This window comes from Tiliqua scincoides, chromosome 1 (assembly GCF_035046505.1).
Source record: "Tiliqua scincoides isolate rTilSci1 chromosome 1, rTilSci1.hap2, whole genome shotgun sequence".
NCBI classification, from domain to species: Eukaryota; Metazoa; Chordata; class Lepidosauria; order Squamata; family Scincidae; genus Tiliqua; species Tiliqua scincoides.
The window spans coordinates 67,743,117-67,813,872 of NC_089821.1; the positions used below are offsets into that span (position 1 = coordinate 67,743,117).

Genomic DNA, 70,756 nt, shown 5'->3' on the forward strand with positions numbered 1-70,756 from the left:
GTCATGAGCCAATTTCAGGTGGGTTCTCATTCATTTCGGTATTTTATTTCTAATATATTAGACTTGATGGTTCCATGGTATGTGACTGCATTTGGGGAAATGTTACAGATCTGTAATTTTAACAGGCTACTCTGTATATGCTTTTAATAATGACAGTAAATGGGACTTACTGCTGGGTACGTGTGGGTAGGATTGCAGCCTAGAATTGTTCAAAAATTTTCCTGCTTGATGATGCCACTACCGGTCATGACATTGCTTCAGGTGGGTCCTGACAGATTCTCATTCTAAAAAGTGGGTCCCTGTGCTAAAAGTTTGAGAACCACTGTAGGAGCCTATTAAAGTACAGGTCTGTAACATTTCCTCAAATGCAGTCACATACCATGGCAGTATCAAGTCTTTGTCCTGGAGCGTTCGTTGCCTGGAGGCAGTTGGGATCTGGACGAGGGCGAACAAGCTGAAATTAAATCCGGACAAGACAGAGGTCCTCCTGGTGCAGACATCCACGATGCGGCTGCTGGACTATCGCCCTGCTCTGAATGGGGTTACACTCCCTCTGAAAGAACAGGTTTGTAGCTTGGGGGTTCTCCTGACTCGCAGCTCCTCCTAGATGAAATTAGCTTGTAACCCACCCAGTGGGTACTGACCCACATTTTGAGAAACACTTTGCTAGAGAAATAAACTGGGAAGGAGTCAAGTAGGACCTGCTCAAATTAAAAAAAAAAAAAAAGAGGTTATTTTTACCTGGATTTCCTAAACTGTCTGATGGTTCTGAAAGATGAAGCCAACCAGTTCTGGAGCTGAACCATTACTGTCAGTGAGAATTTCTTACTCCTCTGGTATATTACAAGAGAAGAAAAGGGAGGAGGGAAAGGGAAGATTACATAAAAGTCAGGGAAGCTCTTGGGGACTTCATGTCTCTCGTGGATCAGATTTTTCTTGATAATTTCTAGAGAGGCAGCTATGTTAGTTGGTTACAGCAACTGCAAAAAAGAGTCTTGTGGCACCTTCATTGTGGTGCAAACTTTCATAGATTAGAGCCAATTTCATCTGATGTGTGGAATACTATCCTCACTGGGCAATTATATACATACATTCATACACATGGGTATAGAGAAACCACGTCAACAGTGGGGCCGAAAGATCTTGCAGTGCAAGAGGTCGGGTTTGTAACATTCCTATGCACATTCTTGAGCAAGAAAGCTCAATAAAGATAGCTCACAAAACAGTGGTGATAGGTAATATTACATGGACATATATAGGCTCTTTACAGTGCACCCCTAAACATACTTACTCATAAGTAAGTCTCATTATGTTCAGTGGGGCTTACTGCCAGGGAAATCTACAAAGGATTACACTGATGTTCAACCTTGTATTTCTCATCACATAGGGGGCAGCATGCGTGTTCTTCCCAGTATCCCAGTTGCCCCTTTCCCCAGTCATCCATATGGAGACAGTACATCTGACTACAGCCTTTGTGAGGAAAATCCAGTGCCCATGGGTCACAATTGCACAGTCAATTGTTGTTTTGGAACAGCAAACAATATCAATTTTTTCAAACTGCACAATCAGTATTTTCAGGTGACAGCAAAATTACTAGTAAAATGACAGACAGTAAAATGACATTCACTGCAACTGTCAGAATTTCAGCCATAAACTTCAGCCATAAACAGAGAAACTACAGAGACAACTGCTGTCAAGTTACCAGATTCCAGGGTGGACTTGTGCATAAATAATGCAGGAAAAGTTCCCCACAGAGTGGTAGACACCTGCCCTTAATAACATTGCTTCCCAGGGGAAGACATCATGTGAAGCCTCTTTGTCAACTGCTACTGTTTATGTTACAGGGCACAACCTGTGTCAGCCATGGCCCTCACAAATTTTGAGTGCCACCGTAAGAGGGCATGCACAAGTGGTGCATTTGCACATATGCATATGCAGGCCTGGCATAATCACAGTACTTCAGTATGGAATTGCCATGACATTGACAGGCAGCAGAATGAATGCCCTCAGCATGCAAAGATCACTTCATTAAAATTAAAGATTTGTTGTTCTATAGAGCTGTGTTTTTCTTTGACTATGGCAAGCAATGTAAACAATAAAAAGAACTATGTGTTTTGATTCCCCCTTCCCCCCCCCCCCCCGGCTCCCCTCTCTTGTCTGAATTTGCAAACTGCTGGCTGAGCTGTACTGGTATGGCTAGTCTTTGAATCATACATAATTAGTGGAGAGGGGTCTTTAAACAACACCAAAATAGAGGAAAAAAGAAACCTCTATTTTTTCACACACACACACACACACACACACACACACACAGCTAGCAACTACTGAGAACAATTAGCACCTTTTTAAGTCTCAAATTGGACTAGCACATTGAAATTTGGATCACCTGTGATCAGATTAGACTAGAACAGCTTTCTCAAACTGTGGTTCAGGACATACTAGAGGGGTTGCGAGCCAATTTCATGTGGGTCCCCATTCATTTCAAGGTGTATTTTATTTTTAATATATTAAATTTGAGGCTACCATGATATATGACTGCATTTGGGGAAATGTGACAGATCTGTACTTTAAACAGGTTACTATGTATATGCTTTTAACAATGATGGTCAGTGGGGCTTACTCCTGAGAAAGTGTGGATAAGATTGCAGCCTTTGGAATGTTTGGGGAATTTTTTTTTAATAGACCAGCAACTACTTGGGAGGGTTAAAAGGGTTCTTTATTTTAAATAATTTTTTAAGCATATATGTATTGTAAACTTAATTTATTTACTTAATTATATTTGATTTAATTTTGTCGTATGGGGGTGTTAAAAATTTTCCTGCTTGATGATGTCACTTCCAGCCATGACATCACTTCCAAGTTAATGACATCACATCCGGTGGATCCTGACAGATTGTTATTCTAAAAAATGGGTTCCAGTGCTAAAAAGTGTGAAACCACTGAACTGACATAGGATTCTTCAGCTTCTGCTTGCCACCTTGCATATCAGCTAGCATAAATAAACTACATTAGCTCTGCAAAAGTTAGGTTACAAAAATGGTAATGCCAAGATAAACCCCCCCCCCCCCCAAAAAAAAAGAGATTAGGTGAGCCATGCTGATAATGGGAGTGGCCACAGATGTAGTTTTACACCATGACCTTCAACAAGTGATTAGAGGTGCTGATGTTTCACTGAAAGTTTTCAATTACACTGACTCACAGCTCAATCTTAACTAAACTCCCACATGGTGATGCAAAGGTGGGCTCCACTACAGCCTGTGTTATGGCTGCTGGAGCCTTGGGATAAAGAGATATTTATCCTTCTGCCATAGGGTAAACCCCAGTAGCTGCAATGGAGATGATCTGCCATGGAGTTGATCCATGCAGGCAGATCAAGCTCGAGAACTGGGTAAGGGTAGAGTGCTTGACAGCCTCACCAATCCCACCCCATCTCCTCCCCATCCAGGACAACCTAAAACTAGCCCTCAGTGCTATGACCAGAGCTGCTGCAAAAGGAACATACATTTTGATGTAACTGTTTTAAGGACCTGTTGATTAGCGTACATGATGAGTAAGGGGGGGGGGTGAGAGGATTGTGTGCAGCATATTATCAAGTAACAGTTACTCTCAATCTTTCTTTAATGTATTAAACTTCACACATTTTTCATCTGTACACAGATCAGTAGATTATTCCATCATAATTTTAAACTATAATATAAAGCTCATGCTGTACTCTTCCCATAACCTTTTGCATCTAACTTCCCATAGTCAAGAGAAGATCTTACTGAGATAAAACTTTCTTGTTGATGACCCTTTTAAAAGCTTCTTTCACATCTTTATTCCTCAGGCTATAGATCAGGGGATTCAGCATAGGGATCACCACTGTGTAGAACACAGAGGCCCATTTGTCCTGATCTAATGAGTAGCTGGATGTTGGCCTCAGGTACATAAACATGACTGTTCCATAGAAGAGGGTCACCCCAGTGAGATGAGACGCACAGGTAGAGAAGGCCTTGTGCCTGCCCTCAGCCGAACGGATCCTCAAGATGGCAGCAAAGATGAAGAGGTAGGAGATAAGGATGATGAGGATGGTGCTAAACTCAATGAATCCGCAAAGGCTGAAGAGGAGGATCTCACTCACATAGGTGTCAGAGCAGGACAAAGCTAGGAGTGGAGGGATCTCACAGAAGAAATGGTTGATGATATTGGAGCCGCAGAAATTTAAGCTGAAGGTCAGGCTGGTATGAGATACTAAGCTTATAAGACCTGCTATATAGGAGCCAATCACCAATACCAGGCAGACCTGCTTTGACATGATTGTGGTATAATGAAGAGGACGGCAAATTGCCACGTAACGGTCATATGCCATGGCAGCCAAGACATAGCATTCAGCATCGACAAAGCCCACAAAAAATGCAAACTGGGTGGCACAGCTAGAGAAGGAGATGACCTTGCGTTGGCGTAAAAAGTCGGCCAACATGCGTGGGGCAATGGCCGTGGAGTAGCCCAAGTCCACTAGGGAGAGATGGCAAAGGAAAAAATACATGGGTGTGTGGAGTTGCTCATCTAGGATGATGAGGAGGATCATGCCCACATTTCCCATCACATTTGCCACATAGATGAACAGAAATACCACAAAGAGGACAATTTCTAGGTGTGGGTTGTCTGTGAAGCCCAAGAAAATGAACTCAGTCACTTGGGTATAATTGCCCTCAGACATTATGGGGGGGAAAAAAACCAATAAGAGATGATGGAACTGGGTTTTGAAGGCCAAACAGAAACCTCAAGCCAGGGGAAAACACTCTACAGCTTAGAACAGGGAGACAGAGAAGAGGTTTGGCAGGGATATCCCTTGCTCCTTCTGAAGCTTTATCACCTAATCACCTCTGCTGACGTTGTGATCAGAAAGAAACATCAGCTATTGTATCCTGTGCCTTTTCCTAAAGAAAAGAAAACACACATTAGATACAATATTTCTGTGTCAAATTAAAAACATCCAAACTATTGAAGCTATTCATATTTTTCCAGGCATGAGAGTGAATGCACACATGGAGGGCAAGCTGCTTTATAAAATCTAGGCCTTCCTTCACTTGCGTTATTGCCTCATTTTCTACCAAATCCCCAAACAATGAACAAATTTCATCCCACGTGCGCTGTCCAGAGTTATTTTTGGGTTGGATTTCAGAAACAACTAGACTTGTAGGGAAGGAAAGACAGTGTTTTTGCAGTCCACCTTCCTATGTGTATTTTAGCTAAAACATAAATCAGCTCAATCTAGGTTGTGTTGCCTGATTTACTTAAAAAAACTGGAGTTCTTTCATCAAGTCAGGTTTGACTTTCAGCTCAGGTTTTTCCATATTATGTCTCAGTTACACAGGACAGGTCTGTTCAATGAACATGAGCTTGCATTAATTAGGGACCAACTATATTGAACTCAGTATCTGTCACTTTTTCCCTACTGCAGTACTGGCCCTATGCCTTCACTCAGTTTCTTCCCAGTATACTTGCTGCTCAGATTTATGCCTATCAGTGTGTTTCTTTGATTACACTGACCACCACCCGACTCCTCTCCAAAACTGCTGCTAGCTGCAAAGGGTTAAAAAAGGCAGGTACGGCATGGTTTCCTGCCTTTTCCCCCTCCATAGCTAAAAGCAGCTGGTGGGACATTTAAATTGAGGACACTGCAAAACATTTCCCTCTCCCCCAACATGTGCCCTATTTGCCTCCTCCACGATGGTTTTTAAACAAAGGGAAAAAGAAATTCAGTAATCCCATGACAGATCTCACACATCATCTCTACATTGTTACTTAGTCTAGTCCTAGATCCAGAAACAGGTTTCCACACATAGATCTGCCATCGTATGGTCCTAACCAGAAACTTGGTTCTTAGAAACCTGGTATAGTTGTCCAGGAATATGCAAACTGAGCAACTATCCTGCATAGCTAACAGGCATAGCAAACAGCTGGCTGAAGGGTCACTTGCTATAAGATAAGACGTTCCCATCTTTTTCCCGTCTAGTTGGAGTCTGGTTATAAGAGGAGTTTTCACTCAGAATCTCTCATGTATTCCAAATCTGTTGAGGCAAGAGTAGTGGCAGCACGACCTAGAATGCATGGTCTGCCATCCCTACACATTTTTTTTTTTAAAAGCAGCTACTTGCCATGCTCCTCACCTTTAGTTGTGGAAGTGCAGAACTTCCACATTCAGTTTAAAGAGACCACACAAATGAAGGAGCTCCTTTGTTCCTGTTGTTCCTGTAAATCAAATGGGAAGTCTTGCACTTCCTCAACTGAAGAAACTATGCAAGGAGTTTCTTAGCATGCTTAAGGAGGCTGCTTGCTTTTAGCTTAGCAGGTGGAAGGTGCATCAGTGCAGTTTGCATCCACGGTGGGCTGGAGGGATGTGGTTGGCAGCAGCAGTCTCAGGGTGATGGGCACTGCAAACTTGCCACCTCTCAGACCCCCTGCAATCTGCCATTGATACAACCCACATCAGCTTACCTAATGGATGGGCTTACCCCAGGAAAGACTGACAGGAATCTGCATTGTCCAAATGCTGCTCTCCTCCTCAGAGCCTCCAAGGGGAATTCTATTAGGTGGTACAAAGTTTCTTTGGGGCCCCTTCCCAAAAATGGAGGGGGTGAAACAGAGTGGGGGGCGGCAACAGGGGTCGGCACCACTTCTGCACCAGCTGTAGCCCCACAGCTGTGTCCTTGAGCTCCCATCCACTAATTCATTGTAAGCAGATCCACAAGCCAAAGAGCTCCTGGAGCAGGCCAGCTTCCTCCTAGATGTGACACTGTTAAGGAATGTATGCATTCCTGGGCCTGGTGTGTGTGGCTTTTGGCAGTAGTTGCTGCCATGTGCATCCTGTGTGGGCAGTAAGTCTGGGTGAGATTGAAAAATGTAAGATCCCAGGAAATTTCTGGGCCCCCTCCTTTGGCTCCTGGGCCTCCTCTTCTGACCCTGGGCACAAATTTCCCCCTTTACCCTCCTCTCCTAGGCCCTGCTCCTTCTGCTTGCACATGCCTCTCTTGACAGCAAACTGGGATGGTGAGAAGATTCCAGTCTACCCTATAAGTACCCAATCATCCCTGTAAGAACCACAAGAGCAGCACACAACCTTCACAGGGCACACAACCTTGTGCCTCTTATCATCTATTATTACGACTAGAATCTCCATTGCACCTTGTTTCCAGAATCTTCCAGATGTCCAGGGTCTAGACTCTTGTGGGGAAGCAATATGTGAAGATTCCGTGGGTTATTAATGCTGCCTGCTGAAAAGGAAGTAATGATGACCCTGCTAATGGAGGAACATCTTGGCTTGGAGTATATTAAATGCTACATGGTCATTTTAGTTACACTCCTCTTTGGAGAGCACTGCATTGTGGCTTAGAAAGAACTATGCCCTACTGCTGCCTCTCTCCCACAGCATTTCTCACTGAGGGAATAATTGATTGGCATTCAAGGCCAACCTGAGCCAATATTCTCAACAAGGTGGAACATTTAACATTGATATCATTTTTTTCCAGCTTCTTGTTAAGGAGAAACTTCAACTTAGTACATTCCCCTAAAACCCTCAAAACATAGATCTCTCAAACATAGGGCCCAATTCTAAACTGTCGGCACGCACTGTCACAAACACACCATAAAGCACGTTTGTGTGAGCACCGGTGAAACACTGGTAGAACACCAGTGTTCTACCACTCTACAGTTGCCCAAACCACTGGGTGGCAGAGAAATAGGTGGGAGCGTGGGGGGAGGTAGGGAGGAGGAGTCCCAGGGTGGGGAGGGGTGCCCGGGGAGGGAGCAGGAGGGACTGGTGGAGCTCAGCTCACCGGATCCTGACCTCTGGGTCAAGCTGCGCGGCCCAGCATGGAGGCCCTTGATTCTAAGGCAGCCCAAGTGGTGCCACAGAATCAAGTAGCCCCATTGCAGGGCTACGTCTTGGGGGAAGTCCCCTTCCCCCAAGGAGCCACCGGCGGTAGCCCTGTTGCATACAGGATGCTGCAGCAGCCATTTCGGCACTGCAGCGGTCCTGGCAGAACGGGCAGCTCAGGATTGTGCTGATAGATCTCAAAGCCTGACATATAGATCTCACATAAATCTTCACAAAGCACAAGCCTTCTTTGCATGGAGCTGCTTCCCACCTGACAGTTGTCTCGGGAATCTTTACTGCTTGTTTGGAATCTGACAGAAGCTCAGCTCATTCTTTGGTGCCCTCATTTCTGCTGCTTGCTTAGCATATCAGAGAGGAGGCATTTATTTCCCCAGTTCAGAGCCCCAGAGTCCCAGCTGACTGGTGTAAGACTTGCATTGCTCACACAGGACCATAGAAATCAACATTCCCCAAAGGGTTTCTATCTAATTCTTCCCTAATTCTTCCCTCCTTCAACCCCTAAAGAGACAATTAAGGACGTTCATTGCAATGCTCTTTCTTTTGAGACTTTTTTTCTTACTGTTAAGAGTGAATTCTGCTATACAAAAAGTCGTTCACAGAACTGACACAAATCTGTCAAAGAAAACACTTTTTGTTGGCATTTTTAGACAAATGTGGCCAAATCTTTTAAAAATGCTTTTAGGATCAAACCACATATGACTCCAGAAGCATCATTACAGCAGCCATCTTTTTTGTTTACATTAAAATAACAGCTGAATGGGGTCCCAATGAGGGACTCATGTTGATTTCTGATAACTCCAAAAGTCCTGGAGGGTTGGCAACCTAGCTGTTGTCTTCCTTATGTATTTCTGTATTATTTCTCCCACTGTTGTGGGGCAGAGACATTTACCCTTGTAACCCCCATAGAAGAAGACGCGAGACAGATGCTTTTGGATTTAAACATGGGCCACTTTATTAAATTATTAAATGTAAACTGCAGCAGGGCCTAACTCAACCCCTGGGTCATGTGGGTACTAACATGGGGGAAACAGCACTCACTGTCTGCTTCCCCCTGCCAATAATGGGTGCGCCACCTGACTCAAAGCTTAGGCCCTACCATGGACAGGACCTGCCTATCACAGCCAACCCCAAAGGGGTCGAAACAGCTGGCCAATGCACAATTGCCTCTGGGTAAACCCTGCAACCTTTTTTGCCTTGGCCAGCCAAGGGGCTTGAGAGCCAGCCTCTCAGATCACCCCTTGATCTTGCTGCCTCAGAATGGATGCCAAAGATCTCAAACTGCCTACTGATCTGTATGACACCTGCCTAAAGTGACCAATACTAACCCTCATCATCCTAACTTTAACCACCCTGCCAACACTAGTCTGGGGTAGGCAAAAAAAACTACCAGTCTTTCAGCCAATTCTGTCTGGTAGCAAAAAATTCCTACCTGCCCCACTGTGGGCAACCAGCTAGTCTCAGACTAAATGCAGGGAGGAAGGGTGGGTTGAAGATCTGAGGTGTGACTGAAGGGTAAGTAACAGTCCCTCAAGGGCCCACTCAATCCCCATCCCATGCAAGGCCCACAGCCAATCACCTGCCTCCAATTCTGCACCTCTACCCCATACCTAACCAGGAAGGGCAGGGCAAGTAGACTGTGGCATTTTAATTATGCCACAGCTTCCCCCCCTCCCACTTTTTGGGAGAATATATTCCTATCCTGTTTACCATCATTGTTTTATTTTCTCTTCTTCTGTTTTGGTGTCATTTATCCCCTTCCAATTACTGGATTACACATATGAATAATTCCAACCATCAGTGATAATAGTCAAGAGAATGACACCACATTGCTACATAGCCAATGTGATTTGACTATATGGCAGTTGACACAGAGAACAAATTGTCAGTGCGACATGAAGTCAGAAACAGAATAAACACCAAGCTGTTCTGTAGAAATATGAGACGTGGGGGTATGTTGTCTTGTTCTCCCTATTTTAAAATCTGAAATGGCTACATAATATGGCTTATTTACTACATTCACTCCCCAAAGATGCTTCCATTCGGTTCTGTTCTATGCAACTGTGATGTTTGCATACAGTAACTTTGCAAGGAGGCCTGATTGTGTGAGTCTTTCCATTTTTTGTAAAATTTCTTGGATCTGACACTAGAAACTAAAGCATCAAGTCTAACAATATTTTCAAAAATGAAAGAAGAAAAGATAAGTACCAAAATATTGTCATTAAGATATTTTTTTTGTCTTCCTTGTTGAACAGCATCTATACTTTGAAGGGGAAAAAAGAAAACAAACTTGCAGTACAGATGCGTTATACGTCTGAACACTTACAACTGCCATTATGGGTCAAACCAGGGATCCAGCATCATGTTTCCAAAACAGGCTAACTGGATGCCTTTATGTAGGATATGAAGGTAACAGGCTCTCTTATTGTCTCTTACCAGCATGTGGCATTGTGGGTATACTACCTTTGCATTTGCTGTTTATCGTTTCATGATAAATCTATTAATCTTTTATTTATTTATTTATTCATTTATTTATTTTTAAACCATTTTTAATTGGAGAAATAAAATATTTTTATGTGCTTCCCCCCTAAAAATGAACTTACTTCTGAGTAGACATGCATAGGATTGGGCTGTCAATCTCCACATCCCCTTCCCCCTAGCTACTTTTTCTACACATGGGGAAAAATACTGTACAGGTGCACTTGTAGCGTGTAGTATGTAGTGTGGCACTGCTTTGAGGAGAGGAAGCAGTGAATGGATTCCGGAAAATGGCTTACATGAGTTCCATGTAGTAAAATTACTCTAAGCAACTGTGGGAGTAAGAACAAAAAAGGAATTCTTACACGAGAGGGGTCCTTAGGTGCACATAGAAACAGCTACGTTTGCAAACAAGTGATTAAATATGGTTTAATTCAGGTATCACAATACTCTGTGTCTTTGGGAAGGTGCTTGGCATGCAATTGTATGTTCTCTGCTGCCCTGAGCAGCTGCTGTGCATTGCTGGAGAGGAGCTGCAAATGCTGGCTGGAGGAGGGCATGCTTGTGGGGGAAGGATGAGGAGGATCTCTGGCAAGGCTGGACAGCACACACATAGAATCTCTTTTCACCTGCCCTTAGCATGTGAAAACGGGTGCAGATATATATCTCTCCAGGATTAAGAGCCCAATCCTAGGTATGTCTACTCTGAAGTAAGTCTCGTTCTAGTCAATAGAGCTTAGTCCCAGGAAAGTGCCTAGGTTTGCAGCCTAAGAGCCCAATCCTATGCATGTCTACTCAGAAGTCCACTTTAGTGAATGGGGCTTACTGTGGATAGGATGGCAGCCTTAGAGTCCAATCCTGTGCCTGTCTACTCAGAAGTAAGTTCCATTATAGTGAATGGGGCTTACTGTGGATAGCATGGCAGCCTCAGGGCCCAATCCTGTGCCTGTCTCCTCAGAAGTCAGTCCCAGTAGAGCAGCGCTGCTCAAACTTTCAACTTTAGGGATGCTGGACCTTTAACAAGTGTATAGAAGAGAGAATTTCAGCAGGTGCAACTTGTCATCCCACAGATGACAAGCTGCACCTGCTGAAATTATCTCTCCTACACAATTTTAAAGGTCCAGGATCCCTAAAGTTGAAAGTTTGAGCACCCCTGCAGTAGAGGCAGTGGGGCTTCCTCCCAGGAAAGTGTGGAGAGGACTGCAGCCTCAGAGCCAAAGCCTATGGCTGTCTACTCAGAAGTCAGTCCCACTAGAAGCAGTGGGGCTTCCTCCCAGGAAGGTGTGGAGAGAACTGCAGCCTCAGAGCCCTTCCTCTGCCTGTCTACTCAGGCTGCAAGGCTATGACACTTTCCCAGGAGTAAGCTCCATTGAACACAATGGAACTTACTTCTGAGTAGACATGCATAGGCTTGGGCTCTCAGGCTGCAAGGCTATGCACGCTTTCCCAGGAGCAAGCCCCATTGAGCACGAGACTTATTTCTGAGTAGACACACCTAGGCTCGGGCTGCAGATTGGCATGGGGGCTGCACCAGCCAGCTTCCTTCCCCTCCTCCTCCGCCAAGCCAGTACCTGGGCGTTCTGTGGGTGCCACAGCCCATCTCCCTGGCTGGCTGTCCATCCTCTTCCTCGGCGCGTATCCCCCGTGCCCTCCACCAGCTTGGAAGCTGTGCAGGGAAGCAGAGCGCGGGGGGAGGGGAGGCGGGCTGGCTCAGGCGAGAGCTTGGAGATGGGGCAGGAGGGGGGGTCGTTGTGTGGTCAGGCAGGAGCCAGGCGCCTGCCCACCCTGCACCCTCCAGCACCCACCCAGTGAGTGCCTCTGTTTTGCTCCCCCCCCAGAATGCCTCTGAAGGGGAGGGGCCCCTGCAAAAAGGTGCCGGAACTCCGTTCCCCTACGTTCCATTAGAAAAAAAGCCCTGAATCTATCCATGAATTGGAACATAAGGATATAATCTCTCACACTGAAACACATTGCGACAATTCTTTATTATCCATACTGTGTTATATCATAGTGACTATATTTTCTGCTGGAACAGATTTTATTGAAAGTCAAGTATGAGAGGGAAATGGGGAACACATGCTACACACAGTTCAACAGATTTGTTGTTGTTGTTGTTAACCTGCTATGCATACATTATATCCCTTTCCATATCTACTTCCACCAACCATCCCCTAGTTTTACTCTCAGTATGAAAATATTTTTTTGGCTACGACCCTTCGAAAAGCTTCCTTCACATCTTTATTCCTCAGACTGTAGATTAGAGGGTTTAATGTGGGGTTGACTAGTGTGTAGAACACAGAGGCCCATTTGTCCTGGTCTAATGAATAGCTAGATGGTGGCCTAAGGTACATAAACATAACTGTCCCATAAAAAAGAGTGACCCCAATAAGGTGTGAAGCACAGGTAGAGAAAGCCTTGCGTTTTCCCTCAACAGATTGGATTCTCAAGATGGCAGCAAAGATGAAGAAGTAGGATATAAAGATGGCAATGATAGTGCTGAACTCATTGACTCCACAGAAGAAGAAGAGGAGGATTTCGCTGATCGATGTGTCAGAGCAAGACAATGCTATGAGTGGAGGGATCTCACAGAAGACATGGTTGACAGACTAGGGCAGGAGGTCTGGTCTAGAGGGTAGAGCCTCCGTCTGCCTGAAGATAACATCCACAAGGTCGCCAGTTCGAGGCCTTGAAGCAGCTGACAAGCTGAAGCCGAGCTATTCCATCTGCTCTGAGCGTGGGAGGATGGAGGCCAGAATGTGAAGCCAGATCGGAATGAAACACTTGAGTGTAGTGGTTCTTGAAAGAAAGAACCTTCTTTCAAATTGTAAAAATCCCTGTTTAATAAGGGATTTAAATAAAGCCTGCTTATGTAAACCGCCTTGAATAAAGTCTTGAATAAAGACCAAGAAAGGCGGTATATAAATACCTGTTGTTGTTGTTGTTGTTGTTGTTGTTGTTGTTGTTGTTGTTGTTATTATTATTATTGATAACATTGGGGCCACAAAACTCTAGGCTGAAGGTGAGGCTGGTGTGGGCCACCATACTCATCAGTCCCGCAAACTAGCAAGCAATACCCAATACCAGGCAAACCTTCTTTGACATGACTGTGTTATAGTGAAGAGGGCGGCAGATCGCTGCATAGCGGTCATATGCCATGGCAGCTAAGGTGTAGCATTCAGTATCAACAAATGCTACAAAGAAGACAAACTGGATGACACAGTTAGTGAAGGAGATGATCTTGGGATGGTGCAGGAAGTCAGCCAGCATGTGTGGGGCAATGGCCGTGGAATAGCCCAGGTGCATTACAGAGAGGTGACAGATGAAGAAGTACATGGGTGTGTGAAGCTGCTCATCCAAGATGATCAGGAAGATCATTCCCACATTCCCTACCAAGTCTGCCAGATAGATAAAGAGGAACACTACAAAGAGGATCATCTCGAGGTGTGGATCATCTATGAAGCCTACAAAAATGAACTCTGTCACAGTGGTGTGATTGGCCTCAGACATTCCAGAGGACTGCTGAGCAGGAGATAAAGACTAAAAGGCAATGGAGGATGAAGACGGTCCTGAAAATTCCACCCAGGAGAAATATTCTTTAACCTAGAACAAAAAAAGGAGCAGTATGGGCTCTGCTCAACTTTTGTTTATTTAGAAGGTTTATACCCTGCTTTTCCTATAAAGATAAAAGCAGCTTACAATTTTAAAATACATAAAACATAGCCTTAAAATTTTCACAAAACATATTAAATATATAAAACAAGCACAATAAATAGGTAGTTAACAGCTCTTTAGCTGGGGTAAGTCCAAGAAGAAAAGGGCAGGGATGTTGTTAAAGCAAGGGATGGGATCCAACATGCACCACTGCTGTTGGATCCACCCCATCCTCCCCCCTCCCCACCCAATTTCAAGCCATCCCCATTCTCCTTCCACCCTCATCACTCTGCTGCACCTGGTCTGACGGGTGCAGCAGGAACAGGCAGAGGTGTTGCGGCGTCACTGCAGCTTGCAGTAATGTGTACAAAATGGCTGCTGACAGAGCGCGGCACCTGCTGTTGGCAGCCATTTTGCGACAGAAGTGCCTTCCACTGTTGCAATGTGCTCCACCCAGCTGCCCAATTCTTGATGGATTGGGCTGTACAAAATGGCTTGCTAATTATCAACCATATCAGACTATATCATTTGACATTCACAGCTAAGGATTAATGATTTGCTAAAGTGCAGAGGAATCTGAATTTTTAGCTCTAGGGTGGCACCAGGCTCTAGAACTCCATTCCCCATGGAGGTTCATACTGCTCCCTCTCCTTGCCTTCGGATATTTGTTAAAAACTTGCTTATTTGGCCTAGCTTTTCAGAAGGTGGAGAGGTGAATAGGGCAGTTTCCAAAATTCTGATGCTGTGATCAAGTCTCTGGTTCTCTGCTTATTGTATTTTATTATAATTTTATTTTTATTCTAACCTTTTTGACTGCCTTGAGGCCTCACCGATAAGAGAACACAGACATTTAATGAGTAAATCAAGTACTTACTGGTTACTTCTCTGGCAGTTCTAAAATCCTCTGTGAAATCCTACCTTAGTTCATGAAGTTGAACATTTAAAATCTAACAGCCCTATCCTGCTTGCTATGGGGGAGGGGACAGGAGGTGACCAGATGACCCAAAAGAGGTAAGTAAATTTAACTGGCTTAAGTCCAAGTATAGACAAGGGTGTGTTGAACCAGGAAAACATGATATATCAACATGAGCCTCCGTCTCCTGCCTCCAGTTTGGCCCACTCCCCATCCTGATCCTCCCCCAAACTGCTCTGAACAGCCCATCACCACCTTATCTGCTCTGGCGGGTATCTGGAAGGTGCTGACACACACACACAGGGTCTCCAGTTGTTTGTGCTGGAGGACATGACCTACATACTGTCAAAGCAGTTTTTTGCCACTCGCCTGGGACTTAATGCCATAAACCCAGGTTAAGATTAGGACTTTGGAGTTGGATGGGGGGAAAGTAGTATTACTTCTCTTGAAACTTTCCTAGTCAATGTTGTACTCAACCAGTGTTTCTCAACTAGTGGTATGGGTACCACCAGTGGTATTTGTGATGGTGTTCTGGTGGTACTCACAGGACATCTGCCAACCAGCAGTGAGACCAGGAACATGATGCAACAAACAGAGGTAGGAGGCTTGGTTTGGCAGGCAGGATTGAGCTGTTCGACAGCCAAGGGTTATGGGGTGGGTATGTTCCTTCAGACATAGTTAGGTCTGAAAGAGGGATTTGTAAGTCTACAAAGATGTTTCCTTTTGGCACTCTGATACGCTGCAAGAGACAGAGCTCCAGGTACATTTAGCGGCTGCTAGAGGGACAGAATTTGGTGTATATTTTCAAGATCACTGGTGTGCAGCTATATGGCCAGACAACTACATTACAGGTGCTGTAAAGCATATTTTGATTTTTTTTCTAATAGTCATGGCAGTTTACAAAGGCATGTGTTTTCTGCAGTGTGTTTCTGGTGTGATAACCAAATGGCAATAGTGTAGAAGGCAGGGGTGGTCCATCCCAGGTGACGCACCATGGGCCAAGCAGAAGTCCTTTTCTATATTTGGCAGCGGACGCGCCCTCCTGCCCCCCAAGGCTTCGAACGGCCAGAAATTGCAGTCCCAAGAAGCACTATGGCAATGATGCGATGAATCATCCACAGTTTGGAGTCTGGGTGGGAATACACTGTAACTGGCTATCCCCCTGTGAGTAGGAAATCTACACTAAAAGGACAGTGTAGTGTTTTGCAAAGTTAGTACCCACTGCAAGATTGCTGAATTAATTAATGAACTGTGGCCTTACACAATAGATTGTGTATCCTAAAGCAGTGGTTGGCAACCTTCAGTCTCGAAAGACTATGGTAGAAGCCTACAGCACCCGGTATTCCCAGGCGGTCTCCCATCCAAATACTAACCAGGCCTGACCCTGCTTAGCTTCCGAAATCAGACGAGATCGGGCATGTGCAGGGTAACAGTTGCAGTGTTTCTCAACGTTTGTCCCCTGCCTTACCAATTCACAGTGTCCAATTGATGTCATCTCCAGTTACTTCTGGATTGGGAAGCCAGAAGCAACACGACAAACACCCAGTGGCGTCACTAGGGTTCGTGTCACCCGGTGCAGGATGCTAGCGCGTCACCCCTATGCAGTGGGCGGGGTAATACCCCAAGTGGTGGGCATGGTGATGTACCATCACTCCGCCCCCACTGGTTTTTTGGCTGTACCTTTTGATAGAACAAAGATAGAACACATTCTGCATGAAATTACTCATTGATTGATATATAACATGATGGTATTATTCTTCCACATTATGATTTTAGTGATTTTGGTCACTAGTGGTGTCACACACACCCCATGGGTGTCAACTTACAACAGTAAGGTTTACCCAGTGCCCAGTTCAATTTAAGAACTTCTGTTTAAACCAGATCACTGTCAGGCTTTGCAAGTCTCAAAAAGGTTCACCTTATCAGCTGAAGCCTGTTTTGATCCTTTTTAGTGGGGGGGAGGGCTGCCTTCTGGAGCACTTGTTGAGCTCCGGTTCCATCAGATCAGGACCATTCTGGTAGCCTTGCACTCTCCTTCACCTGATCTTTTACACCAGCCAAGGCACGTTTGCTTACTCATGAGTAAACGCGACCATGAGGCTTAGTTTCACTTTCCATAGGGCTCAATACATTCATCTGCTTGGAGGCAGGGACTTTCTCCTCAGGTGTTTTTGGGGGCTGCATTCATTGGATCAGGACCATTCTGGTGTCAATGGATTCCTCTCAGCCTGCACTTTCAACGGACTAAGGCAAGTTTACCTACTCACGAGTAAATGCACGAAACGGCTCACTTTCACTTTCCTTAGGGATCCATGCATTTTTTGTTTTCCAGTTTCTTGGCCATAACTTTTGGTATAAAGGAGATATTTCGCTGTGGTTTTTTTAATTGCATTCCACTCGAGATTCTGCATCCGACGGTATATAATATGATGGAGTTACTCCTAACTGCCACAATTTTAGAGTGTCACCCCCCCCAGTGTGCGTCACCTCCTGTTCACGTCACCCGGTGCAGCCCGCACCCCCTGCACCTCCCTAGCGACGCCACTGCAAACACCAATAAGAGGCTCAGGATGGGCAGGAGGCCTTTTTTGAGCCACGAAAAGAGGTCGCTGGAGCTTTGCCTACCGATCTGAGCCTCCTACCACTGTTTGTTGCATTATGTTGCAACACACACCAGACACCACCTCAAGTACCACTGGTGGTACCTGTACCACTGGTTGAGAAACACTGACCTAAAGCAATTATCCAGGGTTGATTACTACTGGTCACACATACTGATGCAAAGCACTATTCTCTTTCTCTGCATTGGCTGATGGTGCAGTGAATGTTTGGGACTGACCCAAACTCCACTGTGTATTTTTAATGTGTGTTTTGCAGCATATTGTCCCACAGTGCAGGGGAAAAAAGCACTCAAAGGGCTCTTTTGTTTTGGGACAAACTAACCTCCCAGGGAATAATTATCACATTTGCTGCAGAATTGTATTTGTTACAATTAACAATAATAAGGCCTTGTCGACAGGGAATGCCAACGATGACTTGTAATCATGTCCTCTGTACCTAAATTATGGATTCATTTGCTTCTCTTCTCCAGAGTATGGGACGTGACCCAGATGTAGTCTAATGCTTGTTGGAATGTAATCTCATTGGACTGCCCACAAACCATTGCAGAAGTTGCTAATTGGAACCAGAGCTTCTGACTGAACAAAGTACTTACTTCTGCCCTGTGGCCAGAATTGATGCCAGCCTGTTTGCCACCTTTGTAGATCTCAATGTCCTGAATATTGCTCCTGTCTGCATGTCATCGCCTGTATTCTCAGATTTCCTAGACCGCAATCAATGTAGGAAATTACTTTTCTCTTGAAGAACAGTACAGTTTTAATAAAGCACAAACACTGTAGAAATATTGGGTCCATATATATATATATGAATACGAGTGAGTGATGTCCTTATTTCCAAAGCAATTCAGTCCTAGCTATACATTGCCTGTCAAATAGGTATTGCCTGTCCACTTGAGTGGATTTCCTGTGCATTTCTGGTTAGTCTTATGAGCCTGTTGCATGCCAGTGAGAGTGTGAGTTTGAATTATTTATATGATGACAAAATTACATTGAGCTGAGCAGCCCTGGATTAACTATTAAGCAATATAAACACCTGCTTAAGGCATCAAGGGAAGGGGGCACCACAGAGCTAAATTTTCCAGTGCCGGCTTTACCATGGACCATGGCGCAAAAAAACCCAGTAAACCAAAACAAAGTCTGGAAAAACACCAGACAAATGGCTTAAGAAAATACTTCCAAAAACCGGAAGTGGCTTATGGAGGCATCTGAAGGCCTTTCTGAGGCCTGCAGAGGCCTGCAGAATGGGTCACCATGACAGGAGAGGCCTCCAGCTTCACCAGGAGCATCACAACCCAGTGCAGAGGACGAGGTGGGGACATCGTAATGCCTGTGCTGGGCCTGTTACAGCACTGGGCCTGCATTCTGCCGCCCAGTGGTCATCCAGACTGCCTGGTGGCGGAGAGGTAAGTGGGCGTGTGGGGGAGATGTTCCAGAGTGGAGGGAGGCAGGGAGAGGGCGTGGAGCAGGCATGATTGGGGCAGGAGGGGGGTGGGACCAGTGGAGCTCTGCTGCACCAGATCCTGAGCCTGTGTCGGACCACATGGTCCGACACAGGACACTGCAGTTCTGTGCCAGGTCTGGAGCTGCCACAGAATTGAGTAACCCCATTGTGGGGCCATTCCCTTACTTGGGGGAAGGGTACGCACTGCAATGGGTGTAGTCGTGTAAGCAACATAACAGTGACTAGGCACAGTCACTGTTAGTGATAGCGCACAGTCATTAGGACAGGTGTAGAGAGCTCTGTGCACACAGCATGTCCATTCTAAACTTACACAGTCAATAATCTCATGGTGACTTTACCACACTAAACCCAAATGTCAGAATTTAGACAGCTGTGGGCACAATCCTAACCCACTTTCAAGCACCAACATAAGGGCAATGCAGCTCCTAGGTAAGGAAACAAATATTCCCTTACCTTGAGGAGGCCTCCGTAAGTGCTCCCCTACTGCAGGATGCAGCACACGGCACAGCGATGCCAGTGCTGAAAAGTGGGTTAGGATTTGGGCCTAAGAGTGGTTTCTTTGCTTTGTTCATGTAAAAACCAGGCCCTGAGAGAAGTAACTCATTGTTTATGGGTGCTGATGAAGTGTGGCCTAGAAGTCAGCTCTCCTGAGAAAGAACCATAGAGTCTAAGAACAGCCACATTCTATCTTCAGAGCCAAAGAAACAAAAATAATTTGAAACACACCCAAAAGGTCTGTACAGGGCAGTAGCTCGATGCTGATCTGACCTTTTTGTCCCAAGAACAAAAACTTTTGTCCCACCAAGAAAGCTTACCAGGATTTATATAGAACAATATATTCTAAAACTATATTGATTATTCTAAAAATAGAGATGCAATTTCAAAAAAGAAAGAAACCTACTGCACAAAAAGGAACCACATTAAAAATATACTTAGTAGCAGCATCATATCAATTTCAACTTTTCCCCTGAAAGCATTAATAAGCAATCATATTTTTACCATGGAAGGTGAGCTAGAAGGTGACCAGTGATTAATCGATAGCAATAATTAGCGTGTGGTCTGTCTTGGCTGTCTGTCATCATGGGAAATGCCACCAAGGGAAGACTTCCCGTTGGTTTAATGAATAGCATCTATGTGTCTTTAAATAAGATCAGCACTCGTAGGGTATGTCAGCACAGTATGAAGGTAGACCGGCTTCACCACAGGTAAGGTAGGAACTGTGAAATCAGGGGCAATCGTGGGGGTCGAAGGCTGTGCCAAACTTTCATAGGGAAATATCTTAGGGGGAGAGTCTCTGTTTACAAGTAGGATAGCTGAGATTTCTTGAATTCATTTTTCTGCTCTTGCAAACAAACAAAAACAACCACAACAAAACTCAAATATTTTTTAATAAATTCCAAAGTTATGGTTTTTTAAAACAGTTTTAGTAGCTGGACACCAATGAATTTCATGCGCTCCGTTGGTGCAGTTTCATCGGCACCTCAGCACTTAGGTAGAATTGGGCTGTTACTCAACAGCCACATATACTTGTTAACACTTGGTGTCATTAATGTGTCTATGAGGTCTGTTGCTATGTGATACCTTTGCCATGTACAGAGTCCAGCACAGCCGTTTAGGAAGCAGCAATGCAGTATTAGTTGTGCTAGACTTGTGGACTGGGCTGACAAGAAATTTCAAAGGCTGCTCCATAGCATTTGTTTTATATGTGCAGGGCCCTCTTTAGGCCAATTTGATCGATTTGGTCAAATTTGACCCTGCACCTGTCTCTCCCCCTGCACTGCACACGCCCACAGCCAGCACTTCAGATGGAAATAAGTATCGCTGTCTTTGGGCCATCCTGCCCCACCTCTACATCCAGTTGGCCCAAAATCAGGCCACTCTGGAAGTAGTTGACAGTGACATGATAACATTAGCACATCATTGCCACCTACTTCTATGAGGGTGATTCTCAAGCCAGGTACCATTGACCTCGGCTTGCTGCTCATTCTGGTGAGTAGAGGTAGAGGGCCCCACCACCACCAATTGCTTCTAATCAGACCTTGCAGCTCCTAAGGCCAGCCGTGTGTAGGTAGGCGAAGGAGAATCCACAAGCACCTTAACAAAGATGCCCATTCACCTCAAGCAGTCAGCATCTATCATTGATTTTTTGATGAGCCCTGCTCATAGTACAGAAGCAGCTGTCTTTAAAGCTATTCTACTCATGACCTTTCTTCAAGGCTCAGTGAGCTCCTGGGTTAGGGCTAGAGGGTCTTGCCAGAGTGGGCTTTGATTCAGAGTGTGTTTTGATACCCCCCCCAAGCAAGAGGGACTGTAATTATTAAGTTACAAAGTAGAAATTATTATTATTTTTTTTTAAAAAGGAAATGGGCACATGAAGCATTTTAGAAGAGCTGTGAGATTTGGACCATGCTCTGTCACAGCTCTTTTAAGGTATACTACCCCATTAAGCAATATGTGCAATTGGATACTACCCCATTGACAATAGGTGCAAAGACAAACTCAAGGCCTGATTGACTTGAGAGGTTCAGTCCAATCCTGAGCTGCCTTGAATCCTTATAAAGTGGAGTGGAGGTGATAAAATGGGATTGTCACAAGAAGATCTGCAGATTGGAGCAAAATTGGGATTGGTCCAAAAAGGGGGGAGGTACTGACAGAGAAGCAGAGCCATTTCCTCCAAAGTTGGTGTACATGCTGATCAGGAACAAGGAGTGGACTACAAGTGAGGACTCCTTGTAGTTTATATTTGATGTTCAGTGAAGCTGTGGCCCATTTATAATCCAAAAATCCTTCTCCCGGGGCTTATTCGGTATGTGGGCAATCAGATGTAGACAGAGGCACCATATGTGTGAACTACTTCTGCTTCCATATAGAGAACAGTGTTTCTCAAACTGTGGGTAGGGACCCAGTAGGTGGGTCATGAGCCAATTTAAGATGGGTTTCCATTCATTTCAATGTGTATTTTATTGTTAATATTTTAGAATTGATGCTGTCATGGGATGTGACTGCATTTGGGGAGATGTTACAGAACTGTACTTCTATCAGGCTACTATGTATATGCTTTTAACACTACACGCACACTGACAAACATATATGCTTTTAACAATGATAGTCAATGTGGCTTACTGCTGAGAAAGTGTGGATAAAATTTCTGCTTTTGGGATGTTTGGAGCATTAAAAAAACAACAGATCAGCTTGGTACTGTTAGGAGGGTTCTTCTTTTCATTAAATAAATTTTTAAGCTTATTGTAAACTTTTAATTTACTTAATTGATTGATTTGATTTTGTCATATGGGGATGTCAAAAATTTTCCTGCTTGAAGATGTCAGTTCTGGCCATAACATCATTCCAGGTTAATGACATCACTTCCAGTAGGTCCCGACAGATTGTCATTCTAAAAAGTGGGTGCTAAAAAGTTTGAGAACCACCGATAGAGAACTTTTATATGGAAGTAGTTCCTGTTTTCAACCCTGTTTTCAAGTCAGTCAACATTGAGTTGATATACAGTTCTAGGTACCAGATTGAATCAAGAGAGGGCTGCCCGAGGTCAGCTTCATGTTTCACATTAATTCAACACATAAGTGAATGGGCAATGAATACAGACATGTGATACAGACAGACTCATAAAAATCTGAAGTGTCAACACAGATTTTCACTCTACAACCTAACTTTCTTTTTTCCTTCTGACTTGGATACTGGTTATTGAATGTAAACATCAACAGCATTAGCCTGGCCACATATCTATGAGATTCATTTGAACTTTAAAAGAATATCCAAAATTGTGAAAAAATGGCATTACAATTTTTGTTGCTGACACTAGCAGTCAAAATAACTAGGGGGGGGGAAACCATTTTTTGTTAGTTTGTCTAATAGAATGGTACCAAAATTTTTTAGCATGGGGACCCACTTTTTAAAATGACACTATTGGAACCCACCTAGCTTTATGAGAGTTTTTAAAAAGTGATCTAGAAATTAGGGTTGTCTCATAATCAGAAATGGATCAAGGATTTTTTTTTTTTTTGTAAATAAATAAATAAATAAATCATTACAATTAATATTTTGTTTGTTTGCAAAAAAAAAAAAATCCTTGATCCATTTCTCATAATGAGGCAACCCTAATGAGGCAGCCTCGGTGCTTACGGGGGTTAGGCCCCAATTCTAACCAAATTTCCAGTGCTGGTGTAGCCATGCCATTGGGACATGTGCCACATCCAGCAGTGGTGAGACAGTCATGAAGGTCTCCTCAAGGTAAGGGAAGGTGTGTTCCCTTACTTTGGGGCTGCAAATTTGGATAGAATTAGGCCCTTAGTTACTTGACCCAACCTTCAACTGCCCCTGCTGCCTGTCATTGATGGACTTGGAAAAAACACCCCCCCCCCCAAAAAAAAAATTGCTCAAACATTTATCTCCCCAAATTTACACAAGCTTGCATACTGCTGGAGCCCAGCTCTTTGCAGGGTTGTTAGCGGTTATATAATTTTTGAATAGTCTCAGGGTTTGAAGGAATTATCTGATCTCTCCGTCACCCACGTTTTCATTGGAAGCTCTGTGGGACCCACTAGAAATCGGGTGACAACCCACCTGCTAGGTCCTGACCCACAGTTTGAGAAACACTGATCTAATGCACACTCATGAATGACCGCAGTTTTTCACTGTGATTCTGAATATGCTCCATTATTGACAAACTTTACTCTGATTTTAGATCTTATTCCTGTATCTCGATTAATCTGACTGGAACCATGCAAGAGGTGAATGGGACCCAAGTGTCCGAGTTCATCCTCTTAGGACTCTCAGATTGTTCTGAAGTGGAAATACCCTTGTTCTTTCTCTTCCTGTTTATTTACCTGCTGACTCTGATGGGGAATCTGGGTATGATTCTGCTGATTCAGACTGATCCCCTCCTGCAGTCTCCAATGTATTTTTTCCTCAGCAACCTGTCCTTCGTTGACGTATGTTACTCCTCCATGATCCTCCCCAGGCTACTGTATGATCTCCTTACAGACAGGAAGGTGATTTCATACAATGCATGTGCAGCTCAACTGTGGTTCTTCACATTCTTTGCCACAACAGAGTGCTACCTTCTGGCTGCCATGGCTTATGATCGCTTTGTTGCCATTTGTAACCCTCTGCTTTATTCAGTTACCATGGACAAAAAGATCTGTCTCCAGCTTGTAGCCGGGTGCTACCTGGTGGGGCTTGTGACTGCTGTTGTCCACACCAGTGGTACTTTTCGGCTGACTTTCTGTGGGCCTCATGAAATCAGCTCTTTTTTCTGTGACATTCCTCCCTTACTACGACTTTCTTGCTCAGACAACTATATTTCCACAGTGGTACTTTATGTCTTCTCGACTTTTGTTGTTTTGGGCAATGCAGTGATTGTTGTCATCTCCTACACTTACATTGTTTCTACTGTTCTGAAGATGCGATCATCTACAGGTAGGCACAAGACCTTCTCCACCTGTGCCTCACACTTGACAGCCGTCATAGTGTACTATGGATCATTGACATTCATGTATGTGCAACCTGGAGGGCTTGAGGCTGTGGAGCAAGACAAAATAGTGTCTGTCTTCTACACCATTGTGATCCCCATGCTGAACCCTGTCATCTACAGTCTGAGAAATGAGGAGGTGAAAAAAGCTCTGAAGAAAAAACTAAGCAGAAAGATCTTTCTCCAGGTGCCAAAACTGTGAAATGTCACCTTGTGCAGATTACATCAATACTGCCCAGTGCTGCATGCACATCTGGTGGTACACAACCTCAGCAAGTTCAATGTATTTCATGTATTTCGCTAAGGGAGCAATCTTAAGTCCCTTGCGCCGGCCTGGAAGGATCACAAATGTAAAGCATGTTTGTGCCTCCTTCCGAGTAAGCCACACTGGTGCACAGAGGTGCACAGGCCCACAGAGGCCATATCCAGTCTCCGCAGTGGCAGCAGAAAATGAGTTTGCACCATCTGAGCTCAGTCAATGCAGAGGTCTGGAGGTGTGTGGGAAGGGGGGAGGAGGCAGGGAGGGGGTTTTGGGATGGGGGAGGGCAGGCAGTGGGGAGATCTGTGGGTGGATAGGTAGCAAGTGGAAGGGGGGGCAGGACCCAACAGATAAGCCAGATCCAAGCCCCATTCCTGGGCAGCCTGGAGCAGCTTCAGGCTGCTTTGTTCTGCTCAGATCTGGGTCACTTCTTTAGATCTGAGTAGCCCCATTGGGGCTGCTGCAATTCTCCCCGGAGTAAGGGGAGAAGTTTCCCCTTGCCTTGGGCCAAACCTCACCCAACACCAAACTTGTGCTGGATAGAGCACAGGTCTGCTGGCCCGCCTGTTCCAGCACAGGTTATGATTGCACTTAATTTAATTGTGTACTTGTCAACATTTTCGAACTTCAGTACAACTTTTTGAGGAATTGAATTTGTCTACAATTTATTTGGGAGACCTCTGCTACAAAAAAAAATGGTATTCTGTCCAAATATTGAGGCAATCATATAAGGGTGCAATCCTACCCTGCGCTGGAACAGGAAAGCCAAGAGGCTTGTGCTGTGTCCAGCACAGGATAGGAGCCCAAATTGGCTCACTCAGAGGCAAAGGGAAACTTTTCCCTTCACCTCTGGGTAAAGCGCCCTTGCCCCTATGGGTCCCCTTGGGTCCCTGCCAGGACCCCCTTGCCCCTATGGGTCCCCTTGGACTTGTGCCACCTCCTGAGGTGGCGCAAGTCTGAGGAGAGCGGAGCAGCTTGAAGCCATTCTGAACTCCCCGGGAATGGGGGTTGGGATCCAGAATAAGTGCTGGAATCCAGCCCTGCTTCCCCGCTCCCCACCCACCCACCCCCAGGGCCACCCACTGCCCGCTCTCCCCCTGCCCAGGAACGCTTCCCTCCCACCTCCTCTCAGCCCACCCCAGAGTCTTGTGTTGGCCCAGCCAGACCGACACAAGGTTCACCAAGGAAGCTGACGCAGAGGTTTATGTCAGCCTCCGCAGGCCGGTGCACCTCTGTGTGCCAGCCTGGCTTACTCTCAAGGAGGCACAAACATGCTTTATGGCACGTTTGCCATATGGCAAGTAGTTCTTAGGATTGCACCCTAAATTGCCAAATGCAACACCAAGAAAACATTACACGTTCAACAATGTCCAAAAACAGGCATGTTGGAAAAATAAAATCAGTGTAAATTATAACTTCTTCCAGAATATTTAGAATAAGGTTTCCCTATTTCTCCATTCCCCTTCCCCTTCCCCCCCTCCATGGATCTGGCTGTTGGCTGGCTGGCTGTTGACCATTGTTAAGACCATCTATGCACTGGCAAATGGGGAAGATTTGGCATAAATTGCTGAGGGACCTGCTGGACCTGCTCTGGAAAGCTGCCTGGGATATATCGGGCACTGGCTCGATCATCAAGGAGGGGTAGGGGCCCCTCCAGGCTCTCCTTCACAGGGTCCTGACTCAGGGTCAGGGTCTGGACACACTACAGTGGCATAGCCAAGGGATCTGGCCCTCAGGGGCACAAAAATTAATAAGATTCCCCAGGGAGACAGATGCCCAGAACACTCCCTGGGGCCATATAGGAGGTGGTTTGATGTGTGGGGAGCCTGTGCACAGCCTCCTCATGACTAAGACACCATCCTGGACACCCACCTGTCTTGGGATCCACTGCCGGAGTGTGAATTGGAACCCCTTAAGGCATAGTACCCTAGGCTGTGTCCTCCCACGCCTTCTTGCCTATGCCACTGATACATTCGCAGGTGTGTGACGGGCACCTGGGTGTCTGACATTGGCCACTGCATCTCCCTTGGGCAGGGGTATCCTGCTGCCAGGGGACTGTGCCTGGGCTGATCTGTGGACCTCCATATGCCATAATGCACCTGCTGCAGTGGCCCACTTGTTCATTTATGCCTTTGTGTGACGTGGTGCATATGGAGCCTTCTGCCCATGCCCAGCTCTCAGGAATTGTCTTGGACACTTGAGACAGCAAGCCCGTGGTTGTGTGGCCCTCCTTGTCCCCCCTGCACCTGCAGGGGACACTACATGGGCCCACTGCAGGGGAACCATGGGCCCACTACATCTGTGAACTACCCCCCTTGGGGCTCTAGGCTTGGGCCCTGCATACCCCACATCTTTCCCTGGGACTGGCTGGGAAGATACAGGGGTTTCCGCCTGCTGACAATGAGAAGTGTATGATCAAGTCTTTTATTGAACTGTATCAGTAAAAGAGCAGCAATTGAAAGAGAAACACGCAAGTGAGCTTGCCATCCATCTCCACCCACTGTGAGTTGCACAACAGACAGCCAAGCAACAGTTGCCAGTAAGGTCGGGTTGCACTCGCTGGTTCACTGTCTGCCATGGAGTTTGCAAGGCCACAGGGGCCTGGCTGGATAAGGCAGGTCAGCAGCCTGGCTGAGCAGCCGCTAGCCTCTCATTGGTCACTGCAGGCAGGGAGGTTATAGGTGTCCCTTGGCGTCTCTATCCTAAGATAGAGGTATCTCTCTATGGGAGAGCTGCCTATGGGGTGCAAGGAGAAGAGTAAGGAGGACTTCACAGCAGCATCGTTCACATCTGCTCACTGGCTTGAGATGCATGCTGGCTTCTTTGGTGCATCAAAGGGGCTTCTGCACCAGTGGGGCTGTCATTGAGCCAGCATACCTGGTGTTACACCTTTGTGTCTTGTGGATAGGATTGTGCCTTTAATTAGTTCCACAAAGCACATGTGCTGTTATGAATCCTCATAAGACTTCTACAGCCTAAGATAAAAAGCCCTGATCACTTCTGGAAGTCAAGAGTCATTCCCTTTTTCCTTCCATTCTTGGCCTGGACAATCTGAAACTGAATGATTACGACAATAAGCTTCAGTGGGACATGGATACGATCAGAAGAGGATGATTTAGGAGCCTTTACCAAGTGGACGCATCATGTCCATTGCTGCGAAAGTAAGAGACACGTGTTTAACCTGCATTTGCATTGTTAATCTTTTGGTTTCACCTGGAATAAAAGGTAAGGAACTCTTCATGGGCCTTTGTAGAATAGCCTCCAAAATGGTTTTCTGACAGCTTTACATTTGATTTCTATCTTCTCATTTGGAAGTTCTGAGGGCAGGGCTGGCTCATCCATGAGGCTGACAGAGGAACGGACTGGGGGCACCCAACTGCACCAGCTCATTAGCCTCCACTGCTCCCTGTCCCCCTCCCTGGATCAGAAAAGGAAGAGGAGAAAGGAGTGGAAGAAGTGTGGAGGAGAGGAAAGCGGTGGGCTAGAGCGCGATACTGTATCCACCGTTCTACTCTCCTCCATAGTTGCTTTTCTGCTCCACCCCCCTCACCCTTTTCCAATCCAGGGAAGGGGAATAGCAGTGGGGGCTTGGCATTTGGGCACCACCTCAAATACTGGGAGGTCTTGGGCCTGCCCTGTGGGAAGTCACGTGCTGGAGGTTATTCAAAAGAACAGAAAAATGGGGAATTTGGAATAGGAGCCATAGATTCCTTTGTTCAAGACTAGGAGGAAGGATCCAACTAATGCTTTGCACCACAGTTTAGTAAACTAACACACATACACACCCACATTAATAAGAGACATTATTACCTTGTCATCAAAACTTCAAAGAAAGGGAAAAAGCTAGTAAAAAACCTACAGCCCAGTCCTCGTCGTCATCCCCCCCCCCCACTATAGCATGCAGGTGCCCCCAAATGGGCAATATGCTATGGTGGAAGGGGGATCAGGAGACTTGGTAGAAGCAAGGAAAAATATTTTGCCTTTGTGCCTCCATAAACCCTTTAATCACATATGGTCTCTTCAGGCCTCTGCCAGCTATATAGCTGGGCAAGTCCAAGGAGAAAGGGGGAGTGTGTCTGGCGGGACTGGAAAGGATACTGTCCTTGCACACATTTCTCATGCTGTTTGCGCTCCAGAGTTTTAAAGAATCTTCATCAAAGAAGCAACTCAGTCAAGCGGGTGGGCTTGGAGAGGCTGAAGATGACAGAGGCCAAGCAAGGGTGATACCCCTTCCTGATCTGTCTGAGTCACAAAGCCTCCACCTCCTACTCTTCATGTTTCACAGCTTTGCGATCTGGCTGCCACCTCCTTTGGAGGCTCTTGTCATAAGAGCCTCCAAAGAAGAAGGAATGGGGAGTGGCAGCCAGGTCACAAATCTGCCAACACCTCTTCCTCTTGCAGGAGAACCCAGAAGTCATGTGACATCACAACGTCTCTGCTCTGGGTGCCATAGCATATTGCCCATTTTGGGGTACCTGTATACTACAGTGGGGAGGGGAGGACTGGGCTGCTCTTAGCGATGCCACTACATCCAAGCAGGTGCTCTTGAAGCCTAGAGCAGTTCAGTAGAGCCCAGAGGCACTTCCAAACCCTTTGGATCGACCCAAGACTTCTGCTATAATAATTTGCAGTGAGTTTTGCAAAAACGGAACCCCAAATCTGCCACTATTGTATTGGCAACCTTCAGTCTCGAAAGACTATGGTATCGTGCTCTGAAAGGTGGTTCTGGCACAGCGTCTAGTGTGGCTGAAAAGGCCAATCCGGGAGTGACAATCCCTTCCGCACTGGGAGCAAGTGCAGTCTGTCCCTGGTCTGTCTCCCTGGCTATGGGCCTTCCTTCTTTGCCTCTTAGTCTCAGACTGTTGGCAAAGTGTCTCTTCAAACTGGGAAAGGCCATGCTGCACAGCCTGCCTCCAAGCGGGCCGCTCAGAGGCCAGGGTTTCCCACTTGTTGAGGTCCATCCCTAAGGCCTTCAGATCCCTCTTGCAGATGTCCTTGTATCGCAGCTGTGGTCTACCTGTAGGGCGCTTTCCTTGCACGAGTCCTTGCATCTGCCACTAAAACCAGCTTAAAACCAGATCTCTGAAAGCCCAGCTCCTCTAACTCCATAGTTCTGAAATAATTGAATCCAGGTTACAGTGGTAAAGGAAATGGCTTCAAAAGCAGGTCATGACTAACATGGATAACACCATTAATATTTTAGAACGTAAATAATGCAGGCTCTCAATGTCACCCATGGTTTTGATACTTTCCTCCCTCCCTCCCATACATGGCCAGTCCCAACTTAACCTTCATGTGAACTTGTAGTGATGGCAAGTATGATGAGTGAACTAGGAGATGGTGGGCATGGAGAGTTGTTATGGTTAGACACCTGCTGGGGTCTGCACCCCGGCATGAGGCTCTCTGCTGCTGTGGTGCTTCTCCAGAGCACTGGTCTCCATCTTCCCACAGTGGGGATTGGGCCCAGAGGGAAAGAGAGGTCAAGTGAGTGAATGAGGGGGCAGCAGCTGCAGTTCCTTCTTGCACTCACCTGCTAGTGTATCTAATGCAACTTTGGAGTGGAGGTGAGGCAGTGAGAGGAGGAGGAGCAGCAGCAGCCACTGCCTCCTGTTTGCCTAAACTACATGTTACATCCTATGGAAAATCATGCCCTCAAAGCAGTTCTTTAACCTTACAGTGCCATTGTAGCAAACAGCACTTTAAGGGTTAAATAGCTGCTTCAAGAGTGCAATTTCTGGCAGGAAAAAGGCACAGAGGCAAATTGCCTCTATCTCTGTACCCCAGGCTTAATTTGACACATGTCCCTGCATGGTCACAACACACAGGTAAATGCAAGCCTTTAGTGACATCATTATGTGTCTTTTGTGAGTGACATCATTGTGAGTAACATGTGGCCTGGATCTAAGTTGGTAATGTGGGAAAGTTGTGGGAAAACATCCCATATCTGTAGGTGGCCCACTGCTGCCTGGTTCCCATATTACACCAATTCTTGAAAGAGTGCATACCTGGGCAAAGAGGCAGGAAGCTGCTTGCATGGGCTACAGATATATTGTGTGAATCAGCACCCAGAGTCACAAGTTACAACTCTCATTGCCAAGCCTTCAGCCTGGAGCAATGGTCTCGTGGTTGAGTCTCTGAGAACCCCCTCCAGTGCACACAAATATACAATGAGGTGTAAGGCACTGCACAACTTGAACACTTGCTGAGGATGTCACATTGAATGGTCACAGATAGCTGAGGAATCTCTCCCCCTCATTATGTTCTAGCTGTGGTTCTCAAACGTTTAGCCCAAGACCCACTTTTTAGAATAAGAATCTGTCAGGACCCACTGAAAATGATGTCATGACTGGAAGTGACATCATCAAGCAGGAAAATTTTTAACAATTCTAGGCTGCAATCCTACCCACACTTGCTCAGGAGTAAGTCCCATTTACTATCATTGTTAAAAGAATATACATAGTAGCTTGTTAAAAGTACTGGTCTGTAACATTTCCCCAAATGTAGTCACATACCATGGTAGCATCTAATATATTAAAATAAAATATTGAAATGAATGGGGACCCATCTGAAGTTGATCATGACCCACCTAGTGGGTCCTGACCCACAGTTTGAGAAACACTAATCTAGAGAATTAACATCCTTTTTTTCTAATATGGCTACTGGTTATTAAATGTACACATCAACAACCTTCAACTGGGCACATCCCTATGAGACTGATTTGAACTATACAACAATGTGCTTAAGAGTCATGAAAAATTGCTTTTAAAAACTCTTTCAGACTATAGCAGTAAATATAACTAGAAAAAAATCCTGTTTTTATTCATTCACCAAAACATGAATGACCTCAGTTTTTCAATGTGAATTAGAGTCTGCACCATTACTGATGGAACTTTATTCTGGATTTAGATCTTATTCCTGGCTCTGGGTTAATCTGACTGGAACCATGCAAGAGGTGAATGGGACCCAAGTGTCTGAATTCGTCCTCTTAGGATTCTCAGATTGTTCTGAAGTGGAAATACTCCTGTTCCTTCTCTTCCTATTTATTTACCTGCTGACTCTGATGGGGAATCTGGGTATGATTCTGCTGATTCAGACTGATCCCCTCCTGCAGTCTCCAATGTATTTTTTCCTCAGCAACCTGTCCTTCGTTGACGTATGTTACTCCTCCATCATCCTTCCCAGGCTACTGTACGATCTCCTTACAGACAGGAAGGTGATTTTATACAATGCATGTGCAGCTCAACTGTGGTTCTTCACATTCTTTGCCACAACAGAGTGCTACCTTCTGGCTGCCATGGCTTACGATCGCTTTGTTGCCATTTGTAACCCTCTGCTTTATTCAGTCAGCATGGACAAAAAGATCTGTCTCCAGCTTGTAGCCGGGTGCTACCTGGTGGGGCTTGTAAATGCCATTGTCCATGCTAGTGGTACCTTTAGGTTGTCTTTCTGTGGCCCCCATGAAATCAGCTCTTTCTTCTGTGACATTCCTCCCTTGCTACGACTTTCCTGCTCAGACAACTATATTTCCACAGTGGTACTCTACGTCCTCTCCACTTTCGTTGTTGTGGGCAATGCAGTGATTGTTCTCATTTCCTACTCTTACATTGTTTCCACCATCTTGAAGATGCGATCATCTACAGGTAGGCGCAAGACCTTCTCCACCTGTGCCTCACACTTGACAGCCATCATACTGTACTACGGGTCACTGACATTCATGTATGTGCAACCTGGAGGACTTGAGGCTGTGGAGCAAGACAAAGTAGTGTCTGTCTTCTACACCATTGTGATTCCTATGCTGAACCCTGTCATCTACAGTCTGAGAAATGAGGAGGTGAAAAAAACTCTGAAGAAAAAACTAAGCAAAAAAATCTTTCTTCAGGTGCCAAAACTGTGAGATGTCAGTTTGAAGGGATGGGTCACGACTTGGAAGACTCAAACTCAAGTCATGAAAACACACATTTTTCATGAATTGCACAGACTCAAGGCACACATGTAAAAAATTGGTAACTGTCTCGGGGGGTTTTACCCTAAAAATGAAAAGTCTCAAATAGACTCACGCCAAAATTGCTTTTGTGTGTGCTTGCAACTCTTTTTTGTGTGTGTGCTTGCTTTTTTTTTTTTTTTGCCACTTTTTTTTGCCACTTGGTTCTCGAAAAGACTCAGACTCAAAAGATGGCCCTGGAGGAGTCATGACAGCCGCCCATTATGACCTGTGGGCAACTCGAGTCAAGGGGGGAAACTCGGAACTTGATTCATGACTCAATTCCAATTTCAGTGCTGTGACTACGACATATCTCTGTCATCTTTTGAAGATTACAACAATATTGCCCAGCGCTGCACACGCATCTGGCACCACACAACCTCAGCACGTCAAATATATTTCACATCCTTTGCTAATTGAATCATGTATTTGGCAGCATATTAGTCCTTTGGTATAACTTTCTGAAGAGTTAAATTAACTTGAGAGGTTTCCACTGGGAAAAAAAATTAAAGCTTATGTCTGAATTTTGAGTTAATTATATTAAAGAAGCAGTTTACCAAATTCAATACTTTTACACCTCTGAAAGCAGCCCAACTTAACAGTGTCAAAAACTGGGAATTTTGGAAAAATGAATGAATATAACTTTTGCCAGAAAATTTTAATAAATTTTCTTCACCCCATTCCCCAAATTTACTTCAGCCTAAAAGAAATGTCTGGGAGGGGGACAACTTGTTTTACAGATGCGCAGTCCAGAAAATCCTATGGCCCTGGTGGTACCCAGAGGAGCAGCAGTGCCAAAATGGCTGTGGCTGCATCTTATGGGGCTGGGACAGCTGCTGACATCTCCTCAGGGTAAAGGAATGTTTGTTGATGCAGCTTCAATATCTCTCCTTGAAGTTGTACCAACTATTTTGTTGGCACAGAACAAGAAGGCCCATGTAAGCAGTGGGGCCACTAGGGGCTGCACCAGGTGATGTTCATGGGGGGGGGGTGACACCACTACCGGCCAAAATTTTTAAAAACTTGGTATTTTCGAATAATACCATCATGTTATATCAATGAATGTGTAATTTCATGCAGAATAAAATGAAACAAACCGTGTTGAAATACCTCTATTCTATAAAAAAAAGAGCCAAAAAAAGAGCAGGGCTGGGGCAAAGGTATATCAGTGTTGCCTGGTGTTGCCCTGCCCACTGCATGGGAGGAGGTCCATCATAAGGGTGAAATGCTGGCCTCCCATACCAGGTGAGGCAAACCCTAGTGACACCACTGTATGGAGTGATCTGCAAGCTGGGAGGCAGCATAAGATTCAGTGGCAGAGTCTGCCACCATCTCCACCCCCCCCCCACCAGACCTGATCTTCCCTCTGGTTCTTCTTCCCCCCAATTCTGCCCCTTCTCTAGAGGGGCCCTGGAAGAGGCTGCAGCAGGCAGCACAGCTGCGGCTGTGGCGGGCAGCAAGGCAGGGAGGCGCGCTGCCCCCTTGCCAGGGAGCACCTGGCAGGGAGTGGGCAGCGCAGGATGCGCTCTCTCCCATGCACAAGCGCACAGTAGGCAGGCAGGCTGCACCACCCACACCACCCTAGTGACACCACTGGACGTAGTGGTCACGTACTGTCCATGCTTGAGCCCCACTACTCAGATATTTTACTTCTCACAGCCACTTAGAAAACCAGGACAATAAAATGTTCATGAGTGGATTATCATCTGAGAGTCTACAGATGGCCTCAGCCTCATGGAAACCTGCAAAGAGGCTATATGAAGTGAAAGGTTGGGCCTGTTGTTCCCTGTTCTCCTAGCCCAGAACATTCCCATACTCCAGAGTGCATGATGTCTGCGCATATTCTAATTTTACTATGTACATGTGGTTTCCATTCAAACCAAATGTTTTGGGCTAAATATAGACTTTTTTCCTATCAAACAGCACTGAACCCAGGACAGTTTGATTTTTCTCTTCCCAATTACATGCTTCCTTGTTTACATTATCAGCCAATTTGGAGCTCTCTCAAATCTGCTCTAGACACCTTTGGGAGCCAGTTGCTAGAGACATCCAGATACAAATAAATACCTCTGGCTTATGCAGGAAGCTTGTTACATCAGTTCTTGTTCCACGGACTGCCAAACGGACTCTCTTTATGGAAGTATCAGATGGGCAAGATTCAGAGTGGGGGCAAAAACCCCTCACTAGAATGGAGATGTTTGTTAACTGCTAGGTGTCTCAGAATGACAGTTTAAAATCCTTTATTTTATGCAACAAGGAGTAAGATATTCGGTGAAACAAAATAATAATTCTGCTGAGTGTCACCTTACTGCTTTGTGTCTATCTTTTCAGGAAAGATTAGCAGGTTGCTTGTATTCTAGAATCCATTGTACTGAATGTGAATAGCATTTGGTCTCTGGTTGAAGCTGTCCTATGAAAACTGTGTAGCTGGCAAGAACAGGATGCTGTTGAAGGACGTTTCATACATTAAGTGACAAAAAGCCCAGGAATGCCCCCAAGTGAAAAAGAAGCTGCAGCCATCTTGGACTCTCTGGTGAGTATAACTTCATGATGTCTCTCCATTTGAACATTGCCCTGTTTTGTATAAAAGATGTCACATATGCTGTGCTTCTTTCTAAACGCGGAAATCCATTTGGCCGAAATTGGCATCATCCCAAAGAATCCCTGTGCTGCAGAAGACACAGTTTGTTTTGGATCCTGGAGATCCACCTCCATGATTATGGGAGTTACTCTGTAGCCTGGGCAGGAAACATTTTCTCTGCCTAGGCTCCTTCATACATTAATGGTTGTGAGGGTAGATACCATGAAAAATATAAAACACCTTTACACTCAGCAAAAATAAAAACAATTAATAACTTTTCTCCAATAATATTTTTCAGGTGGTGATGATATAATTAGTGAAGGATGTGTACCTCATCAGCATCTAAATACTCACTGCTCCATTTCAATATCACAAAGCACAAGAAAGAATGTCCAGGTGACTTCCTGAGAGTCATCCCTCCACATAGGTGCACCTTTCTTCTTAATGCTAAAGAAGTACTGTGTGTAAGGTGCTGCTCATCAAACAGACGAGTTGCTTTTCTGATTCAGTCATATCCTCCTTGAAGCAGAGGGAGTGTGAAGAAATAAATGGCAGGTGTCAATGACACCACGATCACAGTGAAGGAGTTCATTCTGTTTGGAATCACTGACCGCTCAGACCTGCAGGTTCCCCTCTTTGTAGTCTTCCTCCTCATCTATGTGATCACTGTGATGGGAAATCTAGGAATGATCATTTTAATCAGGACTGATGCCTACCTCCATACCTCCATGTACTTCTTCCTCAGCCATTTGGCTTTTGTGGATCTTTGCTATTCTTCTGTCATTGTTCCTAAAATGCTGGCAAACTTTTTAGCAGCTAAGAAAACCATTTCCTACTATGTGTGCGCAGCGCAGCTTGGCTGCTTCTTCACTTTCATGATCACGGAGTGTTTCCTGCTGGCAGTGATGGCATTTGACCGCTATGTGGCCATCTGTAAGCCACTGCATTATCAGACCATCATGTCTCAGAGAGTCTGCATGCTGTTGGTTGCTGGACCTTATATATACAGCTTTTGGGTGGCCCTGTTGAACACAATAGCTACTTTTCGTTTGTCCTTCTGCTCTGCTACTGTGATTAATCATTTCTACTGTGATGACCTCCCACTCTTAGCCCTTTCATGTTCCAGCACAAGCACCAAGCAGATGCTGATTTATGTTTTTGCTGGTTTTGATACATCCTCCCTTCTCATTGTTCTCATCTCTTACACTTTTATCTTCTCTGCCATCCTGAGAATCCGATCCACTCAAGGCCGACACAAAGCATTCTCCACCTGTTCCTCTCACCTGACAGCTGTCACCATCTTCTATGGGACTCTGATCTTTATGTATCTGCAACCTAGTACAAATCACGCTCTAGCAATTGATAAAATAACCTCTGTGTTCTACACTGTAGTGATTCCTATGCTGAATCCCCTGATCTACAGCCTGAGAAACAAGGAGGTAAAAGATGCTCTTAAAAGAACAGCAGAAAAAATTATGGTTGTTTTCCGATGAATCAATTTAGAAACATATCTGCTCCAATTTTAATTAGGTGCAGCAAGGAAAATTAATAGAAAGTGATGCGCATCTGGAGAAGTTCATTTTGGTGACAAGCAGATGTATGAGAAAACACTAAATTAAACTGTCACATATACCCATCAATCACATGATACTGGCACCTTTCACTTCTGCCCTTTCTTGCTGTCTTCATTACTTATGGCTTCTGCTGCTCCCTCAGCCCCAATCTTCCTCCAACCTGGTGCATTCCGATGTAGACACTTCCCTGCAGGATAACCCAAACCATAGGAAGTGGAAGAGGTTGTTGCAGCAGTAGTGGGCAGGAGAACAAGGTGATGATAGTGAACCATGGAGCCAGGTAAGTGGGGGAATGCTGTAGCATTTCAAGTAACATTCCGTTCGCTGCCATGTCTTCCAGTTCACATTGAAGATGGGCTTGAAGAACAGTGAAAGAATTTAGAGGAAAAACAACTGGAAGGGGAAGGTTAGGCACACTCTTCCCGCTTGTCCCTTCTGAGGAAGCTTTGGAGAAATGCCGGCAGCAGTTTGTCACATATGGCTGCAGCCAATGGTGTAGCTAAGAGGGTTCAGGGGGTAGCAATCGCACCGGGCAACAAGCTTTAGGGGTGCAACAAATTGAACTTGACACTAGTGGACAAAATTCCAAAAACCTTGGTATGTACAAATAACACCATCATGTCATATATATCATCAGAAGGGTAATCTAATGCAGAATGCAATGAAACAAACTACACTGAAATATCTGTATTCTATCAAAAGTTATGGCCAATTAACCAGAAAATGACAACACAACTGCCTTATGGAACAAAAAGTGGATTTTTTAAACCCAGAACTGACCTGTGAGACTGAATGTTCTGAGAGCCAATGAGATGTTATTATGATACAGCATGGAACCAATAAGGTGTTAATATGAGTCAGCTCTCATTTCCATGTATCATAATTCAGTTACCCTGCTAACTGGGTAAAGAGGCACATTTTCAAGTGGTGCTTCTCTTATATTTAGCAGGGAGAGAATAACCATCCCTCTTCACCCCAGACCAGTGTCTTTAACCAATAAGTAGACATGCATAGGACATGAGTAGACATGCATAGGATTGTGCCCTAAATTTGATTTTGTCGTGAAGAGGGGGCTACAAATTCTTCTTTGGCCCCAGGTAGCAGATAGATGGGGCAGCTATGCCATTGGCTGGGGAGGGGGGAGGCAGCAGAACAAGTGGATGAGGAGTTGCTGGGGGGAGTAGGCAGGTGTTCCCCCGATTTTCACTTTTTAAAAAGCCTGGGCGTGATGTCACTTCTGGTTGTGACATCACTTCCAGGGCATCATTTTGAGTTTGGCACCGGGCTACATGATCATTGGCTGTGCCACTGGCTGCAGCATGACTCGTAGTTTGTTCCGAGTAGTTCACAGCCCTGCTAGTGGCTGTTAGAGGTTTGATCAGTTTCAATCACAGTTTATTCTTTTGTCATTGCTTTACTTCAATTCTTGTGTCTCTCTGGTTTACTGTTTCACTCAACTGCATATCACTGAAGGCCCTTGGAAAAAGCAATCCAGGCTGCAGCATAACTGGGGTATGGGGTCATACACTGGGTAGTTGCTTGTGTTCATCAGCATATTCATTCTGAAAAGGAACATCAGTTTTGTTTAACATGCATTTATTACTGTTACCCTGGACATGCCCGATCTTGGAAGCTAAGCAGGGTTAGGCCTGGTTAGTACTTAGATGGGAGACCTGGGAATACCGGGTGCTGTAGGCTTATACCATAGTCTTTCGAGACTGAAGGTTGCAAACCATTTTTTTTTATTCCATTGCATATAATTTGTTTTTAATGACCATGTGTACTATTATATGCTTTATAGACAGTGGGCTCAAGTCATAAAAATGAATTAGTGATTACCAACTTGAATGTCACCACCTTTAGTCAGCAAAATTAGAGTCCCGCTTTGACTGGGTGGCCAAACTATAAACAAGGGATCGGGCAAGTCTGTCTTTTCCTGCTCCCAGCCACACTTGCCTGACTGAATAATGACAATCCTGTGCAGAGGGACTTTAGAACAGCAGATGTAGTAAGTAGCTTAAAGAGAAGTTTTCTTGATGCCTTGAAATGTGTGTACTCTTTACTCACCCTGTTGAGCTTCCCCCCCTCAGAGTGGGAGACATCTTTATTTACCAACTCTGGACAACTATATGTAATAAAGCCTTTTATAATGAACTGTTTAGTGTGTATGTTTCTTTAGGGGTCAGGGAAATTGATGCTATAAAGCAGTGATTTTCAACCTTTTTCTGCTCATGGCACACTGGCAAGGTGCTAAAATGGTCAAGGCACACCACCAGTTTCTGACAATTGACAAGACACACCATGCTGTTGTTGGGGGGGACGACTCACATCACCCAATGGCCCTACTAATACATGACCCTCCCCAAATTCCTGCAGCACACCTGCAGACCATTCATGGCACACCAGTGTGCCATGGCTTAGTGGTTGAAAATGGCTACTCTAAAGTCTATCCTTGGTGGTTCACTTAAGCAACTGGGCCAGGTCACTGACAAAGGGGATCTCCTTTCTGCCCCTTCCAAAACGAAGCCTAGTGATCTTGGGGTCAACAATGAAGAGGTGGTGATGGACTAAAGGCCAGTGAGAGATCCCTGGAAGCCTTGATGCCCTTGGCAGACACAATATATAGAGGGCAGGGGAGCAGTATTTACTCCCTTTCCCCCCTTTCATCATTAGCGGAAGTGCTTGAGTTACATGAAGGGGTGGAGGCTGAAAGGGGTGCACTTAGTTGGACGATGCACAGGAACTGTTTGAAAACAAGTGCAACAAAATGGACCATGATGGTGGTTGGGTGGAGAGACTGGCTGGTTGCTTGAACACCTCTGGGGGGGAAACCCTCAAGGGGCGACCCTCAGATTGGCTACACAATAAAAGACTGCCATCTCCACCAGAGATAAGGCCATCAAAGACCATAAAGATGCACAAGAATGGTCCAAGATGAGCTTGCTCCACAAAAGCCTCCATATTGTGCGGTTAGGATTTTGTCTATAACAACCTGTATCACAGGCCACTTGTTATTGCATTCTCTCTCCTCCACCCTATTGTGAAGCTTGACCCCCTGCTGCAGCATCAAGCTCTCCTATTTCCTTCACTACATAAGATCTTTTTGTGCCTGCCAGCACCCAGGATGGGTATCAGACTTCTTCTAGCCCAGGGTTTCTCAAACTGTGGGTCACAAGCTGATTGTGGGTGGGTTGCAAAGTTTTAGCTGATAAGCTGATAGCTGAAACGGAAAGTGCAACTGAGCCATATCCTGTGTTTCCTTGTGAGTAGGCGAATTTGTCTTAGTCCATTGCAAAGGGCAGACTGAGAGGAATCTAACAACACCAGAATGGTCCTGATCCGATGAATTCAGCTCCCACCCAAAACACCCGAGAAGGAAGTCTCTCCCTCAATACTGGTGAATGTATTCAACCCTATGGAAAGTGAAACTAAGGCACAATCCTAACTTGCGCTGGAGCAGACAGGCCTGCGCTGCATCCAGCGCAAATTTGGGACCAGAAGTGGCACAACCCGAGGCAAGGGGAAAACTTTCCCCTTACCCCATGTAGCATTGCACAGGTCCCAATGGGTCTACATGGATCTGAACCACCTCAGGAGGTGGTGCAGATCTGAGTAGAACGGACCAGCCAGAGGTTGCTCCTCGACACCCAGGAATGGGGTCAGGATCCAGCATAACCGCCAGGTCCTGGCCCCACCTCCCGCTTCCCACCCACCTTTGGGAGCGCCCACCACCCACCCACCCCCACCCCAAATGGCCTCCTCCCCGCCCTCCCCATGCCCCCTGACCCCTGCGTCAACCGAGCTCGGCCAATGCAAACTTACCTCTCCGGGCCTGGATCTGGTGCAATGCAACTCCTTGTGCTGGCCTCCCTGACTCCTGAGTTGATGCAAACCTGCCTCACGGCACTTTTGCGACACCCCTGAGTGTGCCAGCCAAAATGGGGGTTTAGGATTCTGCTGCACGCTATGCATTTGCACTTACTCGTGAGTAAACAAATGTGCCTTGCCTTGTGGTCAGGTCAAGCAAAGGCCACCAGAATGGTCCCTATATGATGAAAGTGGAAATCAACAAATGCTCCAGAAGGCAGCGGAGCCCCATAAAAGCATTAAAGAGAGGCTTGAGCTGGTTAGTGGAGTTTTTTCTTTTTTCTTTTTTAGACTTGTAAAGCTAGGTGGGTACTGAGAGTGACAGGGTTTAAATATAAGAACTTAAATTGAACTGAGTAGGGCTGAAAATCTTTCTGATTTTTTTGTGGGGGGTGGCATTATTGCAGGCTGGCTACTGAGAAAATTCACTTGGTGGAACAGGGCTGACTTCCCTTTATTTATTTGTTTTACTTTAATTTAATTTTATTATTTATAATTGTTTATTTTAATTTGCTTGATTATGTTACTTCTGGTGGGTCCAGGACACATTGTCATTCTAAAAAGTGGATCCTGATGCTAAAAGTTTGAGAACCACTCTTCTAACCTTTTTCCTTCTCCCCACACCTCCCCGCCCCCCCCCCCCCCGCAAACACTACTGTAACTGTTGCTTGAGCACCCTCTGAGCTGACAGCAATCTTGGCTCCCTTGTCCTACTTTCCTCTCGGTGAGCTATAGTGCAGTAGCAGCTTCATGCCCCCCACCCCTGTCCAGCTACAGGATGCAAACCCCCCCCCCCCAAGGAATAGCTAGAGTCACACTGGTCACTGCTGCCAGACCTAGTTTCGGTCACTGCCTGGGGGGGGGGAGAATAGGATTGGGCTATGGATCACGTGATCCCTCTGTTACCATAATTTAGGACAGTGGTCTTCAACCTTTTCATGCCACAACCTCGATAGATAGATAGATAGATAGATAGATAGATAGATAGATAGATAGATAGATAGATAGATAGATGGAACCCCACTGTTAATCCAGCCACGCTCCCAGGACTCTATCTGACCACCCCCACCCCGTGGCCACCCATTCCCCAACCCCGTAATGCCCTCCCAGCATTTTTCACTGTAACCAAATATTCTTATTAGACAGAGTAGAAAAAGTTAGCATGAAGCCTGGCACTAGTGAAAACTGTTCTAGCACAATTACTAAGAACCTGAGCAGGACTGGGACACTATCTCCTTGCATCTGAAGGGGTACACCAGATGCCTCCCCCTTTACTGGGTGGTGATCTAGTCCAGAGATCACCAACCTTTTTTGTTCCTGTAAGTTGCTGCAATCCCACAACAGAGGCTTCACAACCCCATTGGGGTTCCGACCCCAAAGTTGAAGAAGTTGAAGTTTTATGTAGTTGGATAAAGTCATGTAACCCAATTGCATAAGCAGAAAGCAAAAAAAATGTCGTTGTCAGCAACCCATGAGAATTCCCCAGAATTATTCAGAATTTACCCTTGAGGCTCTGAGAGCAGCATTTAGAACAGAAGACTCATTTCAGAAACTCTCTCCCTGGGCTCTTAGATGGTTATAAAGTCTTCTGTTCATTTGACTGGCAGCACTCTTGGACTCTGCCTGACAATGACTCCTGTCTTGTTGAGGTAGGCTTCATGGGGTTCTGTTTGATTTCTAAAACTTGTGTGTGTACGTGTCTGTGTGCCTGTGTCTGTCTGTGTGTCTGTGTGTTATACATTATGATTCAGTGTAGCAGCAGCTGCATCCATTTCTTAAGTGGCCACAGCAACCTTCATGGGTTGATATGGATGAACCAGCCTCGTTTCAGATTGGAATCGTGGGAGACTTCAGAGATTCTTCCATACTGGCATCTATTCTTTAGTCATCATCCTTTTATAGTGATGTTGCCGACTCAGATTTTGGGATGTTTGGTACCAGTTGGCAACCTTCAGTCTCAAAAGTCTATGGTATAAGCCTACAGCACCCAGTATTCCCAGGCGGTCTCCCATCCAAGTACTAACCAGGCCTGACCCTGCTTAGCTTCCAAGATCAGACAAGATCAGGAATGTGCAGGGTAATAGTTGGTACCAGGCCACCCTATATCAGATTGTAATCCAACCTGGAGGAAAAGCCCCCTTCCCTGCCTGACTCACTTGGCTGGCAGGAAAAGACCCCCTTTCCTTTCTCCCTGGCACTTGGAGTACTGTTACCATTCCAAGCAGCTGGCGTGCTATTGTAGTAGTGTTTCAGGTGCCAGGAAAGGAGAGGGAGGGGATGACAGTGAAGGACAGAATGAGATTCCCCCCCCCCATGTTGCCATTTCAACAGCAAAGGTTGCTGTTGCCACCATAGGAGCAGACAGACAAAAGGGCTTGGAGTCACAACTGATTTGCAGGAATGTTTCAGACCTTGTGGTACCCTTATGACAGTGGTTCTCAAACTGGGGCATCACAACGTCCCGGCCAGAGAGCCCTGGCCTCTGCCCCCTTAAGGGGCGGGGGGAAGGCAGCAACCTGATAGCCAGGATCACATCACTTTGGAGGGGTGCAGAGTTTGCTGAGACTTACTACAGTCTGCAGTAGCCTCCCGGGGGTGCCACACCAGCCTCCACAGGGCTCCCCAACATGCGGAGAATGTACAAATAATTATGATCACGATCCAATTCCAGTTTGCGTTAGCAAAACCAGAAGTGGGTCGCGATAGTTATTTTGCTGTCTCTGCATGTTGGGGAGCCCTGAAGGGGCTGGTGTGTGGCTCCCCGCACCCCGGAAGTTTGCTGCAGGCTGTGGTAAGTCTCAGCAAGCCCCTGAACCCCTCCAAAGAAACCTGATCCTGGCGATTGCGTCGCTGCCTCCTCCCTTCCCCACAAGGACTTACAGCGGGACTAAAACTCCCTAGGAGTTTGAGAACCACTGCCTTATGATATCAAGAGTGTAACAGAGTCTGGCTTGGCCTCAGAAGATATTTCCCACAATTCTTTCTGTCTTTTTGTCAATGGAAAACATCTTTGTTTGCCACTTTCAAATTTTTAATCAAATGGGGAGTGGGGGGGGTGTGTGTAGTGGCAGGTGATGCCCTTCAACACTCCCATGAATAGTTCCAGATGTCAGTTTCTTCCCAGAGTTCTATGGAGCTGTGATCAGATCTCACTTAAAGTGAATTTTTGAGTGATATCCAGTCTCTTCTGCTCTGGCAAAATGCCTGAGGAATTTCAATGAAAGAAAAAAGAGTTTTGTTAAGAGTAACAATTCTGAGGGGAGCCCACACATCCATAGTGTTGTCAGGTTGTGCTGTAAAGGGTACCTGGCATACTGATTCATTGCATTCACCTGTTCAAGTGACGGGCACAGAGCTGTGTCAATCCCCACAGCTGCAGGTCTACTTGGTTTAGCATTGTCAGGGTAAGGTAAACTGTGAGCCTTGGGGACACTGTTTCTCCAATGTACTTTCTATTCCAAATGTTGTTCCAGAGCTTCAAGGGTAAATAATCTAGACAACTCAGATAACTCTGAAGTGTTGCCATTGAAAGTACCTCTTTCTGTTTAGGAGTCATCCTCATGACAGCTAAACTTCTAGCAGTGAATGTTAGCAAGCACCACTAATTGTCATGAATTGTTCGACAGTTTGCTAGGGTGAAAGGTGGTGGGGGAGGATATCTCCACAGGTCCATCTGAGCTCAGCCTCCAAACATCAAATAAAGTATACTGAAAACAGAATAGTACCTTTTCAACTATTTCCCATTATGTGATGCATCAATTTCAGGAGAAACACATATACATTTTATTATATGCTTAAAACGGAAGGCAACACACTGATTATCAGATGGTGGAGGGAAACCACCACGGGTAACTGTGCTGGCAAGGAAAACATGTCCTGCTTGTAAGATTTCAGGGGGATTTACTTGGCAGCTGCAAGAGAGAGTATGCGACACTAGATGCTTCTTGAACCTGATCCAACAAAGCACTTCTTATGTTTTTACTCCCTGAAGTGCATCCCCTTCATGGCACCATCTGGTGTTCCCCATTTCTTTAAGTAGAGAAGTACTTAAATATTTATGTGCTGCCTTTCCTGCCATTCATACACCACTTAAAGTGGTTTGCTTAAAAACAACCAAACAAAAAACCCATTAAGTAATCTGTGTGGTTGAGAGGCAAAGAAAAGGGGGGGCATTCATCTTGCTCTAATTTAAAAACATATAGGACTGAGGTTTGAGAGCACAGAAGGATGAGATTGACCACAGGAAATAAGATTTTCAGTTAGCACGTTATTTGTGTTGTACTCAGTTTTCCACTGATGATTTCCTTTTTCACAGCAGACATCACTCATGAACAAATGGCTGAAAGAAATTACACAATGTTACCTGACTTCATATTTTTGGGGCTCACAGATCGTCAAGAGCTGCAGATTCCTCTCTTTATGCTATTCTTGGTCATTTATGTCATCACCGTGTTGTGGAACCTGGGAATGATCACCCTAATAAAGATGGACACCCAACTCCACACTCCCATGTACTTCTTTCTCAGCAATTTATCTTTTGTGGACATCTGCTATTCCTCTAATGTTACACCCAGGTTGTTGGCTAATTTTGTAGATTATAAAGGCATTTCTTTCACAGGATGCCTGATACAATGTTATCTCTTCATTGCATTGTTGTTCACAGAGTCCTTCATCTTGGCTGCCATGGCATATGATAGGTACGCTGCCATCTGCAGTCCACTGTCTTATGCCACAAAAATGTCACGGAGAACGTGTGTCTGGCTGGTGGCTGCTCCCTCTGCATACAGTTTCTTTGATGCCACGATACAGACCATATTCACCTTCCACTTGACCTTCTGTGGCCCCTATGTTCTCAATCACTTTTTCTGTGCTGATCCTCCTCTCTTAAATATCTCTTGCTCCGACACCCGTATCAAGTTTACCCTAATGTTGATCTCTATGAGTATCAATCTTATCGGTAGTTTTGTTGTTATTCTTACATCCTACCTTTTCATTCTCTATACTATCCTGAAGCTTCACTCTGCAGATGGTAGATACAAAGCCTTCTCCACATGTGGTTCACACCTGACAGCTGTCACTGTCTTCTATGGAACGCTTTTTGCAAAGTACATCAGACGTCCTTCCAGTCGGTCTCTTGAAGAAGGTAAAATAGTCTCTGTGTTCTTTGTAGTGGTCATCCCCATGTTGAATCCGTTGATCTACAGCCTAAGAAACAAGGAAGTGAAGGGTGCCCTAAAGAGACTGTTGTCAAGGAAAGTATTATTTAGTTAGAAGTAATTGATTTAGGGTGCAATCCTAACTGTGCCCTATGCCCGCCCGGTCTGGGAGGTTCACAAATGTGCCGTAAAGCACGTTTGTGCCTCCTCAGGATGAAGCCAGGCCGGCACTCCAAGAAGTGCCAGCCTACGGAGGCTGACGGAAGCCTCCGTGCCAGCTTCCCCGCAGCTCCTTGCGTCGGATCAAATGAGCCAACACAAGGACAAAAGGTAGGCGTGGAGGGGGCAGGGAGGAGGAGGGAGGGAAGCGTTCCTGGGGGGGGTGATGGCGGCCCTGGGGGTGGGCAGGCGGAGAGGGGGAGGCAGGGCTGGGGTCTGGCAGTTATGCCAGATCCCAACCCCCATCCCTGGAGAGAATGGAGTGGCTTCAAGCCGCTCCACTCTCCTCAGACTTGCGCCACTTCAGGAGGTGGTGCAAGTCCGAGGAGACCCATTGGTGCCAGCAGCCTTTACCCAGGGGTAAGGGGAAAAGTTTCCCCTTGCTTCTGACTAAGCTGCTGCTGGTCACAATCTTGCTCTGGATACAGCGCAAGCCTCCTGGCTTGCCTGTTCCAGCACAAGTTAGGATTGCACCCTTTTTAGCCACATGCTTTTAAGGAAAACATCAATTAGCTTATTTTCACCGCATTTCCATGTTCAAATGGGAAGGGAAACAAAACTTTAAATGCTTACAGATGTTTGATACATGATGAATATACATATTTATGCTATGTAAACCACTTTGTGAACATTTCTGTTGAAAAGTTATTATATAAAAAGTCTATAAAAATAGATTTGCTGGATACATGCCTAACATTTTGATTCCAGAAATTGCCTTTCATTCCCACAAGTTTTCTTTTAGGTTATTTTTGTCCATAAAGACTTGACACTATGACCCAAGCATAATTATGACCTCATCTTTATAGATAATAATAAAAACATAATTTAAATCTGTTGAGTTCTTTAAAGCTAGTAAAATGCCTGTTCGATATCAACTCTAGAGTTCATAGACTTATAAATTCCAGCTGTGGTTAATATTATGACACCCACTTCAGTCTGTCTTATGTCACCTATCTCATTGCCATGAACAAAGGATGAATATTTTTCGAGATATGAATATTTTTCCTTCTCTCTTCATCACCTTGTAGTTACTGAATTTTATATAGGGAAGGTATTTCATTTGACTGAAGTTTTTTTTGGTTTTATTTTAATAAAACCCCAAAGTATCTTGACTTTCTCTGTTGTGTTGGCCTTCGTATATAATATATACTACCTTAAAGTAAGCCTGCTTATCTCATATCAACATAATATGTTTGCTCAAGTTTCTTAAATAAAGCTATCACTGAAGTTGGGTGAGAGCTTGACCTGGAAAACCATGAGAGGTTTGGGATCTTATATGCTTCTGTGAAGAACTAGAAATGTTCCTGTACTTGTTGGGGAATGACAACACTGAGTAGTGGTTATTAGTTGAGTATCTGGTTCTTTAATGTTGAAATTCTATGTGGTCCCTTTAATGGTCTTTTTAAAGGGTGTGTCCCCTTGCTGATTTCTTCTTATGTATATATAGCTTCTTGTTTGCTGACTTTAGTAGAACAGGAGAGTGTATTTTAATCTCTGTTTTAACTATTGTTTTAGCATGCATCCAGGGGCAGCTTTTTAGGGCTCCTGGTCTTCTAGTTTTAAGAACCTTGATGTGAGAAATGTTTGTATAACTCTGCATCAGATTGTAAGTAAACTGCCTTTGTTCTTAACCTTTGGATTTGAGTTTTTGTGCCTTAGCTTGCAAGCAGCCTGGGTAGAAGATTTTAAGAGTTTTTGCCTGAACCAACAGTACTTGTGTTAAAATGTTGCCTTTTTCTTAGCATTGTAGGTAGTCAATTTGAGCCCCAAAGGGTAATTTTGAGTTCAACACCTGGAAAGAGCTTCAAAATAGACTGCCTGGGCAAAATAAACTTAGGGTGCAATCCAAAACTGCAGTTTGGCCAACCCAAGTCCCTTGGGCCAGCCTGGGAGGGTCGCAAACATGCTGTAAAGCATGTTTGCACTTCTGTGGGAGGCACCCAGGCCGGCATTCCCAGAAGCGCTGGCCTGTGGAGGCCGATGGAGGTCTCAGCACTGGCTTCCTCCTGGCTCCTTGCGTCAGCTTGGATGAGCTGATGCAAGGGTGACAGGTAGGCATGGGGCAGGCGGGGAGGGAAGAGGGAAGGAGGCTTTCCTGGGCGGGGGAGGGAGGGCGATGGGCGACCCCAGGGGCGGATGGGCAGGTGAGGAGAGGGAGGCGGGGCTGGGATCTGACAGTTATGCCGGATCCCAACCCCCATCCCCGGGGAAAACAGAGCAGCTTCAAGCTGCTCCGCTCTCCTCGGACTTGCACCACCTCAGAAGGTGGCGCAAGTCCGAGGAGACCTATTGGGGCCAGCAGCCCTTACCCAAGGGTAAGGTGAAGAGTTTCCCCTTGCCTCTGGCTAAGCCGCTGCTGGCCACAATCCTGCGCTGGCAACAGCGCAAGCCTCCTGGCTTGTCTGTTCCCGTGCAAGTTAGGATTGCACCCTTCATGAGCAGGGAAAATAGAAACTTTAAGTCACCACCCTTTTGATTGGTTACAATAGTGGTGGGGTTGCCAGAGAGAGTCTATTTCAGATAGTGTGAATCGGAGAGTATAGAGAGAAGCAGCGGAACAGTGCTGTGGAGTCTGCTGGAGAAATGCGAGGAGCCAGACATCTGAACTGAAAAAATGGACTTGTTTTAGAATGTGGTTGAGTTAGGGAACCATCTAGATAGGTTCTGCTGGAATTAATTTTTTGCTTGTTACTGAGATTTCCCAACTGCTCTTGTTGACTACTATAAAAGTTCCTGTACAACTTCTTTTGCAATATTTGCTTATTCATGCTTTTTTCAAAATCTCTAGTAAAAGCCTTATTTGCTGTTAATCACCTGGGTCTTTGTAAGTTTGTTTGCTACCCCACCTGCAAATGTCATTGCATTCTGTTGGGTGCAAGCAAATTGGCTGAGTGACAAAGAAATCACCACAGTGATTTAGAAGAATCACTAGAAGAATAGTGAGTTGTCTGGTACAGACAGCAAAAAGCAAGGCTTCAAGTTGATTTGGCCATTTATGGCCTGAAGGGGGCTAAACAAGTGGTCTGCTGCCAGTTACATGGCAGATCCACCATCCCCCCCCACAGCTGTAACAGCTCTATTCTAGTCTTTTGTAATTCTAGTTGGCATTCTTGTTCCTTTGATGTCTAAAGGCAAATACACAATGTGTCTATGTTAACATAGGTGAACAATGTGCCATAAGCCAATGACTGATTTTTTTGTAAGCACAGCTGCATATGCCTAACTAAGGATTTAAGAACCTGTCAGCCTGATCCTAACTAGGGTTACACAGCTGTTTATGATAGTGGAATGTAGTTCCACTGTCTTAAATTGTCATATGATGACGGGAACCCACTGCACAGCTGGCTACCTCTAGCAATGAAGGTAAGCTGGTGGGTGGTTAATAGAAAAGGATGGGAGGGGGAGGAATGGAGGAGCACTTGGGTGGGGAGGGAGTGGGTGGGAGGTGGAACAAGGTGGATTCTAGTGGCACCAGCTTGCAGTGGATCCTAACCCTGTTCCCTCTCCCCTTCCCTCTCTCTTATACTCCTCGGACTTAGCTAGCAAAATAGCTGGTGCAGATTTGAGAAGATCCATCAGGGTAGGAAAGGCTTGCACCAGTGCAAGGGAATGAATGTTTGCTTACCAAAAGGAGGCCTCTAGATTCCCTCACCCCACCCCGCAGGATACAGTGCATGCTGGATTTAATTAGAATTGGGTGGATTGAGTGGGGGTGGATTTAATTAGTATTGGACTGTGCGTTATGTTCTATGCAAGGGTATTCCAACAAACTTATGTGGAACAATAACAATGTAAACCTCTGCCTTAATGTTTATGATGTGATGGGTTTTTTTTCCGCAAGACACTAGGGAAGGGGTTACTCTGCTTGATGTAGCACCAATAGGTAAAACTCAGCATAGAGTAGAGAATGCACCCCACAAAGTGGGGTTTTCCTCACCCCAAAACTCACAAGCACTAGCAGCACAATCCTGTCTATGTCTACTCAGAAAAAAGTGTCTACTCAGGAAAATGTGCATAGGATTGCAGCCAGGCAGCCCAATCCTGATCTGTCTGGACTGTGGGGCTGCTGCAGTGGTGAAAATGGCTGTCAGGGCATCCAATGTGCCCCGGGAAGTTGCTGCCTCCTCCTCAGGAGGGACATTCATCCCTTTCCCCCAAGTAAAGGAAGTAACCCCGCAATGGGGCTACTCAATTCTATGGCAGCTCTGGAGCAACTGCAGAATCGGAGAGCTCCATGTTGGGCCGCAGGGCACAACATGGAGCTCAGGATCGGGCGGAGCTGAGCAACACCAGTCCCACCCTCCTCCCACCTTTCTCCCCCCCCCCCCCCGGCACACCTCCTCCCACCCTCCTCAGACTGGGCTAGAGCTGGCGCACACTGTTTAGAATTGGGCCATAAGTGAGGTTTTCTTTGTCCCCCACTCAACAAGATTCTCCATGTTTTTGATGCTGTAGCAACATTAAACAAGACAAGATACTTTAGTGCGGTAGCACCCCCAAACAGTGTCTTTGGTGCACCATCATCAGCTCTGTCCAGCTACACAAGCAAGAAAAAATCAGCAGAGCAAGCAAATAGGAACAGCAGCCACTTAACACCAAGCCTGCTGCCTGTCCTTCCTCGGTAACCCCTGCTTTAGAGTTCACCCACCTTACTACCAGGCATGCTCTGAGCTATGAGTATCATGGTGTGCAGGGAGCTACATGCAATGGGCACTTCACTGGATTGGCGTGAAATGTAGATGAGAAAGGCAAGAATAGGAGTGCAACAGCACACAGCTTTATTAGGGGATAATTTTACAATGAGAGGAAGTTGGAATCAGAAAATAAGCAATGCACCACACCCACCCACACAGAGCTCTAGTCTCAGATTCAAACACATTCACACCAAACCAAGGAAAAGGGGGTGGAAAGGAGGGTGAAAACACTTAGCAGCATGATCCTATGCATGTCTACAGAATTAATTTTATGTCTACGGAATTAAATTCAGTGGGACCTGATCCCAGGTATGTGTGTATAGAATTGCAGCTTAATTATGTCATCTATTTGACTGCACATGAGACACAAAAGAGAGTGGTTGAGGGAGCCATTGGTTAGGGGTGCCAATGGCCAAGCTTATCTATCTTTGCATTTCTGGGGTGAAAGTACATCTGTTGTGACTGCAAGTGATCCTGTATCTCAGATCCTGGAAGGTTCAGGATCTGGCATTGTTTGCAGGTCTGAAGAGGATGGCAAAGCAAGGTGTAACTTGTCATGAGATTTTCCAAGGAAAAATGTCTGACAAGCCAGTGAAGAGAGGGGGAAGTTGCTCCAAAGCAGGGGTGTCAAACCCGTTTCACACAGCGGGCCAAATAGCATTCATGGCACCTGCTGAGCTGGAAGTGACATCATTAAGCAAGAAGAGATGCCATTATGCAGATGATAGCCAGAAAGAAGCACTTTGTTCTCACACAGACACTCATTAGAAGCAAATAACAGAAGAGAAAATGTGCAAATCTCATTCATAATTCCAAGATATGACAGAGCCCAATTATCATGCTGGAAGAGCTCGTGTCTAATAGCGGCCAGAGAAATTGCTTCTGAGGCCCACATCCAGCCCACAGGCCTTAAGTTTGACACCCCTGCTTCAAAGAATCAAAGTTTGGCATTTTCACCCAAAGACCTGTGAGATTTAGGGCGCAATCCAAACCTGCCCTAGAGTAGGTAGGCCAGCGGGCCTGTGCTGCATCCAAGGCAGGACTGGGGCTGCAAGTGGCTCAGCCCAGGGAATCATTTCCCCTTACCCCGGGTAAAGCTGCAGCAGCCCCAATGGGATTACTCAGATCTGCGTCACCTCAAGAGGTAGCGCAAATCCACGCAGTCCGGGACTGCCCCGGGCTGCTAGGAAATGGGGTTATGATCCGGCATAACTGCCAGATCCTGGCCCCGCTCTCCGCCCTCCCACCCCAAGGAAGGTTTGTGACCACCTTAAAGCACCCTACATAGCCAGAATGCTAGTTCTGGAGACATCAGGGTCCTTAGGATTGGGCTGCCTCATTATTTGTTCTACTAGCTCACAGCCAATCCTATGCAGGATTGGGCTGCCAGCTGTTGCTCTTTCCGGCAGTGGAAGACTTTACCACTATCGCAAAATGGCTGCCAACATCATGAGGATCACTCCATTGGTGGCCATTTTGGGAACGCTGCCGCAAGAGGCAGCAGTGCTCCCTATCCTGTCCTCAGTCTCAGGGGGTGGGGAGGGGGCAAAAGGGGCAGGCAGGACAAAACAGGGTGGAGAGGAGGGGGAGGAACAGGGCATGGAGATTGTGGGAGAGGGTGGATCCAGCAGCAATGACATTCGCTGAATCCTACCTTTCTGCAGCCTCTCCTCCCGTGTCCTCTCCTCAGACTTGCACCAGCTACAGATCTGAATTCCACTATATTTTGGCTATATCACAGTACGAACATTAAATGACCATGACTGTGCTGTGGTAGCTGACTTCTTTTTTTGTTACGCAGGATCCTCTTTGAGAAGGTCAGGACATAAAGTTTCAGAAACATAATGATATATCTCTCCTGACTTTTATTTGAAATCTTTGATGTGTCTTTTGTAATCTTTTTTGGTGCTATTTTAAAACATTTATATATTTCACAGTCGACACCCCTTTCCCAACAAACCTCGGAAGTACATCGTCATCATTTCCATTATGGAAAGAAGTCATTGAAACAGAAGGACCAATCTGCCCAAGACTGGAGGACATCACTCCTCTGTTTTCTGCCCTACACTTTATATATTGAATCAGTTGCCTTAGTTACCAAAAATCAGTAGGTTAAAATCATATGGTTCAATTAAATAGGAAAAAGCAAAAAATGCCAACTACTCATTATTAGCAGCCCATGAGAATCTCCCAGAGTTGTTAGGCATTTACTCATGAGGCTCTGAAGAAAACATTTCAAACAGAAGAGAAACTCTCTCCCTGGGCTCAAGGATGCTTATAAAGTCTTCAGCTTCATTCAGCTGACAGCACTCTTGGACTCCAGATGGCAGTGGAAATGAGGTAAGGTACCCACCTTCCTCACTGAGGTATGTTTCACAGGGGCAGTCTATTAGTTGTGCTTGTGTTTAGAAGACTTTGCATCATTCTGGACAATCAACTTAACACCAATTTGTACATCCTAGTCCCTTGCTTTTCTTCCCCACATTTCTCTGGAAGGTATATCTAGATACGTGGGCTACATCACAACTTTCCCCCTCCCAAGTTTACGCCTACACCTACTAGTTTAACAGCACATGTTTAGATATATATTTACCACAAAATCAAGCACCTTCTAGGGAAACAAGGGGAAGTAGAGGGAGGACCTAGGGCATTCATGTGCCACGAGAACACACATTATTTAACACATATGGCCGGTTAGATGTTAAAAGTATTATCTGAACATGCCCCGTTTCAGTCTGAATGGTTGGAACATTCTTATGGCTTGAGAGAATCCTCCATGCTGGAGCATTTTCTTCAGCTACCACAGTGGAAGACAGCCAAAAGGACTTGAATTCAGAACTGATTGGTGGGAAAGTTTCAGACCCTGTAACACCCTCATGATTAGGAACTCAAGACTGTCTGAACTGGCCTCAAAAATCACCAAGTTTCACCCCTCCGTTGCCAACACTGCTCCTTTACATGTACACACGTAGCCTATACATGTCATGCGTGCGCACACAAATAACTGAAATTGCAGAAATTAGCAAGCAAGAGGTCAAATCTAGCAGTGTGACAAGGTTTGGGATCGTTGACATGGATGAGCAGTGCAAACAATCTCAAAGTGCCTCAAAATTAGGCTAACGGTAACCACAAGACAGAGCTTTTCGAAGAATATAATTAAAGAAATGTAACATGTAAAAGGCACGTTTAATTTCAGGTCAATTACAGAGGAGAGAGATACTTGCAAATATCTGTGTTTGGACAGCAGAAGTTAGTTGGAAAGGTGACTGAGGACCAACCTATCCAACTTTCCAGCCCTGGTGTAGCCTTGTCAATGGGGTATGCACTGCATCCTGTGGAGGGAGGGTAGTTATGGAGGGAACATTTGTTCCCTTACCTAGGGATTGCATTGCAGCTGCACTGATGCTTGAAAGTTGGATAGGTTTGGGCCCTGAATCTTTTGCGGGGAGAGAGAAAGAACTGCAATGAAGATCAAAAAGAGGGGGGAAGAGATCACCTTTCCTAGTCTGCTGGTTGTGGCTTGAGTGTGAAGTCCTTCCTGAGCAGTAAGGCAGGGCTGCAAGGTTTCCAGGCTCCTGAGGAGGAAAAGACCAAGAACGAAGGAGGTTTACTTCTGAGAAAAGAAGCCTCCAAGCGCAGCATGGACACCACAGCTAGTTTCTGAAGTGACCAAACAGCAGGGACCATAGCAGGGACATTTCACAAAGGACACAAAAGGAATTTTTGCCAGGACAAGGGAGTCTGGGGAGTTTCTTTAGCTATGCATTTTGAGCTTCCTGGTCTTGATTGAATCTTTCCAGGAAGACACAAAAGAACTTGATGGCCCATCTAGGAGATTTTTTGCTGAACAAGACCTGTGGCAGGGTGTGTTATCTCAGATTCAGGTGGAAGGACCTCTTGGCCCAGAGTCTGGCAAGAACTACCCAGCTGGGCAATTGTAAGTTAATTTGACATCCAGGCAGGACTATGTGGTTGCTGGTTATTCTTTTGTCAGATCTCAAGCACCCACATTTAATCCACCTGGCTCTGAAACCAAGATGGAGTTAGTTTAAACTGCACACATGTTTGGGAAAGAGAGTGTAGGTAACACATTCCCCCCCCCCCCAGGCAAAAGGAAGAGGGAGAAAACATTTGGAACTTGAACTTCGGGCCCCCATTCACAAATATATAGGACATACAGGACAAAACAGTATTTTTAGCACATGCACTAATTCTACTGTGCTCATGTTTTTCCATTGTTGTTCTTTATCTCAGCAGACATCACCCCTGCACAATGGCTGAAAGAAACCACACTGTGGTATCTGAGTTCATTCTTTTGGTTTCACAGATCAACGAGAGCTACAGCTTCCTCTCTTTGTGTTATTCTTGGCAGTTTATCTCATCACGCTGCTGGGGAACCTGGGAATGATCACCCTAATAAAGACAGACACCCAACTCCACACTCCCATGTACTTCTTCCTCAGCTATTTATCTTTTGTAGACCTCTGCTATTCCTCTAATGTCACACCTCGGTTACTGGCTAATTTTGTAGGCTATAAAGCCATTTCCTTCAGTGGCTGCTTGATACAGTGTTATCTCTTCATTGCGCTGGCGCTCACAGAGTCCTTTATCTTGGCTGCCATGGCATATGATAGGTACGTTGCCATCTGCAATCCACTGTTGTATGCCACAAAAATGTCACAGAGAACGTGTGTCTGGCTGGTGGCAGCTCCCTCTGCATACTGTTTCTTTGACGCCATGATACAGACCATATTCACCTTCCACTTGACCTTCTGTAGTTCCAATGTTATCAATCACTTTTACTGTGCTGACCCACCTCTACTAAAACTCTCCTGCTCTGACTCCCATGTCAAACTTACCCTCATGTTGCTATCTGCTAGTTTTAATCTCATCAGCTGTCTGGTTGTGATTCTGATCTCCTACCTTTTCATTCTCTCCACCATCCTGAAGATTCGTTCTGCTGGGGCAAGGTACAAAGCCTTCTCCACATGTGGTTCACACCTCACAGCTGTCACCATCTTCTATGGAACACTTTTTGTTATGTACATTAGACGTCCTTCTAGTCTGTCTCTTGAGCAGGGTAAAATAGTCTCCTTGTTCTATGTGGTGGTGATTCCCATGTTGAATCCATTGATCTACAGCCTAAGGAATAAGGAGGTGAAGGGTGCCCTGGCAAAGTGGTTAGAGAGGAAAGTGTTATTCCATTAGAAGTGGTGACCAAGTGTACTTATCCACATGCTTTTAAGGAAAATCTCAATGAAGGCATTGTTTCCACTGTCTTTCCAGGTGGAAATGGCGCTTTATAATGCTTACAAATGTGTGATCATTTTTTAAATAATGCTTTATTTTTGTTCCATGTGAATAAAAAACTAACAAAAAAGAGAATTACATAGATATAATGTTATAAGTTGCATATTAAAACAAAAAGAAAAAAGAAAAAATATGGGGGGGAAATTACAAGTATATACATTATTATATACAAACGTAATCTATATATCAACACTCTTCATACAGCTTATGTTATTATATCAAGGAATGGAATCCAGATACTCTCAATATGTTCATGCACAACCGACGCGATACACCATTTGCTCAAATGCCAAAAAATGCAAAATGCAACTCAGGATTCGGTTGCTTGGGGGTGAAGTGTACTGAAGCAGGGTCTGGAGTCACTAGAAAATCAATAGTAATGTGCTCTTGATTCTTTTTTGTTATGCAGGTTCCTCTTTGTGAAGGGCAGGACATAAAGTTTCAGAAACATAATGATATATCTCTCCTGACTTTTATTTGAAATCTTTGATGTGTCTTCTGTAATCTTTGTTATTTTTAAACATGTATATATTTCACTGTCAGCACCCCTTTCCCAACAAACCTCAGAAGTACATCATCATCATCTCCATTATGGAAAGAATTCATTGAGACAGAAGGACCAATCTGCCCAAGACTGGAGGTCATCACTCTTAATCACTCTTCTATTTTCTGTCCTACATGTTATAAATTGAACCAGTTGTCTCAGTTACCAAAATTCCATAGGTTAAAATCATGTAGTTCAATTAATTAGGAAAAAAAGCAAAAAAAAAAAAAAATAAATGCCAACTGTTCACTGTCAGCACCCCATGAGAATCTCCCAGAGTTGTTAGGAATTTACTCATGAGGCCCCGAGAGAAAAATTTTGAATGGAAGAGTCATTGCAAAAACTCTCCCCCTAGGCTCAGATATGCTTATATAGCCTTCAGTTTCATTCAGTAGGCAATACTCTTGGACTCCACATGGCAATGGAGATGTCTCCTTCGTCACTAAGGTAGGTTTCACAGGTTTCAAAACCAGTCTATTAGTTTTGCTTGTGTGTAGAAGATTCTGGACGTTCATTCTGGACATTCAGTTTAACATCAATTTGCACATCCTGATTCCTTGCCTTTTTCCCCCTCATGTTTCCCTGGATGGTATGTCTAGATACGTAGGGTACATCACAACTTCTCGACTCCCTGATATACTGCTACACTTACTAGTTTAACAGCACATGTTTAGATATATATCTACTACCAAATCAAGTACCTTCTAGGGAAACAAGGAGAAATGGAGAGAGGACCTAGGACATTAATGTGCCATACACGCACATGTCGTTTAACACAAATGGCCAGTTAGATGTTAAAAGTATTATCTGAACAGATCCTGTTTCAGTCTGAAAGGCTGGAGCATTCTTAGAACTTTAGACAATCTTCCATGCAGGAGTATGTTCTTCAGCTACATTTCCATCAAACTACATTGCTGGTTAAAAATTTGGTATGTCAGAACCAGGTTGTACATGTATGCATATACACCAGATCAGACTGTAATCCAAGCTGGAGAAAAATTCTCCTACTTCACTTACTTGGCTGAAGCCAAATGACTGTGGCAGCAGGGAAGGGCCTCTCTCTCTCTCTCTCTCTCTCTCTCTCTCTCTCTCCCCCCCCCCTTATGCTTCCTCCCCAGCACCTCGTGGCAGGTATGCTGTTGCAGCAGTGTTCCAGTTGCAAGGGAAAGACAGGGAGAAGAGAGGGGGAAGGCAATGGACCTTCCTCCATTGTTAAGCAGGAGGTGTTACTGTTGCCACCACAGGAGTAGAAAGCCAAAAGGGCTTGAATTCACAATTGATTTGTGGAAAGGTTTCAGAGTCTGTAGCACCCTTATAATTTTAGGAACGCAAGAGTGTCTGAATTGGTCTCAGTTATCACCAAGTTATCCCCCCCCCCAAGTATTTGTGTGTGAAAAAATAGCTCAATTTTGCCATGCTCAGTTTTGAAAAGTGTGTCTGTGTGTGAGTGCATGCCTGCTTGTCTGTCTCTCTGTCGATGAGGGTATGGGTGGATGTGTATGATCCTCACCTGTATTCCCATTTAATAGTTCCAGCATCAGATTTTTTCATGGGTTCTATGGAGCTGTGATCAAATCTCACCTAAAACAATTTTTGAGGGACACATTTAAAATGAGGGAGACATTTTTGAGAGACACACTGAGGACCACATTCCGTGGTTTCTGCCCTGGCAAAATGCCTGAGGAATTTCAACAAAAGAAAAAAGAGTTTTGATAAGAAGAGTCACAGTTCTGAGGATGGTCCACAACATCTCTGGTGTTGTGAAGTTGCGCTGTAATGGGACCCTGGCACACTGATTCTGAGCTTTCACAAACCACATGTTCATGTGAAGGGAGCACAGCAGTGCACATTCCCATAGCTGCAGGTCTACTTTGTCTTGCGATATTGGCATGTTGGGGTGAGGAGGACTTTTGTTTCTTATTTATAGTCTAAGTCTTGGGAACATTGTTTCTCCATTATTTGTTCTGTTCCAAATGTTATTCCAAGAGCTTCAAGGGTAAATTTCCTAAACAACTAACTCTAAAGTGTTGCAGTTGGAAGTACCTCTTTCTGCTTCAAGGGACCATCTTCATGATACCTGATCTTCTAGCAGTGAATGTTAGCAAGCACCACTAATTCCCATGAATCGTTCCATATTATAAATAGACAGAGAACTTACTGGTGGGGGATGAACAACACATGGTAGCTATAAGGTGGTATGCCTGGCTTGTAAGATTTCAGAGGCATTTACCTGGCTTCCACTGGAAAATGCATGCTGCTATAGATGCACCTCGACCATTTCTTATGTTTTTACTCCCTGGCAAATGCCCCCTTCATGGTACCCATCTGGTGTTCCCCATTTCTTTACCTAAATAGTTATGTACTGCATTTCCTGGTATTCATATGCAACTTTCAGTGCAATCCTAAGCACATTTCCTCCAATGTAAATTCCACTGTGTCCAAAGGGGCTTACTCCCAGGAAGTGACCCCCCCAAATGTTGTTTTTAACCTACTTTGGTTAGGAGGCAAAAGAAAGGGGGAGATAACATTTGGAACTCCAACTTTCTGCCCCCATTCACAAATATACAAGACACACAAAATCACACAAAACAGTAATTTCAACAAATGCATTAATTCCACTGTGTTCACGTTTTTCCATTGTTGTTCTTTATCTCAGCAGACATCACCCACATACAATGGCTGAAAGAAACCACACTGTGGTATCTGAGTTCATTCTTTTGGGGTTCACGGATCAACGAGAGCTGCAGCTCCCTCTCTTTGTGTTATTCTTGGCAGTTTATCTCATCACCCTGCTGGGGAACCTGGGAATGATCACCCTAATAAAGACGGACACCCAACTCCACACTCCCATGTACTTCTTCCTCAGCTATTTATCTTTTGTGGACCTCTGCTATTCCTCTAATGTCACACCTCGGTTGCTGGCTAATTTTGTAGGCTATAAAGCCATTTCCTTCAGTGGCTGCTTGATACAATGCTATCTCTTCATTGCATTGGTGCTCACAGAGTCCTTTATCTTGGCTGCCATGGCATATGATAGGTACGTTGCCATCTGCAATCCACTGTTGTATGCCACAAAAATGTCACAGAGAACGTGTGTCTGGCTGGTGGCAGCTCCCTCTGCATACTGTTTCTTTGACGCCATGATACAGACCATATTCACCTTCCACTTGACCTTCTGTGGCTCCAATGTTATCAATCACTTTTACTGTGCTGATCCACCTTTACTAAAACTCTCCTGCTCTGATACCCACATCAAATTTACCCTCATGTTGCTATCTGCTAGTTTTAATCTCATCAGCTGTCTGGTTGTGATTCTGATCTCCTACCTTTTTATCCTCTCCACCATCCTGAAGATTCGTTCTGCTGGGGCAAGGTACAAAGCCTTCTCCACATGTGGTTCACACCTCACAGCAGTCACCGTCTTCTATGGAACGCTTTTTGTTATGTACATTAGACGTCCTTCTAGCCTGTCTCTTGAGCAGGGTAAAATAGTCTCTGTGTTCTATGTGGTGGTGATTCCCATGTTGAATCCATTGATCTACAGCCTAAGGAATAAGGAGGTGAAAGGTGCCCTGACGAGGCGGTTAGAGAAGAAAGTGTTATTCCATTAGAACTAATGACCTAGTGCAGTGTTTCTCAATGTTTGTCCCTCACTGTACCAATTCACATGGTCCACCTATTGGAAGTACTACAAGAAGTTACTGGTGATGACATCAATGCCAGTTACTCCTGGGTTGGAAGGCCATGTAAAATGTGACAAACACCAGTAAGAGGCTCAGGATGGACAGGAGGGCTTTTTCATGCGCAGAATAGCATGCTTTGGAGCTCTGCCTGCTGAGCTGAACTTCCTGCTGCTGTTAGTTGTATCATGTTTTGGTCTTGCTGCCGGGTGGCAGGGATCCCACAAGTCCCACGAGATACCACCTCAAGTACCACTGGTGATACCTGTACCACTGGTTGAGAAACACTGACCTAGTATATTTATCCACATTCTTTTAAAGGGTGCAAAAGAGAGTGACTAAGATTATCACTGGGCTGGGGCACCTTCCTTATGAGGAAAGGCTATGGCGTTTAGGCCTCTTCAGCCTAGAAAAGAGATGCCTGAGGAGGGACATGATTGAGACATACAAAATTATGCATGGGATGGACAAAGTGGATACAGAGATGCTCTTTACACTCTCACATAACACCAGAACCAGGGGACATCCACTTAAATTGAATGTTGGGAGGGTTAGGACAGACAAAAGAAAATATTTCTTTACTCAGTGTGTGGTCGGTCTGTGGAACTTCTTGCAACAGGATGTGGTGATGGCATCTGGCCTGGATGCCTTTAAAAGCAGATTGGACAAGTTTCTGGAGGAAAAATCCATTATGGGTTACAAGCCATGATGTGCATGTGCAACCTCCTGGTTTTAGAAATGGGCTATGTCAGATGCAAGGGAGGGCACCAGGATGAGGTCTCTTGTTATCTGGTGTGCTCCCTGGGGCATTTGGTGGGCCGCTGTGAGATACAGGAAGCTGGACTAGATGGGCCTATGGCCTGATCCAGTGGGGCCGTTCTTATGTTCTTAAAGTGAAGAAATTGTTTTCACTGTCTTTCCAGGTTGAAATGATGCTTTGTAATGCTTACAAATGTGTGATAATGAATATGCTTTTAATATAATGAAGATGCATTTGCTATGTAAGATGCTTTCTGAACTTGTGAAAAGCTGTATCGGGTCTCCCCATGTTATGAACATTCGACTTATGAACATCAGCACATATGAATAAACTTTCAATAGTCATTGTCATCATCGTTGTAGTAGTACTAGTTCACCACACAAACAGCAATTGCTACATGCAGACCAGGACACTCATGCTCAACAGAGGTTGGGCATGGGTGTCCTGCTTTGCATGTTGTGATTGCTGTTTGTGTGGCGAACTAGTGCTACTAGTACTACTACTGATAGGTGACAAGGCTAAATGAAGAAAAGAGATGGTTTAAATGGGCTTTCCCGGGCTAGCCGGGAAATGTAACAACATTTATAAAGTTGAAAGTATATTTCAGGTCCCAAAATGAGATGATGATGATGATGATGATGATTTGCCCCCCTCCCTAGAGAAATGCTTGTTTTGAGATGCCTCAAGAGAGTGAACCATGGCTACTTAAACACAAGAAAAGATAACCAACCTGAATTGCACCATCATCTCCAATAGCAAGTCTGAACTTAGCCCAGGTTTCTTCCTGAGTTCAAGTGGAGTTCATCTGGAAAATTAACTTGGCCATGTGCATCATAACAGCTATGCATGTTAAGCCAGGGCAGGCAGAAGGCAGCAAGTGTTCACACCTGTGGTTGCTAAGCATTTGCAGGCACTGAGATGAAAACAAACACGAGGCAGCAAAATCCCTCATTTTATTATTGCTTTTGTTCTACATCCATAAAACATTGAAAATTAAATATAATGTATACATACTATGTACTAAATTATATTTACCACCTCATTTAACTTAAATGTAAAGCATGTACAATAAAAACAGTAGTATATTTGATTTTTGCATTTATACCTCGCTTTAAAAATATAAATTTTCTTCCGGTAGTTTACAAAGATACAGTTAAATAAAAACTGCATTTGTTAATTTAAAAAATTCAAAACAGATCTATGCAAAAATCCAGCTCGATCTAGTTACTAATTAGTGTTGGCTCACACTGAGCCAGTGACCTTTCTGGCCAGGCGATAAGTATCACAGGTATGCCTTACAGCACATTTGCTACACTGTGAGCCCGTACTGAGCTGGCATGCACAGTTCAGGATTGGGCCCTTGACAGCCAGTGGCAATTGAATAAATCATAAATCAAAATGGACCTATGGAGGTGGAGTCCTACAGTCTCGCGCCTAGGGCATTTGCCCCATAGAAGACAATGGTAGATCTGCAACTGGCCAAGTACAACTTTTCCATTCCTTTAAAAGCACATCTTCATTATTTTGAAACTTGCTTTGTTGCCTTACATTTCCATCAGCACCCTTTTTGAAGTGCTTGGCATCTGCCTGAGCTTTACATATCCATAGGACCATAGGAAGCTGCCTTATACTCAGTTAGACCATTGATCCATTTAGCTTCACATTGTTGACACTGATTGGCAGCACCTCTTTACAGGGTTCCAGACAGAACATTTTCTCTGTCTAACTAGAGATACCAAGGATTGACTATGGAACTTTCTGCAGGAACGGCAAGCAGTCCACCACTGCACTATAGCCCACCCCCAGGCCTTGATTTGGGGTCAGACTGAATCACATGCTTGGAATTCCCTACTTTTATTTCATCCAAAACAGGTCCAGGGGATAAATTATTTGCAGAAGAGCCAGTTGTCATTCACTAAATCAAAACTGAGTTGATTTGCTTCATTGTGTGTGTGTGGTTTCCCCCCCCCCCAAAATTGCTCTTGTATCATAATTTATCAAGTCAGTATCATAATTTATACAACAGCTCGTATTTCACTGCATACACTCCAGAGCTCGCAAGTGTTCCTTCTGGATGCAACTGGAAAGAGATACATACTTAAGCCATTTCTGCCTAGCGTTGCATAAATGCAACAGGAATCAAATGGTACACCTGTGGGCTGGGCAGAAACGGGTTAATTTACACATTATTAGATTTCCTGTGCAAGCTCCCCCCCCCCCCAAACACATAAGCTAGGAAGAATCTCACCATTGGATAAAATCAGCTATTAGCAGTCACTTTTTATTATTATTATTATTATTATTATTATTATTATTATTATTATTATTATTATTATTATTAATAATAATAATAATAATAATAATAATAATAATAATAATAATAATAATACAGGTATTTCTATACCGCCTTTCTTAGATTTCTCTTCTTGGACTTTATTCAAGGCGGTTTACATAGGCAGGCAATTTTTAAATCCCCATAGGGATTTTTACCATTTGAAAGAAGGTTTCTATCTTTCAAGAAACCACAACATTCAGATGTTTCTTTCTTGATCTGGTCGCACATTCTGGCCTCCATCCTCCCACGCTCAGAGCAGATGGAATAGCTCGGCTCAGCTTGGCAGCTGCTTCAAGGTCACACGGTGCCGGTGGCCTCGAACTGGCAACCTTCGGATGTTATCTTCAGGCAAATAGAGGCTCAACCCTCCATTATTATTAATAATAAATATTTATATACCGCTTTTCAGAAAAAAGTAGATCACAAAGCTGTTTACATAGCAAAAGAACAAATGACTCCCTATTCCCAAAGGACTCACAGTCTGAAAAGAGATGCAAAAGAGACAACAGCAGCAGCTGCTGCTGGAAAAGATGCCATGCTGGGGTAAAGAGGGGACTATTGTTGTCCCCCTGCTAAATATAAGAAGATGCTCCTTTGAAAGGTGCCTCTTTGCCCAATCAGCAGGGGTAAATCCCTAAGTACAATTATGTTCAAGGCAGGCCACTACCAACATATACAAGGGCAGGTTGTAGGACAGACTGCAATCCTATCCACATTTACCTGGGAATAAGCCTCATTCACTATAATGGAACTTACTTCTGAACAGACGTGCATAGGATTGGACTCACAATGTATTAAATGTGTGGTTTCCTGAACACTGCTTTCCTCAGAGCTTCTTTTACCTCCCTGTTCCTTAGGCTGTAGATTAGGGGATTCAGCATGGGGATAACCACAGTGTAGAAGACAGATACAATTTTGTCTTGGTCCATAGAGTGGCTGGAGCCGGGTCTCAAGTACATGAACAAGATCGTTCCAAAGAATATGGTGACAGCCATTAAGTGGGAGGCACAAGTGGAGAAGGCTTTGCGTCTGCCTTCGGAAGAGGAGATCCGTAAGATTGCAGAAAGGATATACGTGTAGGAGAGGAGAATGGTGATTAGGCAACTCAGTTCATTGAAGCTGGCAAAAATAAAAATGATGACCAGGTTGATGTGTATGTCAGAGCAAGAGAGTGCTAGGAGAGGAGGCGTGTCACAGAAGAAATGGTTGATGATGTTAGAATTACAGAACCGGAGGTGGAAGGTGAAATAGGTGTGTATCGCTGCATTTGTGAACCCGGCTAGAAATGAGGCCGCTACCAAGCAGGTACAGAGTTTCCAAGACATAATGACCTTGTAGAGGAGAGGGTTGCAGATAGCATTGTACCTGTCATAGGCCATCACGGCCAAAAGGAAACCTTCAATGCCCGCAAAGGAGCCAAAGAAGTAGAACTGCACAGCACACCCCTGGAATGAAATTGTGTTAACATCAGTTAGAAAGTTCACCAGCATCTTAGGAGTGATGACAGTGGAGTAGCAGAAGTCGGCAAAGGACAGGTGGCAGAGGAAGAAGTACATGGGGGTGTGAAGCCGAGAATCGATTACGATTAATAGGATCATGCCCAGATTTCCCAATAAGCTCACACTATAAATGCCCAGGAAGATCACAAAGAGAGGGATCTGTAGTTTTGCTTGATCTGTCAGTCCAAGGAGGATGAACTCAGTCACGGTGGTGTGGTTCTCCATCGCTAGATCCTCACCTCATGCATTTTTGCAACTTGTGAAATATGAACAAAAAGTCCTGGAGCTGAAATTATGTAAGAGGGTGAGTTTTAAAAAAACAAAACACCAGATTATTTAAATTCTCCCCTTTCAAACCCTGACATCAAACCTATAGAACAGTGTTTCTCAAACTGTGGGTCCCGTAAGCCAATTTCAGGTAGGTTCCTATTCATTTCAGTATTTTATTTTTAATAGATTAGACTTGATGATACCATTGTATGTGACTGCTTTGGGGAAATGTTAAACATCTATACTTTTAACAAGCTATTATGTATATGCTTTTACAGTTATAATAAATGGGACTTATTCCTGGGTAAGTGTGGGTAGGATTGTTAAACATTTTCCTGCTTGATGATGTCACTTCCAGTCATGACATCATTTTCGGTGGGTCCTGACAGATTCTTATTCTAAAAAGTGGGTCTTGGGCTAAACGTTTGAGAACCACAGCTAGAACATAATGAGGGGGAGAGATTCCTCAGCTATCTGTGACCATTCAATGTGACATCCTCAGCAAGTGTTCAAGTTGTGCAGTGCCTTATATCTCATTGTATATTTGCAGGCACTGGAGGGGGGTTCTCAGAGACTCAACCACGAGACCATTGCTCCAGGCTGAAGGCTTGGCAATGAGAGTTGTAACTTGTGACTCTGAGTGCTGATTCACACAATATATCTGTAGCCCATGCAAGCAGCTTCCCGCCTCTTTGCCCAGGTATGCGCTCTTTCAAGAATTGGTGTAATATGGGAACCAGGCAGCAGTGGGCCACCTACAGATATGGGATGTTTTCCCACAACCCTCCCACGGTACCAACTTAGATCCAGGCCACATGTTACTCTTACCACACAATGATGTCACTAAAGGCTTGCATTTACTTGTGTGTAGTGACCATGCAGGGACATGTGTCAAATTAAGCCTGGGGTACAGAGATAGAGGCAATTTGCCTCTGTTCCTTTTCCTGCCTTGAAGCAGTTATTTAACCCTTAAAGTGCTGTTTGCTACAATAGCACTGTAAGGTTAAAGAACTGCTTTGAGGGCATGATTTTCCATAGGATGTAACATGTAGTTTAGGCAAACAGGAGGCAGTGGTTGCTGCTGCTGCTCCTCCTCTCACTGCCTCACCTCCACTCCAAAGTTGCATTAGATACACTAGCAGGTGAGTGCAAGAAGGAACTGCAGCTGCTGCCCCCTCATTCACTCACTTGACCTCTCTTTCCTTCTGGGTTTAATCCCCACTGTGGGAAGATGGAGAGCAGTGCTCTGGAGAAGCACTACAGCAGCAGAGAGCCTCATGCTGGGGTGCAGACCCCAGCAGGTGTCTAACCATGACAACTCTCCATGCCCACCATCTCGTGGTTCACTCATCATACTTGCCATCACTACAAGTTCACATGAAGGTTAAGTTGGGACTGGCCATGTACGGGAGGGAGGAAAGTATCAAAACCATGGGTGACGTTGGGAGCCTGCATTATTTACATTCTAAAATATTAATGGTGTTATCCATGTTAGTCATGACCTGCTTTTGAAGCCATTTCCTTTACCACTGTAACCTGGATTCAATTATTTCAGAACTATGGAGTTAGAGGAGCTGGGCTTTCAGAGATCTGGTTTTAAGCTGGTTTTAGTGGCAGATTTGGGGTTCTGTTTTTGCAAAACTCACTGCAAATTATTATAGCAGAAGTCTTGGGTTGATCCGAAGGGCTTGGAAGTGCCCCTGGGCTCTACTAAACTGCTCTAGGCTTCAAGAGCACCTGCTCGGATGTAGTGGCATCGCTAAGAGCAGCCTAGTCCTCGTCCCCTCCCCACGGTAGCATACAGGTGCCCCCAAATGGGCAATATGCTATGGCACCCAGAGCAGAGACGTTGTGATGTCACATGTCTGGGTTCTCCTGCAAGAGGGTTGGCAGATTTGTGACCTGGCTGCCACTCCCTATTCCTCCTTCTGAGGTGGAGGAACAGACGGGTGGCAGCCAGATCGCAAAGCCGCTGAAACATGCAGAGTAGGAGGTGGAGGCTTTGTGACTCAGACAGATCAGGAAGGGGTATCACCCTTGCTTGGCCTCTGTCATCTTCAGCCTCTCCAAGCCCACCCACTTGACTGAGTTGCTTCTTTGATGAAGATTCTTTAAAACTCTGGAGCGCAAACAGCATGAGAAATGTGTGCAAGGACGGTATCCTTTCCAGTCCCTCCAAACACACTCCCCCTTTCTCCTTGGACTTGCCCAGCTATATAGCTGGCAGAGGCCTGAGGAGACCATGTGATCAAAGGGGTTATGGAGGCACAAAGGCAAAATATTTTCCCTTGCTTCTCCCAAGTATCCTGATCCACCTCCCACCACAGCATATTGTCCATTTGGGGGCACCTGCATGCTATAGTTGGGAGGGAACGAGGACTGGGCTGTAAGTTTTTTACTAGCTTTTTTCCCTTTCTTTGAAGTTTTGATGACAAGGTAATAATGTCTCTTATTAATGTGGGTGTGTATGTGTGTTAGTTTACTAAACTGTGGAGCAAAGCATTAGTTGGTTCCTTCCTCCTAGTCTTGAACAAAGGAATCTATGGCTCCTATTCCAAATTCCCCGTGTTCTGTTCTTTTGAATAACCTCCAGCACGTGACTTCCCACAGGGCAGGCCCAAGACCTCCCAGTATTTGAGGCAGTGCCCAAATGCCAAGCCCCCACTGCTATTCCCCTTCCCTGGATTGGAAAAGGGTGAGGGGGTGGAGCAGAAAGGCAATCGTGGAGGAGAGTAGAACGGTGGATACAGTATCGCGCTCTAGCCCACCGCTTTCCTCTCCTCCACACTTTTCCACTCCTTTCTCCTCTTCCTTTTCTGATCCAGGGAGGAGGACAGGGAGCAGTGGAGGCTAATGAGCTGGTGCAGTTGGGTACCCCCAGTCCGTTCCTCTGTCAGCCTCATGGATGAGCCAGCCCTGCCCTCAGAACTTCCAACTGAGAAGATAGAAATCAAATGTAAAGCTGTCAGAAAACCATTTTGGAGGCTACTCTACAAAGGCCCATGAAGAGTTCCTTACCTTTTATTCCAGGTGAAACCAAAAGATTAACAATGCAAATGCAGGTTAAATACGTGTCTCTAGTTTCACAGCAATGGACATGATGTGTCCACTTGGTAAAGGCTCCTAAATCATCCTCTTCTGATCGTATCCATGTCCCATTGAAACTTATTGTCGTAATCATTCAGTTTCAGATTGTCCAGGCCAAGAATGGAAGGAAAAAGGGAATGACTCTTGACTTCCAGAAGTGATCAGGGCTTTTTATCTTAGGCTGTAGAAGTCCTATGAGGATTCATAACAGCACATGTGCTTTGTGGAACTAATTAAAGGCACAATCCTATCCACAAGACACATAGGTGTAACACCAGGTATGCTGGCTCAATGACAGCCCCACCGGTGCAGAAGCCCGTTTGATGTACCAAAGAAGCCAGCATGCATCTCAAGCCAGTGAGCAGATGTGAACGATGCTGCTGTGAAGTCCTCCTTACTCTTCTCCTTGCACCCCATAGGCAGCTCTCCCATAGAGAGATACCTCTATCTTAGGATAGAGACCCCAAGGGACACCTATAACCTCCCTGCCTGCAGTGACCAATGAGAGGCTAGCGGCTGCTCAGCAAGGCTGCTGACCTGCCTTATCCAGCCAGGCCCCCGTGGCCTTGCAAACTCCATGGCAGACAGTGAACCAGCGAGTGCAACCCGACCTCACTGGCAGCTGTTGCTTGGCTGTCTGTTGTGCAACTCACAGTGGGTGGAGATGGATGGCAAGCTCACTTGCGTGTTTCTCTTTCAATTGCTGCTCTTTTACTGATACAGTTGAATAAAAGACTTGATCATACACTTCTCATTGTCAGCAGGCGGAAACCCCTGTATCTTCCCAGCCAGTCCCAGGGAAAGATGTGGGGTATGCAGGGCCCAAGCCTAGAGCCCCAAGGGGGGCAGCCCATGATTCCTTGCTAGGATACCTAGTAGGCAGGTGCAGGGGGGACAGGGAGGGCCACATACCCACGGCCATGCTGTCAAGTGTGCAAGAGGATTCCAGAGAGCTGGGCATGGGCAGGAGGCTCCATATGCACCACATCCACACAGTGGCATAAATGAGCAAGTGGGCCACTGCAGCAGGTGCCTCAAGGCACATGGAGGTCCACAGATCAGCCCAGGCACATTCCCCTGCCAGCAGGATACCCCTGCCCAAGAGAGATGCAGTGGCCAATGGCAGACAACACACACTTGTGAATGTATCAGTGGCATAGCTAAGGAGGGGCAGGGGGACACAGCCCAGGGTACCAGGCCTTGAGGTGGTGCCAACCCACACCCCCAACAGTGGAGGTAAGCAGGTGTCCAGGAGGTGGTCTACGGCATTGGGAGGCTGTGCACAGGCTCTCCACACCTCAGGTCACCTCCTATATGGCCCCAGGGAGTGTTCTGGGCATCTGTCTCCCTGGGGGATGTTAATAATTTTTGTGCCCCGAGTGCCAGATCCCTTAGCTACGCCCTGAGTCAGGACCCTGTGAAGGAGAGCCTGGATGGGCCCCTCCCCGTCCTTGATGATCCAGGTAACGGCACTGGCGTAGTCCAGGCTAGTGCCCAATGCATCCCAGGCAGCTTTCCAGGGCAAGTCCAGCATGTTCCTCCAGCCATTTGTGGCTGCCACCATCGCACACCCTGTAATAAAAGACACCCAGAGGGCACCAAGAACATATGCTATTTACAGGTGCGTGCCAGGTGTGCAACAGATGCTGAATGGGTGTTGCCGCACCTTTGTATGCAAGTAGTATGTATGCATGCATGATTGCATGCATGTAGATACACATGAATGAGAAATTACAACAACAAACCTGTAATAAACAACTACTTTTGGAACCAGCTTCTGCATTTTTTCCAGTTATTATGGGCAGATTAGAAGATGATCTTCTACTCTGTGAGAGATCCAGCAGATTATGCTTTCCAGACATTTCCTTTTCACTGAAATGTTTCGGGGGCACAGTGGGGGGGGGGGTGTGGAGAAATAGGAAAACCTTATTTTAAATTTTCTGGAAAAAGTTATAATTTACACTCATTTTATTTTTCCAACATGCCCATTTTTGGACACTGTTGAATGAGGAATGTTTTCTTGGATATAAAGGTATTGCATTTGGCAAACTACAGATTTATATGCTTGCCTCAACATTCAGACAGAAGCCTTTTTTTTTTTTTTTTTTTTTTTGTAGCAGAGGTCTCCCAAATAAATCGTAGACAAATTTCATTACCCCCTCACCTGCAAATAAAGACACCAGACTTCGGCTTGGATGAAAATGGGCCACTTTATTGAACTTTAACTGCAGCAGGGCAATAACACTGAACATCAATCGTGTTCCCATATGGGGGAAACGGTCCTAGCCGTCTGCCTCCCCCTGCGTTCTCATTGGGCGTACTACCTGGCTCGAGGCTCCAGCTGTCAGATGCCAGCTTAGGTCTGTCACCGCCACCCCCCAAAGGGGGGCAAGGCTGCTGGACTTCAGGCTAGCCGGCCGAGCCGCACCATCCTGTCAGTCCAGGCCAGGGGTTCGC

General features: G+C 45.2%; 8 protein-coding genes and 2 pseudogenes across 8 annotated transcripts; 6 read left to right on the forward strand and 4 right to left on the reverse strand.

Annotated features, from left to right (window-relative positions):
• Nucleotides 1-3,760: 3,760 nt before the first annotated feature.
• LOC136636394 (olfactory receptor 5AR1) lies at nt 3,761-4,699 on the reverse strand. The gene has a single exon (XM_066611435.1). It carries the CDS (start codon nt 4,697-4,699, stop codon nt 3,761-3,763), a length of 939 nt encoding a protein of 312 aa, XP_066467532.1.
• Nucleotides 4,700-12,537: 7,838 nt separating this feature from the next.
• LOC136644519 (olfactory receptor 5AR1-like) lies at nt 12,538-13,861 on the reverse strand (annotated as a pseudogene).
• Nucleotides 13,862-16,242: 2,381 nt separating this feature from the next.
• Nucleotides 16,243-16,359, reverse strand: LOC136637367 (5S ribosomal RNA; annotated as a pseudogene).
• A 7,375-nt stretch (nt 16,360-23,734) lies between these two features.
• On the forward strand, nt 23,735-24,685 carry LOC136644523 (olfactory receptor 9I1-like). Its single transcript, XM_066620468.1, has one exon. The coding sequence runs from the start codon at nt 23,735-23,737 to the stop codon at nt 24,683-24,685; it is 951 nt and encodes a 316-aa protein (XP_066476565.1).
• Nucleotides 24,686-31,685: 7,000 nt separating this feature from the next.
• LOC136644526 (olfactory receptor 5AR1-like) lies at nt 31,686-32,636 on the forward strand. Its single transcript, XM_066620483.1, has one exon. The coding sequence runs from the start codon at nt 31,686-31,688 to the stop codon at nt 32,634-32,636; it is 951 nt and encodes a 316-aa protein (XP_066476580.1).
• Nucleotides 32,637-35,849: 3,213 nt separating this feature from the next.
• Nucleotides 35,850-36,797, forward strand: LOC136654220 (olfactory receptor 8U3-like). The gene has a single exon (XM_066631153.1). It carries the CDS (start codon nt 35,853-35,855, stop codon nt 36,795-36,797), a length of 945 nt encoding a protein of 314 aa, XP_066487250.1. The 5' UTR covers nt 35,850-35,852.
• A 7,819-nt stretch (nt 36,798-44,616) lies between these two features.
• On the forward strand, nt 44,617-46,016 carry LOC136661291 (olfactory receptor 5M11-like). Its single transcript, XM_066638415.1, has 2 exons — nt 44,617-44,627; nt 45,092-46,016. The coding sequence occupies exons 1-2, from the start codon at nt 44,617-44,619 to the stop codon at nt 46,014-46,016; spliced, it is 936 nt and encodes a 311-aa protein (XP_066494512.1).
• Nucleotides 46,017-55,087: 9,071 nt separating this feature from the next.
• LOC136659670 (olfactory receptor 5M5-like) lies at nt 55,088-56,022 on the forward strand. Its single transcript, XM_066636715.1, is given in 2 exon segments — nt 55,088-55,127; nt 55,130-56,022. Coding segments are annotated over 2 exon segments (933 nt in total).
• Nucleotides 56,023-59,343: 3,321 nt separating this feature from the next.
• On the forward strand, nt 59,344-60,279 carry LOC136636396 (olfactory receptor 5M5-like). Its single transcript, XM_066611437.1, has one exon. The coding sequence runs from the start codon at nt 59,344-59,346 to the stop codon at nt 60,277-60,279; it is 936 nt and encodes a 311-aa protein (XP_066467534.1).
• Nucleotides 60,280-64,237: 3,958 nt separating this feature from the next.
• LOC136636397 (olfactory receptor 5AP2-like) lies at nt 64,238-65,170 on the reverse strand. Its single transcript, XM_066611439.1, has one exon. It carries the CDS (start codon nt 65,165-65,167, stop codon nt 64,238-64,240), a length of 930 nt encoding a protein of 309 aa, XP_066467536.1. The 5' UTR covers nt 65,168-65,170.
• Between the last annotated feature and the right edge of the window lie 5,586 nt (nt 65,171-70,756).

Bases quoted from the DNA above. Each gene is read 5' to 3' on its own strand.
- LOC136644526 (XM_066620483.1), top strand. From the start codon at position 31,686: ATGCAAGAGGTGAATGGGACCCAAGTGTCTGAATTCGTCCTCTTAGGA.
- LOC136636397 (XM_066611439.1), bottom strand. From the start codon at position 65,167: ATGGAGAACCACACCACCGTGACTGAGTTCATCCTCCTTGGACTGACA.
- LOC136644523 (XM_066620468.1), top strand. From the start codon at position 23,735: ATGCAAGAGGTGAATGGGACCCAAGTGTCCGAGTTCATCCTCTTAGGA.
- LOC136654220 (XM_066631153.1), top strand. From the start codon at position 35,853: ATGGCAGGTGTCAATGACACCACGATCACAGTGAAGGAGTTCATTCTG.
- LOC136636394 (XM_066611435.1), bottom strand. From the start codon at position 4,699: ATGTCTGAGGGCAATTATACCCAAGTGACTGAGTTCATTTTCTTGGGC.
- LOC136636396 (XM_066611437.1), top strand. From the start codon at position 59,344: ATGGCTGAAAGAAACCACACTGTGGTATCTGAGTTCATTCTTTTGGGG.